The sequence below is a fragment of the Furipterus horrens genome, unplaced genomic scaffold (genome assembly GCF_987537825.1).
Source record: "Furipterus horrens unplaced genomic scaffold, mFurHor1.1.pri manual_scaffold_4, whole genome shotgun sequence".
Classification (NCBI taxonomy): domain Eukaryota; kingdom Metazoa; phylum Chordata; class Mammalia; order Chiroptera; family Furipteridae; genus Furipterus; species Furipterus horrens.
Genome location: NW_028327174.1, coordinates 48,905,446 through 48,976,641, shown reverse-complemented (window position 1 = coordinate 48,976,641; position 71,196 = coordinate 48,905,446). Strand labels below are relative to the sequence as shown.

Below are 71,196 nucleotides of genomic sequence, written 5' to 3'. Positions count from 1 at the left end.
AAACATAGAGAAGGAACAAAGAGTCAACCAGTGCAGAAAGAGGAAACAAAATGTAAGTAAAGTGAGGAGAGGATCAGAAACCTCTGGGACAGCTATAAGAGACTGAACATTCGGATTATAGGATTGCCAGAGGGAGAAGAAGAAGAACTAGAAATTGAAAACTTATGTGAAAAAATAATGAAGCAGAACTTCCCGAACTTGGACTTACAGGTCCAGGAAGCACAGAGAGTTCCAGAAAAACTGGACCCAGAAAGAACCACTCCAAGACACATTATAATCAAATTGTCAAAAGTTAAAGATAAAGAGAGAATCTTAAAAGCAGCAAGAGAGAAGAAAAGAATCATGTACAAAGGGGTCCCAATTAGACTATCAGCTGATTTCTCAAGAAGAATCTGCAGGCAAGAAGAGACTGGCAAGAAATATTCAAAGTAATGAAAAACAAAAAATTACAGCCACAAATACTCTATCCAGCAAAACTGTCATTCAGAATAGAAGGGCAGAGAAAGTGCTTCCAGGACAAAGTAAAACTGAAGGAGTTCATTAGATCCAAACCACTGTTATATGAGATGTTAAAGGGACTGGCTTAGAAGAAGGAGGATCAAAACTATGAACATTAAAATGAAAACTGCATCACAAGAACCAACAACAGAAGCCAGGTAATTGAAACAAAGGCAAACTAAGTAGGCAACGAGAGTGGTAAAAGAATTATAGGTATGGGCAACATATTGGGGGGAAGTCAGCAGGGAGGGAGAAGTGGGAGAGGGAGGGAGATGGTATAGGAATTAAGAAGCATAGTAGGAGGGAATGGAACAGACAGGAAGAGGTTGAGAAGAACTATATGCACCACCAATGGAATGGACTAGAAGGGGGGGGACTACTGGAGAGAGGGGAGCCACTGGGTGGAGGGGAGCAGAGGGAGGGGAAATTGGGACAACTGTAACAGCATAATCAATAAAACAAAACAAAAATATATTTTAATACCAATGTTTCTTAAAGGTTGGGTTTTAAAATTACATTCTAAAAAAAGTTTTGAAATCAGTATGATTGAACAACAGAAGGAGAGGAGGGAAGGACAAACCAGTTAAGATTCTTTTGTGTGGAAAAAAGAAAGGGGGGTTGAAAATTTTCAGCTGTTATCACAGAGTTCAAGATAAAGGCCAATTATTCCTTACCCTCCCTGAGGAATGCATAAACAAATAAGAATGAGCCCAGTAAAGGGAACTGAAATCAGAGATCAGGAAGAATCTCAAGACTAGCAGAAGAATGTGGTACTGCAAGAAAATACTGAGAAATAGTATAGAATGTTTCTGGCAGCTCAAGAGCCTGGGGAGATTTTCAGTTAATTTCCTGGAACTTTATTGTGATGCCAAGGCATTCGAGATGACAGTGGAAGGGTAAGAAATTTGGGGAAAGGACTATTTCAGAGCCTAGAAAAATTAACAAGAAATAATCTCACCACAAGGAAGAACTCAGCTTCCAAAGCAAATCAATAATATTAAGATAAAAAACAAAGGAATAATACCTGACATTATTGAGTGCTTGCTACCTTTCAGACAACCTGCTAAGTGCTTTGTGTGCATTATTTAACTTAATGTTCCTGATACCTCTATGAAGTAGAGAAAAATCCCTATTATACAGATTAAGAAGTTGGGGGTTCAAGTGATTCTATAACTACCTCAAGGTGATGCAGTTATTAAATGGCAGGCTCAAAGTTCAAAGGTAGATCAATTTGAGTCCCAAACCATAGTACTAATCACTATTTTCTCCTGCCAAAGCATGGAGGTAGAACATTGATGATTAACTTGTTGAATTTGAAGGTGAGATGGGGAAAAGGAATTTTCAAATCTTAGATCAGGGTACAGGTCTCTAAACTATTTTTTTTTTTTCCTGTCTTGAGAGCAAAGGAACACAAACAGCAGAATAATAAGAAGACTAAGATATTGTGAGTGGGCGAGATTCCTGCCAATGACAGCGATCAGAAGTTCACATGAAACAAGGAGACCTGCAGCATCAGATAACAGGATGGATTTGTAAAACAGAGCTGGGGCTGGGGCATATGGAGAGGTGTCCAAGCATGAACAAATTCAGCCCCAATGGGAATTGAGGAGAGCGGATCAGATTACATGTGCCCAGAAAAGACAAGTTCAGAGGGCACTGATGAAGACCACACCGACAATTACCTGAAATGATCAGATAGAAAATGAAAAACTTTAAACACAAATTTAAAATGAAGAGCTGGGTGGACTGGATAATGGAGTCAGCCTTAGTAAGAAGTAAGAAAGTGATTCTACCAACTGAATGCTCCCAGCTCATTCTCATTGTTGCAATATGTCTACTACATAGCTCACTCATCAGCACATATTTCATTAAACTAGTTAATTATTAACTAATGGGCATGTACATAATACAAAAAGAGCATATTATAATTACATAGACACTTAAGTTCTAATACTAATACATGTTACAGTGAATACCCATATACCTAGATTTAGAAAGAGAACAGTATCAATACATCAGAAGCCCCTGTATGCTTCTCCCCTGACAGTTCATTGTTATTCTAAACTTTGTGTTAATAATTTCCTTATCTTTCTTTATAGTTTTGCCACCTCTCTCTATATCTCTAATTATTACATGATCTAATTTTGCATGTTTTAGACATTAAGTAAATGAAACCATTCTGTATATATTCTTCTCACTTGCCTCTTTTGCTCAATATCATACTCTTGAGATCCAACCATATGGATCTGTATTATTGTACTGCCTTCAATTTTTCATTGATTTATGGTGTTTGATTTTTGAAACATATCACAATTTACCTATTATACTGCTGATGGGTATTTGTTGGGTTGTAGGGTTTGAGTATATTAAACCTCACAGGTAGAGATAAGCTGTTCTCTGTGGTGGTTCCAATATACCTGCCTTCACCAGGGGATGAGAGTTCTGATTCTTTATATCTTTGCTGAAACTTTAACTGATGGACTTTTTAATTTGGGAAATGTGAAGTGGTATTTTATTGTGGTTTTAATTTGTATTTCCCTGGTTACTAATGAAGTTGGACTTTTTCTTTCCATATGTTTGCAGACCATTTGTGTTTCCTCTACTGCGAAATACCTATTCAAGTCTTCTGCTCATCTTCTTATGTGATAGTTTGTATTTTTCTTATTGACTCATAGCTGTTCTTTATATATCCTTGATACTGATGATCCTTTGCATTTACCTGTGTGGTAAATACCTTGTTCGGCTGTTTGGCTTATCTTTCCACTCTTTGGTGTTTTTTTTTTAAATAAATAGAAGTTCTCCATTCTAATACAGTCAAATTTGTTAGCCTTTTTCTTTTAGTTTACCCCTTTTCTTTCTTGTTTAAGAAACTTTCCTTTGACAACATTCATTGAACTCTTTTTAAAAAGAGTTTATTTACTTATTTTTAGAACTAGGATAAGAGAGGGAAAGAGAGGGAGAGAAACATTGATGTACAAAAGAAACATCGATTACTTGCCTCTCACACATCCCCAACTGGAGGCCTGGCCCACAATCCAGGCATGTGCCCTGACTGGTAATCAAACTGGTGACCTTTTGGTTTTCAAGATGACCCCCAATCCACTGAGCACACTAGTCAGGGCACATTCAATAAACTTAATTTTAGAATTGTTTTTGATTTATAGAAAAGCTGAAAGAGTATTATAGATCATTTTCTTATACCCATGACCAGTTTCCCTTACTGTTAACATCTTACATTGCTACTATATATTTGTCATGGCTAATCAATAAATATTGGTACATTATGATTATTGAAAACCCATATTTTATTTAGATTTCCTTATCTTTTCTGTTTCAGCATCCTATTCAGGTTACTACATTACATTTAGTGACTAAATCTCCTTAGGTTCCTCTAGACCAGTGGTTCTCAACCTTCCTAATGCTGAGACCCTTTAATACAGTTCCTCATGTTGTGGTGACCTCCAACCATAAAATTATTTTCATTGCTACTTCATAACTGTAATTTTGCTACTGTTATGAATCATAATGTAAATATCTGATATGCAGGATGTATTTTCATTGTTACAAATTGATCATAATTAAAGCATAGTGATTAATCACAAAACAATATGTAATTATATATGTGTTTTCCGATGGTCTTAGGTGACCCCTGTGAAAGGGTCATTCAACCCCCAAGGGGGTCGCGACCCACAGATTGAGAACCGCTGCTCTAGACTATGACAGTTTCTCAGACTTTACTTGTCTTTGGTGATAATGACCATTTTAAGAAGTACTGGTAAAATATTTTATAGAATGTCCTTCAATTTAAGTTTGTATGATTTTTTTTTTTGTGGTTAGACAGGAGTTATGGGTTTTCAGGAAGAGGGTCACAGAAGTAAAGTGCCATTTTCTACATATCATATCAAGGGTATGTGCTATTAACATCACTGATGATGTTAACCTTGATCACTTGGGTGAGGTATTGTTTGTCAAGTTTCTTCACTGTAAAGTTACATTTCTTACCCTTTCCATACTCTATTCTTTTGAAGATGGTCATAATGGGCCTAACATTCTTAAAGAATAGGGAGATATGCTCTGCCTCCTTGAGGGAACAGTATTTATAAATTATTTGGAATTCTTCTGTATAGGAGAGTTGTGTATTCTCCCTTACTCGTTTACTTATTCAGTCACTAATTAATATTTACTTATCCTTCATATTTATTTCTGGAATGTTGATGATGACATTGAGTAGAGTGAGTAACACACCTTGCTCTTTTTTTCTTTTTAATTAGAAGTATTTTGTCTGTGTTTTACACCTGATTTTCCAAATAAATATTAGAACTAGCTTACCCATTCCCAAGAAACCCAGCTCTGTTGGGTTTTTATTGGGATTGCATTTAATTCATAATTCAATTTATAAATAATTAACATCTTCATCATAGTGAGTCACCTTAGCAAAGAACAAGTAGAGAGATTTGATATTCCCTAATACATTTCTGTAGAGTTTTATATTCTTCTCTTGAAGAATTTAAGCATGTTGTATTAGATTTTATTCCCAGGAACTCTTTTTTCTGCTATTATTACAAGTTGTTTCTTTTCACTCTTTTAATTTTTCTATCATATAGTTGATGGTATCTAGAAGAGCAATTGATTTTATGTATTAACTTTGTGTCCAGCATATGTCCTAAACTATTATTAATTCTAATGCATATGTGTAAATGATTTTGGGTTTTCTACATAGATAATCACATCACCTACAAATAATGACAGTTTAACTTGTTCCTTTCTAGTCCTCGTACCTTCTCTTTATATTTCTTGACTTAACATCAACTAGATAGTACTTTCAGTATAAGGTTGACTAGAACTGTCAATAATGGGTATTCTTATCCTATGCTAGATCTTAAAAGAAATATTTCAAAGCATCATTCCTAAGTATGGTATATTCTACAATATATATTTTATCAGGTTATGAAAGTTCCCACCTATACCAAGTTAGAAAAAAATTTTTTAAAGCCAAGAATTAATGCTTCATTTTGCTGAACACTTTTTTTTTTTTGGTATATATTTAGACAATCATGTGGTTCTTTTCCCTTTAATTGATTAGTGCATTACACATTGCTGGATTTGACTTGCTAATATTTTGAGTAAGATTTTTCTGTTTATGTTAATGTGTGAGATTAGCTTATAATATTCTTTTCTTATACTGTTCTTGTCTGGTTTTAGCATCACGGTTATACTAGTCTCATAAAAGAAGTTGAGGAATGTCCTTTATTGTCTGCAAGTGCTTGTGTAAGATGGAAATAATGGGGCCTTTGAATGTCTGCTAGAACTTATTGAGTGCATCACCTCTTGTGCCCCACCTCACTCCATTTTCCCTCCAGCAATTGCAGTGACCATTGGCTTCACACAGGTATGAAGATGCAGGTGCCACCAGATCGGAATAGTCTGGAACACTGAACACATGTGGCAAGCAGGCAGCTACCCTGGACAGCTACCCTGGAGGGCAGTCTGCACTTGAGCAAAAAAAACAAATGTCAGTGTGTCAAGCTACTCAAGTTTTAATGTAACCGCAGCGTGGTCTAGCCTATCCTCTTTGGTATTATTTCCATTTTAATTGAATTATGGCCAAAGAATATCTTTGGTTTGAAAGCAGTCCTTTAACCTGATGGCCTCTCGCCTCAGCTGCATCTGTCTCTCACTTTCTGTCCGAGGGTTTCTCCACAACTGCTGTGAGGGGAGCCCAGAGAAACCCCTAGCACTCGAGGGTTTACAAATCTGGAATTTCAAGAAAGTTAATGCTACCTTGATCAATGGGGGTGGGAAGTGCGGTTAAATCCTTTCTTTTTCCATCCCCTGGGCTAACAATTCTAAGGTACAGCCCACCTAGCGGGATGGAGCCTTATGTGCCCAGAGTGGTGACACCATCGTGTTGGCTGTTTCTCCTTCCCTCTTTCATTTTTCCTGGTTCCCATTCCCAAAATTAAACATTTCACTTTCCAAAATAAACCACCTGCACCCAAGCCCTTGACTCAGGCTCTGACACTTCCCTGTGATTAAGCTGTTTGGTCTGGTGTTTTCTTTGTGGGAACATTTTAAACTGTCAAGTTATTTTTAAAAAGTAAACTATTCTGGTTTCTATTTCTCCTTAATCAGTGTTGGCAAACTGTATTTTCTAGGAATTTATATATTTCTTTTAAAACTTCAAATTATTGATAGAAAGTTATTTATAATATTTCCTTAACTATTTAATTTCCACAACATCTCTAGTTAGATCCCTTGTAATTGTTACTATTGTTTCTTCGTACTTTCTTTCTTTTCTCTTGATTGCTTTTCAAAATAGGTTTGTCTTGCAATAGGTTTGTCTATATTACAGTTGTTTCAAAGAACGACCTTTGGACTTAGTTGATTTTTCTCTAATATATCTTTTTCAACTAAATTTCTATTTTGTTTCTTTTTCTTTTCTTATGCTTTTTTGGGGCCATTTTGCTCCCACCCTAACTTTTTCAATACCGTACCTAAGTGCATTAATTCTGAACTTAAAAATTTCTAGAGCCCTGGCTGCTGTGGCTCAGTGGATTGAGCGTTGGCCTGCGAACCAAGTGTCGCTGGTTCGATTCCCAGTCAGGGCACATGACTAGGTTGCACGTCAGGTCCCCAGTTGGGGGCGCGTGAGAGGCAACCGCACAGTGATGATTCTCTCCCTCTCTTCCTCCTTTCCCCTCTCTCTAAAAACAGATAAATAAAATAAAAATAAAATAAAGTAACCTTGTAAAAAAAATTCTAATGTAAGCATTTGCAACTCTAATACATGGATTTTGAAGCCAGACTGAATGCAATCCTGGCTCTGCTGCTTGCTAGTTGTGTGGCTTCATCTGCTCCCCAGTGCTTCAGTTTCCTTATTTACACTTGCCTCGAGGGTCATTATAAAAACTAAGTGAGTAAAATATGTAGAGTACATAAAACAATGCCTGCCGTGTAATAAATACTAAGTAAATGTTAAAATTATATATTTCCCTTTAAGTACTATTTTAGTTACATCCGTAGTTTGGATACACAATATTATTATTAAGTTCTTAGTATTTTCCCTCTTCCACTATAACTCATTCTTCAGAAGTATGTTTTACAACTTCCATTTCTTGAACATTTTGTTATTGATTACTGTGATGTTCTTCAATATTTCCAGTTGTCCTCCCTTCCTGGACCTATGGGAGGATTACACTTCACTGACCCCTGAAGTTGGTCATAGCTAAGGGACTTTCTTTGGTCAATGAAATGTGAGTGGAAGCATTTAGGAAAGCAACATGCTGTCCTCTGTGCTTTTCTGCTTTCCACAAGGATTAGGGAAACACATGTTGAGATGCAGGCGCCACCAGACCAGAGCAGACTGGAACACTGAGCTACACATAGCGGGCAGCTAGATACCCTGGACAGCTACCCTGGAGGGCTGTCAGCACCTGGAGCAAAAAATAACTGCCAAGCTGCTTAAGTTGTGAAGCAACCACAGCACGATCTAGCTTATTCTCTTTGGTATTACTGTCATTTTAATTGAATTATGGTCAAAGAATATAATTGGTTTGAAAGTAGTTCTTTAAAGTTATTGAGACTAGCTTTATGGGTTACCATGTAGTCAATTTCCATAAATATTCCATGTAGTACTGGAGAAGAGTATTTATTCTCTAATTGTTGTGTGCAATGCTCCTTCAGTGAATATTAAATCAAGTTGTTCACTCTCTTCTCAATCCTCATTAATTTTTTCCCTTAGTCTATTACTTCCTGGGAGAGATATGTTCAAATCTCCCACTATGATGGTGGACTTACCATCTTCCTATCATCCTGTCATTTTGTTCTATATTTTTGAGGCTCTTATTAAGTCATGCAAATTTAGAATTATTTTTTAGTTTCCTGAATGACTCTGAACAGCACATATCTGGAATTTTAAATATCCAATCTATCTTCATCCTTTACTGGAACATTTATTTACTTACAATTTATTGTGGTTATTGACGTATTTTGATGATTGCTCCCACCTCCTTAAGTGCTTTGTCTTGATTTTTGTATTTGTTTCTTTAAATATGCCTTTCTTGGTTTGAGGTTATTATACACTCCATATCTATTTTTGATGGTTATATTAGTTATTTTTATATTTATTCTTACATTAATGATGACTGCATTAACTTCTGTATCTTTCTCATGAACAATACAAAGATCTTAGAACATCTTAATCCTAAATACCCCTGTCCAACCTAGATGCTTTTATTGTCCATTCTTTTAGTTCTAGTGTTCCTCCACCACACATAAATTAGATGTTATCATTATTGTTTTAAAAAGTTAGTACTTGTTAAGATTTAGCTATATATTTACCAAGATCTATTTACCATTTCTGCTTGTGTGTTAAATGGCCAACCTAAGGTCATTTACTTTCTGCTTGAAATAAATCTTTGAGAATTTCCTTTAGTAAGCTGTATTGGTTATAAAGTTTCTCAATTTTTATTGGAAGATATCTTTGTTTTACCCTCATTACTGAAAGGTGGTTTTACTGGACATAGAATTCTAGGCCTTCAGTCATTTTCTTTCAGCACCTTGAAGACACCGCTATATCTCTTGTTCTTCTGGTCCTTATTTTTGCTGTTGAGAAGTTATCCATAAATTTAGTTACCATTATTCTTCTGTAGGTCTTTTTCAGGTGATCATCTTTTTCTTTAGTAATTTTTAATGTCTTATTTTTTTTCTTTGGTGTTAAGTTTTCTAAAATATTTCTAGATGTTATTTTTAAAATTTATCTTGGCATTCATTGGGCTTCCAAAAATTCAGGTTCTCCACAGTTTAGGAAACATCACAACCACTGTCTCTTTGAATATTACCTCTTCCTGTTCTTCTATTTTATTCTACAACTCTAATTAGGCTCAATTAAATGTTCTCTCCCCTTTATGTCTCTTAAATTTTCATGTTTTCCATGTCTCTGTCTTTCTGGTCTACATTTTTGATATATTTTCTCATCTCAACCTTCCAGTTTATAAATATGATGCCCCCTGGCTGGTTTGGCTCAGTGGATTGAGCGTCGGCCTGCGAGCTAAGTGTCGCTGGTTCGATCTTCCAGTCAGGGCACATCAGAGAAGGAAAACTCTGACTCCAAAAAACCTCCGCTGCCTTGCGGCATACCTCTTCAGGGGAAAGGCTAAGGGAGTAAACCCCGACAGAAAATCCGGAGCCGGAGTCCCTAAGGCGGTTTGACGTTGTAGTCAACACCGGCAACTCCTGCGGCGCCCTGAAACCAAGCTGTATTGACTCCGTCTTTCCCTTGGACCCTTCAGCTGCGAAGAGAGGGGGGGTCTGCTGCATGGGCAACAGCAGACCCTCCATATCACCCTGCCCAGGCTCTGTAGCTTCACTGGAGAGGACACTCCAGCGTCATTGCAAGATGTCGATTCAACACGGGAGGAGACAGATACCGTGTCACTCCCGAGTCGGACTGCACAGCCATTCTCGGCGGTGCAGATAGACTCTTAAGAAGCTACACCATCGTCTCTCGAGACGGACGGCTGCCGCCGCCGACCTTCCAGTTTACTATTTTTTTCCTCAGCCATGTCAAATCGGCTATGTAATTTTTCCAATAAGTTTTAAAATTCAACACTTATTTTTAATTCCTATAAATTCTTTTTGGTTTTATTCTAAGCATAATTAGTTATTTATAGTCTCTTATTCTTTGTTCACTTTTTGAGCTTCTCTTATGTTTCTTTAAACCTATTAAACTTAGTTATATTCCGTGTCTAAAAATTTCAACATCTAAAGCCTTTGTGGGTCTCTTTTTGCTGATCTCACTCAGTGTGCTTTATTTCCATGTGTGTTTTGTGACCTTAACCATGAGCTGTAATTTTCCTTGAAGTTTTAGCTATGTCAAGTCTTTTTGTGCTGGGATGAGGTTGGATAAATCCTGCAGAGTGGATTTACATTTGATCCAACCAGTTACCTGAGCGGAACCATCTGGGATCATTTTACATTTTCTACTTGAGTGGGTTTGTTTGTTTGTTTGTTTAAATCATGCATCACATGTATTTGGACAGCAAACCCAGCTCAGCGCTGGCTTGTGGCTGTGAATTCTGAAGAGATATTTATTATTTTTTCCACCATCCAGAATGACCCAGGCCAATTAACTTGCTCTCACCTTCTACGGAAATGTTTATTTTTCATTCTTCTTGCAGAGTTCTGGAATGTACCTTCCAAGGGCCCACCTTTATGCAGAATTATACCTCAGCCATTTCTCCTATTCCTATGCTGTGTGAAGCCATCAAAGTGAAAGCTCAAGATTCCCAGGGTTTGAAAGACTCTCTCAGCACAAAGACCAGCTTCGATCCTTGCTTACCAACCTATGTTCCTCCTTTCACTTTGAGTTCTGCAGATTCCTTTCTTGTGTGCCAGTTTGATAATATATTTAAGAAGAAAAATGTATAGTTAAAATTATTGCTGTTAAAATTTTTGCTTCAGTTGGGAAGGTTGTTCAGGATATGTAAGCCATTGTACTATTAGAAATAAAACATCTTTTTCAAGGCTTAGGTTGAGATAAAAGTAATGCAACCTTGACACATACAATTACTTGTCAGTTGTTCTGGTTCCAACATCATTTGTCCTCAGACACTCTCTACTTAAAGGGTGTGTGCTGCTTTGAAGAAAGAAACATGGCAATAAATCTTCAATTGCTGTAGATCAAATAGTAGCGACCAGCTTAATGTAGTTGATAACAAGGGATTGGACAGTAGCCTCTTATTAATCACAAAGCAGGAATTGTGTCTCCTCACATTCAGTACTGTGACAAGGAAGTAAACCAGCTGTAGCCGCAAAATCAACCTCTCTATCGCTGTTGTCACAACTAATAGTATCAGTCCAAAGTTTAGGCTTTATGGAATGAGGGAGAATATGGGGAGGAAAGGTGATGTAGAGATATGTGTTTCTCTGGAGACTCAGCTCCTAACAATGGTGGAAATGGTTGAGTTTCTTCAATCACCTCTAGAAAGCAATAGTGGAGATTTTGGCATTTGCTATGGGATTTACTGTCCATAAGGTTCAGGACAGGGAACTGGGATACCAAGATTATTTCAAGGACGTAGAACACAAATTCAATTGCTGTAATTTATTGTTCTGAGTACAGCATCCTATTCAGAACTTTCATCCCAATCTGTGAAGAGCCAATAAGTTGTGTTTCATGATTGAACACCTGAACTACTTGCTTAAGTGTTTGTTCACTCTTGACCTATCTTCAGCTGTGTTTTGGGTTTCACTGGAGGGAAAGGCAGGGATAATGTAGAAAAATGTTGACAGCTGGAATACTCTTCTCCTTTCTGTGTAGGTCCAAGTCATAGACTCATTGACCACCAGCTCTGGATGGCCTTTGAATTCCCCAGCACTTGACAGATGTAATTGACAGATGAGGAGCCTACTGATGAGTAATGCTTGGAGGTATGAGAGGTAAAGCAGGGAGTAGAGAGAGGCAGGAAAGAAAGTTTTACGAAAGAGTAGTTGCCTTTTCTGGACAGAGAGGAAGGGTGGGTGGAGGAGAGTTAAAGGTACAACATTCCACTGAGATGAGACTTGTTAAGAAGGGGTAAAAACCCCTGATGGTTCGGACCGCTTCACCACATTTTTTCTGGGTTTGGAAGCTGCTACTCAAAAGTCAGTCAAGCTGGATATCCCTCTTCCCAGGTTCCAAAAACCCCAGCTGAGTGACAGCTCTTCTTGGGAGTGTGGGTTGAAGGAAGGTTTTTGGTGGTGGCTGAACTAAGAATTGTCCTATTCCTGATAGCCAAAAGCAGGCCACCACATCCTTTCCTGCTGGTAGCCATTGCCTAGAGAGTCTGTGTTGCCTGTGTCTCTGGTTTAATCTGGTTGAGGGCCTGTGGCATCAGATTATTAGCAGTTATGGTCCCAGGCACAGATCACAGTGAATTCTTCCTGGATATTACCTCAAGCCCTGATTAAATAAGACAAGCATTTAGTGTCTCAGCCTTCAACATAGTCTCTCTTATACACAGAGTATTCTTCTATTTCTCCATGAAGCAGAGGGAAGAGGAGACACCGGGTGATGAAAAAGGTGAGACCTGGATTTTAAAGCAGTAGACTTGGCCTCCAGTTCCTGCTTTGAAATTCACCAGTTATAAACTTGGATGGGTCTCCTAACCTTGATGCACCCTTTGAGTCTAAATCCTACTTCTCTCTTCCTTAGACCAAAGGTCTCCAAGGGGGAATGAGCTTACATGATCTACTGGATATAGGAGGACAGTATCAAAGGGTTGCCTTTTCATATTTTACCTTTAAAAAATTAATATTTTTTATTATGTTTAATATACAGATTGGCACAGGAACCCTCACTTTGTCCTCTTTCTTATCAGTCAACATATGAGGTCTGTAGGGTGAGGTACTTGAGTATGAAGAAGGAGTGTCAGGGAAGTCAGTAAGAAGTTCCAAAAGTATCAAGAACATAATTTGACATATAAATTTGCACTCATTATTGTTGATAAATCTCACCCTAACTGTGTAGTGTATCTTGAAATGTAAACTAATGATAGAACTTTTAAAATCACATTCATACCTGGCTGCTCTGGCTCAGCGGATTGAGCGTCGGCCTGCGAGCCAAGTGTTGCTGGTTCGATTCCCAGTCAGAGCACATTACTAGGTTGCATGTCAGGTCCCCAGTTGGGGGCGCGAGTGAGAGGCAACCACACAATGAAAAAAAAAAGAAGAAAAAATGAAAAAAAAAATCACATTCATATATGGCAATGACAATTTCTTTTTGTCAATAGGGCTTTACAATGAAAAATGCTTAGAGACCACTTATCAGTTGCAGGACATGGGACATGTGAGTGATACAAAGCAACACTACACCACTGTCATGTAGTCCAGAGCAAATTCTGCTAGAAGTGGACACCAGAAACATCAGTTTCAACAATGGCGACATGTTGAATGACATAGGACAATGAGGCAGATACAACAGAGAGAGCCACTCATATCAGGCAGTATGTCTGTTCCAGGTCAGAGACCAAAGGCAAAAGAGAAAAGCTGTCAGCATACACATCTTTCTGGGGTTGGAGCCCCAGAGGAGAGTTGTCTAACATATTCCTGGGCTGCTTTCAGAATGTCCTTTCTGTTGTTTTGGAGAAAGAAACAGGCGTCCCCACAATGAGGCTTGCGGAGCTTCTGCTCACTGGTATGAAGAAAAGGAGATCCTTGCCTCATGGCCTTCCTTTCCTGGACACCTTCCTCTGGGAAGGGAGGCTTCTTCTGAAAACAGTCAGCCTTTCCCTTCTGACCCTTTCAGCAGCCATGCGATGCTTTCACCTGCTCCCAGGAGACCTACCCCATGCCACAGAGCCTCATAGCTTACCTCCCTCACTGGGCTCTCCCACAAGACACTCTTCCCGAAAGGAACAAAATCAGACTTCCCCAAGGGTGAGGTGATAGGGGTCCTTTATTTCCTACTAGTCATCGTCATGGTTGTAAAACTTATAGCCACAGGAGTCATAGATGGGAAAGGACCCTGAGCCTCTAATTTATTCCTCTCATCTCTGTGGTTGGGGTTTGGGGCTTGAAGAGTCATTATTGTCTGCTGGGGTTTGGATGAGAGCCAAGCAAATACCTGGGAGCTTGGGAGAGCTCTGGAGCTGCCTCTGCCTGGAGGTGCAGGTGGGAGCAGACACTTTCCTTCATCCGGCCCTGAGGCTCTGTTCTACTGTGCCAGCAGACGCTGTGTGAGGGCCAGCAGACTGGCAGTCTAGGGCTTGAGGAGGTGGGAGCAGGTGGGAAGGACAAGTGCCAAAAGCCCGGAGAATGGAGACATGAGGTGGGCTACTGGGAATGGAGCTCTGGAGCCAGATGGATTTGGGTTGAATATCCAATGGTGCCCTACTCTCTCTAGGGCAGGCTGAGACTGTGGACACTCACTTCTCATGGCTTTGCAAACAACTCCCCCAAGTTGTCCTGTTCTGGAGGAGTCAGGATTTCTGAGATACCATAAAACTTCCTGAGGCTGAAAGAACCTCCCAAAGCTGGAACATGCAGGAGCATGGTAAGATAACAGGGGAATTATGGCCACACAGACAAATACTGGAGAGATTCATACAGCTTCGATGACTTAACCCTGAAGGGAGAGTCCTCTAAAGCCCTGGAGCCACCGCGGAGCCACCATAGGGTTCTGAGGGTGCTCTGTGAAAGCTGGGCTAGTATCTTAAAGGCCTTTCTAGGAATCTCACATTGCAGGTGTTAAATGAGGGCATGCCATGATGAGGAACTTTTTCAGACTTGGGTCACAATCCATTATGGACTGTATAATTAACTTGGTGGATCCCCCAAAAGAAAGATAGAAAGACAAAAGTAAGGGAATAGAAAATGATAAAAAGCTTTGCAGGGTGCCTCCTGTCTAATAAAACTTATATATAGGCATAGGTATACTAGGTCATGATAAAAATGCATTTCTTAGTATGGGTTGCAGTTAAAATTTTAAAAACACTGTCCTGGAAAGATACTTTTGTTTGGGCTGATTTCATAGTTTACAGCTTCTTTCATTTATTCATTCGACTTCTACCTCCCTAGAACATAAACACAGGGAACAGCCCTAATGTGGCATAGAAAAGATCAATGAATTAACCTTCCGGAACTTAATTATTATTATTTTAAATCTCTAAAACAAGGAAACTGCCTGAGAGGACTGGTGGTTTCTGTCTCTATGAATCCATGACTATCTATGTCTCTCAGAATGTTCTTTGGGAGTTGGCTGAGTGAGAGTCTTCCATTCATTCCCACCATGCCCATGACCATAAAAATTTTAAGGGGGAAAAAGGGGCCCTCAAAAAAGCAAAGCAAACAATCTGATGGGAGTGCTCCAGGGAGAGCTCAAAGGGCACATTTTACCTGGAAAGCAGCCTCTGGACAGCTTCTAAGCCTCTGTTCCTGGAGACAGGGTCTCTGGGAACCTCTCAGGGACAAGGGAGTCCACTCCAGCACTGGCATCATGGCCAGACATTCAGATCATGCCAGCTAGCTTCCAGCAGAGTGACCAGGATGCAGTAAGGAGGATTTCATCAGCTGAGGACAGCCTGGAGACCTGTGGTCTGACTGCAGGCCTGCCCAAGCCACCCGAAGGCACCTGGAGCCTGGCAGAGAGGCTGAAAGGCCAGGCTCTGCCTTTCCCCAGATTTTGTGAAATGAAATGTACTGAGGTGGCCTCAGCCTTGTGTCTCTGGAATCTTTTCTCCCAGGCACATCACACCTGGAAGGGCTCTTTTGTTTCTCTACAGATGATTGAGTCTATAGCATCTATAAAACATAGTATCCTGCACATAGCAAGTGTGTAGTAGCTGGTCCCTGAAATAAATTTTCAGAGATAAAAACTGATAAAAATGCACATTCTATAAGGAGTACCTCTCCCAGGGACAAGTTAGAATACAAGAAATGTTAACTTTTGAGTAAAGAAAGGGAAATGAGTGTTTTCAGCAGAGGTTCTGATACATGTATCATATAGCAGTCAAGCTAAAGGTGTTTAAAGCTATTAATTCTAGTACGAGAATGTCGTCTGTCATGAAGGTCTTGTAGAGAACAGGGTATGGATAGCAACCTCCCTTCTCAGTCCCTGGCTAGGGAGAAGCAAGACCTGGAGACAATTTGTGATCACGACAAAACCGGGAGAAGCGAATCTCATGTATTTGCTTTTTTACTTCTACAAAATAACATTCTTTCTAAGAATGAAGCTGAAGTAAAAAGATCCATCGTTGTTCAATATAAATACATGATGACTCATTATGAGGTGATAAAACATGCAATACATAGAATATGTGCTACAAAGACCAGAGAATTGATAGCTCGTTTTTCCCTGAAGATGTTAAAAGAGGCCTAATGTGACAGGTGGGATCTGAAAGAGGAGAAGGTCTGGAGAGACAGATGTGAGAGCGAAGTTCAGGTTATTGGGGGAAGATTAAAAGAACTTGGTTAGGGACATAGTGATGGGGCTGATGACAGCATGTGTGGGGGTCTGTGATGACATCTATAATCCTGCAAATCCGCTTCTAAGTTCTCCGGGGCTGGGTTAGCTAGATGGCGGTTCAAGAGGTAAAAAGTCCATGGACATTTTTTTTTTGTTTTTGTTTTTGAGATGCAGAATGGAACAGTGGAAAGTGCAGAGAGAAGACCTGGGTTCAAGTAGCTCTGTCACTCCCCAGCTGTAAGAACTCTGACAATTCTGCATATCAGTTGTACAATGGAAAGAGTATTTCCTACTCTGCCTGACGCATCAAATGAAGAGCTGTGAAAAGAGACTAACAGTCAGTTACTTTGGAACACTTATACTCATCTTCTCTCAGTTTCTGATAAGGTTTATTTTCAAGATTCCAGGTTCACCTGTTTGGCCAATTAAGCACCACAGAAGTGACTTCTGAGACATTGACTTCTTCAAGAGGCTTGTGGTACTTCCTGAGAATGTCCCAAAGCATCGGTTGTCAGAGATTTCCTCTTATACTCTACTTCCCATGAGAATTACTGCTGGCTTTCCCATAATGCTTTGGACAAGGAGATTCTTTTACTCTCATTACTGGCGAGAATCCATCCATTAGACTAGCAGGACCTCCAAAGGGATACATTCTTTCATCTGTTTCTCAAAATAGATGGTCCATTCCCTAGTTCAATCAAACAATGTGTGTCCTATTTGCTTAAACTTTTCCAGAGAGAAACTTTCCATGATACTCCCTTAATGAATTGTTTCAGTGCTTAACAATTCTCACCATTTGAAGGTTATTTCTTCTGTTTAGACTTGGTCCATTTTTATTTTTCTTTTCTTTTTATTTTTCTCTTGATCCAGTTATTGAGAGTTATCATAGAGTCTAGCATAGCTGTGTCAGAAACGGTTCAGAGGTCATTGCACCAGAAGACTTGCTGGGCTCATCTGTGTGATGCTGGGCAAATCAGCCTGTCTGTGACTCAATTTCCCACCTGCTCAATTTGTCCATCTGACCCATGGTTTCCTCCTTTATTAAAAGCAGTCTCTTCCCTGACTAAAGGAGGTCACCAGCTGCTGGGTGACTTGGTGGGCAACTCTATTGTAGAACGGAACGCTGTCATTATTATTTATGTATACAACCTCCCACTGGACAGTGACCTCTAAGGAGGGAACCATGTCTTTTTCATCTCTCCTCTAGTATTTAGAGCAGTGCCTACCTAACACATTGCCAAAGAAGCAGAGTAGTTTTTAGCCAAAATATTCTATGGCGAATTTTCCACATCCACTTACAATTCCAGGTTTCAGGACGTATCCTACCTCCGCTCTTCTCTTCACACCAATAGTCAAATAGGGTGGGAGGTAGGGAGACTCAGGACCAGTGCCCGGGGAAGCTAAGGTTAAGCTCGCTTGGAAGCAGTTCACGACGGGCCAGGAATGTGGTCAGCCGGTGTCGCGAGTAGGGACGACGAAGCAACTCCACTTCGGCCACGTTTTCCGTTTGCTCTTTTACTTGAGCGTGCTGGGCTGATCTCCCTGGCACTCTGCAGAAAGAAGTTAAGACGACGGCGAGCGGCGCCCGGGATTTCCCAAGAGCGCGGTTAGAACCTTTGATGTCGGCAGCAGGCGCCCCCCAGCGCCGCGAAGACGACGAAGTCCTGGCTGGGTCAGCCCAGGTGGGGGTGACGCACCTGAAGAGGCGTCCTCAGCAGGCTGGGTAGAACCACAGCAACAGAGAGTAGGGGGATACATCATAGATGATCCAGGCAGAAGCGTTGATCTGCACACACATAAACATCTAAAACTCTCACGCAAGGACAGAAGCATGCTTTGCCCTGTGGACGTCAGTCGTGGTGGACTATCCCAGACAGAGTCTCCCAACGACAATGCAATGGTTGATTCCAGGTCCAAGATGGTTGCAGCACCGATGGAGCTCTGGGCAAGCAAGGACTGGACCTGTGGGCGGGGCCAAGGAGTGGGGCGGGCCTTGGGGCGGGGTCTCGTGGGGGCGGGGCCAGGTGCTGGGCTGTCTCTGCTTGTCAAAAGGCAGCAGCCGAGCCCGAGGCGCCGGGAGCGCGGAGCAACGTGCCCACCACCAGCCCGCCAGACCAGGTGCGGCCCCGGGAGCTGCGGGGAAGAGGGTCCCAGGGTCGGGGTTAGGCCCAGTGTGGGGGCGTCGGGATACCAGGCCTGAGTGCCCATGTGTAAGGACTATAGTCTAAGTCTTGGGGGCAAACTTGGTGACTATGATCTGGGCTGCCATGCCATGAGGCTGGGGCACTGAAGGGACACTGTGGTCTGAGAAACAGTTGAAGTTTGTGCCAGGCTGGCGAGGGAGCAGCGACCTCTTTGGTGTTCAAGCAGCTTAACGCAGAAATGCTCCGCTAGCACAGTGCTCAGCACTTGGGCAACAAGAAGCATTTATTTCTTTACTCAGTCGGGGTGCCTTGGCATGGAGCGGAGGAATAAGAAAGACAGATTGGCTGTCGACGGTGCTAAGGTCTGTTAGGGGTGAAGTGTGTGTAGCCTTAGTATCTTGTAGGACCCAGGTATGGTCACCTGCCATGGTGGAGTTGGATCTTTTAAGTAGAGTATTTTTCTTTTCTTGACTTTTTTTTTTTTAACCACTAATGATTTTAGACCTAGTTGGCCCTAGGGCACTGGATTTATTTTTCAGGAGATATCCATAAATGTCCAGCAGAACTCGGGGGGAAGCATGTCATAGAGGAGGGGGGTCAGAGGGTAGTTCCTGTTTGGGAAGTAAGGGGCTGGCCCGTTGTGGGCAGTGAGTGAAGAGGATTCAGGGGAAGTATCTAGGAATGAACATGTGGTCTCAAGGGAGCAGTGGACGCTGCCCAACTCCCCCATGAACTACTGAGGCTGAGACCCAGGCTGCCTGGGCTGAGAGAGCCCTGGGTCTCTGAGCCCAGGCCCTTCCCGCATCTACTCCTCCTCCTTTTCCTCCTCCTCTTCCTCCTCCTCCTCCGTGTGGTGAGTGAGTCAGCCTCCTGTCTGGGCTCAGTTGCAGCCAGAAGGGCCAGAGCCCAGGCAGGCAGTTGGGCAGGCGTTTTCGGAGCATTGCTGAACCTCTCCTGGGCAGAGTTCAGCTCTACTCCAGCTCCCTTCTGGAAGGCTGTCTTCCTCATGGCCGGCAGTGGCCACTCCTGAAGGGAACACCCAACACAGCAGTGATTATGGGATGGCTATGATATGATTCCAGAAGGGGTTGTCTGTGAAGGGATTATGGCTTTGTGGTAAATCCACATCTTTTCCTTTTAGGATCAAGAGGTGCATCCCAGCACCGCACACTCTACCAGCCCCACATTCCATTTCTGCCGGGTGATCTTGTTAGCTGCCCATCTCTGTTATTGAGGTGGGTGTGTACAAGAAATCAGGAAGGTTTGGGGCTAGGGAAGCCATGGTGTTGGCAAAGAAGCTTTTAAACCAGGCTAGGAAGGGGGTGGTGTGTTTGTTGAGGCAGAATGAATTATCTGGACCCTGGAGCCTCACCTCTATGAATCGAGAGTGCTGTGTATTGGGGGACCTTCCTCATCCCTTCTTTGTCCAAGTGTTGGAGGGATTGTGGGTCCTTCTGGAACGGTGTGCAGTCAGACCTGGAAACAGTATGATTGCAAGTTTTTCTCTGGCTTTTGTTTTGGGTGCTTCAGATCCATGAGCAGAAATAGATGCCCCAGAGCCCATTGCTCCTCACTCAACTGACCTCTGTGGACCATTTGAGAAGATTCCACTAGACTGTGTGACTGACTCAAACTGATGCAAGCTGGGGAATTCACAGTCTGTACTATGGCGGGTCCCATCAGGCACAACTTGGACCCTTTTCATGGGAAAGGATTAGAAAGGAGGGAAGAGAAAGAGGATAAGAATAGAGGAGGGTGAGATAAGGAAGGAATGAAAGGAAGAAAATTAGAAAGCTTTCCTGACCCATCATAGCTCTTCAGCCAAGACTTTATTTATATAAACACTGTGGAAAGTCTGTTGCTGTTTGGGGTGCACTAGTTATTGGTGTTTAGGTTTTCTCAGTCTTCTTCCCCTATTCAGCCTCAGAACAGATCTCCTTTTAGGACTAAGTCCCAGAGGAAGCACCAAGACCTCCTGAACTCCCATCCTTCACTTCCAGAAAACCAACGTGTTCCATGAGGAAGACCAACTTTTTATCCCAGAGAGGAGAAGACATTCCAGTTGTTCAGTTCTTTATCCCACATTATAAAGAGGCAGCAGCCATCTTGGCTGAGATCTGCCTCTGCTAGGAACCTGCCGTTACCTGTGTCTAGTAGTTGGGTCCTGGTGGCCAGAGAGCCAGAGTCAGGAGCACCTGAAGTCAGAGCTAAGATGGCATTCTGGTTTGTTACTGGAAAGGATGAGTTAAAGAACTCCAGTTTTCCATTTGTCACTGCTGCAAGTCTGTTTTGGGTGCAGGTAGAGGGAAGTAAGGAAATGACAGGATTTGATTAAGAGCCTCCTGTATGCCCAGCATGGTGCCTGGCCTTCTGAGGGATGACAGGAAGCAGAACCCACCAGACCAGGCCTCTTACCCAAGAAGGTCTGAGTCCAGGATGGGCAGGTCTCCCTCCACTACTCTCCCATTCTGGGGGGATCCAACTGGGCAGAAGCAGCCCAGGGTCTCACTTCTAGTTATACTTTTCTCTATTTGGCCCTTGACCCTCCTTGGTCAGTGCACTCCTGGATGTGCTAGAGAGTGACCATATAATTTATTGTCTAAACTGGGAGACTTCTGAGTGAAAGGCAGTGCTATTAATAGTTGTATCAGGACAATATACCAACACTGTCTAGGACAAAATGGCATAGTTAATTATTCTAGTGACTATCACCCAAGACCTAGTGGAGGTCACAGAGCGGAAGATGGGGTGGATGAGTTTAATTAGGAGGAGAAAATGAGGTTGATGCTTAGTGAGGAGGGGAAGATGGTGGCAGCTTAATTCTGAGGGTAACGCTCCCTGTCCCAGTCTGCTCCCCTGTGCTACCAGTCAATTCCACTCCTCCTGAGGACAGTGCTGCTCCCAGCCACCCTCTCCCAGGACCCAGCCTACTGCTCAGCTCATTCTGGTGACTTCCTTTCACCCTTGACTGTGACCGGCTTCACCTTTGGTTTTCCTGCCCCACCCCTACCTCAGACAGGGACAGCAGGGCCTGCCAATTCCTCTTCAGCTGCCTCTCAGGGGATCGGATTTATGATAGAGCCAAGTCTCAGCCCCATGCTTCCTCTTCCCTCTTCCCCCATTTTTGCTTCCCAGATCTCTGGGTGCCACACCATTCCATGGAAGAGTCCAGCTCTGAATCAGGTAAACAACCAGGAAGGGAAAGGTAGTCAAACTTTGCCCATGTGGAGAAAGGGCACAGGTCACTTGTAATCAGGTTCCAGGGAAATGGTAAGCAAAGAGGAAGCCAGAGCCAGAGAGAAGCTGTTCAGCAGGAGTTGGGGTCAGTTCCTTGGCCACTGAAGTTCAGCTCTCTGGTATGGTCTGCCTATTGGGGAAATGGTCCAGGGTGGAGACAGGCTGTTCTTACTCAATGCAAACCATAGGCGTTGGTGGCAGTGACTGCATCCTGCCCTGGTGATATGTGGAAGAGAAACTGCCCTTCCTTCTGAGTTCTTGGTTCTTATGGTCCAGATGCTTAGGATGGGCTCTCTGAAGAGTCCCCAGACAAACTGTGTTGGAGTGAGTGGGGCGTCATTGTGGAGGGGTGGAGCCTCCTTGATGACTGTGCAGTGATTCTGTCTACCCTGGCAGGAAGGAAGTCATTCTCATCACTGAAAAATGACAAAGGCAGGTGAAGACCTCTTGGGAAGTCCCATCTTTTGAAGTGACTTATGGGGAGGTGAGAAGGGAAGACACTCCCCAGGGCCAGCAGGGGGAAGGGGGTCCGGTTAGTACATGGCAGAAGTGGAGAAGCAGAAGCAGCAGTCTTCCAAGTGCGTATTTGAGCGTGTGTCATGCTTCTGCAAACCTGCCCTGCAGGTCCCGTGCTGAGGAATAGACCAAGCAGTGTTCCCAGAACCAGATGCCACACAAAGTCCCCATTCTGTACTGGGGAGAGTCCTGGGCCTGAGCAGGGCGTGGGCAGCCATACCAGCGGGAAAGTGGAGTCTGGGCAGGACTCAGCAGCTGGTTCCTGGGAAGCTGCTGCCTCTCGCTGGCCTTCTGACAGCAGGTTGAAGCTTTGAGGTGTTGTGAAAGGTGTGACATTCAAGGCACTGTGGGGCACCCATGAGGCTGAAGGCTTTGCTGGTGACACATCCAGTATGTGCCACCTGCTGGCACTGGAGTTGGAGCTCCAGGAACAGCTACTCACTGAGCACTCAGCTCAGTAGTGGCAGGTGCTGTGCTAGGTACATGGCATGCGCAGCCTCCTGGACCGTTCACAATCTTGTAAGATAGAACCACTAGTGTGACCCTTTCTCCAAAGGGAAGCTGCGTCTCAGGGGGACCGAGACGTGTGCCAGGGTGACACAGCTGGTGAGTGGGAGTGTCAGGGCTCACACTTGGGCCTGTCTTTACCTCCATGGACCCTACCACCTCTGCACTTAGGGACAGCCACAAGGCATTCAGGGCCATGCCTTGCACATAATAAGCCTGCAATAAATGTTTGTGAGAGACAGGGTTAGGCTCACTAACCAGTTTGAACAAGTTGACCTGGGAGCAAGCTTGGTTTGCTGAAAGGTTACTCTGGGGACAGTGGCGTCTCAGAAGGAAGTTCCCTCTGCCAGCACCCTCGAGTTTCCATGCCTCTCCCACAGTCCCAGGTACTTTCCTCAGGTACGAATAGCTGACAGGAACAGGAGAGAGGTAGCTCTGTGCAGAGTGATTGCATGGGAGCAAATAAGACTTGACTTGGTCTGGAAGGCATATAAGAAACACTTTCAATTTCAAACAAGCCACTTTATTGATAACCTCCTATAAGCTAAGTGTGCCAAGAAAGAAAAGGCCATTGCCCCATTGTCACCTGGGAGCTATTTTCTCCTGTTTATCTCTTCCCATTCTGGCTACCCCTTAAAGAACATTCTTGAACTTAGCCCACCTGGAGGCAGAAGTGGACCCTAGCCTCATCTGATAGCCTCTGCCAGGCATTGTGCCCCCCACTCTGCTTGGCTCCTTCCATAATCACAGCTTCTCTTTGGGGTGAGTTCTAATTATTCTCTCCCCCATGTATATGCTGAAGATAAAGTTAAAAACATGTAGTGGCCTTCTCATGGCTGCAGAGTTAACCCTTGACTCCTGCTCTATACTGCTTGCTGGTGCTGGGCTTGGCCTCACAAACCGCTCTCAGTGCCAGAGCCCAGATCCAGAGGTGGAAGGAGGAGAAAACGCTCAGCCTACCCACTGCAGCTCTGGGTTGCGGGGCTCCGTGGTATATACAGCTGAAATTTCAGGCAGCACTATTAGAAGCCATGCCAGCAGCCTGGTGGAATGCATTAGACACACTTGGGGTTCAAATCCTGGCTTTATCACTTTCTAGACTGTGACCTTGGGCAAGTTTCTTAATCTCTCTGAATCTCGGTTTTCTTATCTGTAAACTGGGGGTTATAATAACCCCCTTGTAGGGCTGTGTGAGGATTGAAGACAACGTAAATCAAGTGCCTGGCATGAAACAGGCCCTTGAAAGGCATGTGCAGACAGTCATTCAGTAGAGATGTACATCAAAGGCCTACTGTGTGCCTGACACTATTCAAGACACTGGGAATTTAAGAGTGAAAAGAAAAGACTGTTGGAATTGTTTTCAAATGTACTAGATCAGAAATTCATCACTGTGAGAAGTCCCTTTAGAATCCAGGGATGGCTCTCTTGGCTCAATTCGAATTCGGTTCACTGATTTCTCTTTCTGTCATTTGTTAGCTGATGAGCTTGGGAAAGTTATTTAGTTTCTCAGATTCCTCAATTCTTTTTCTTACTTAAATGAAATACATCATATACACATGAGCATACAATTTGCTTATGTATAGGTTAAAGAATAATATAACCTGCACCTATCACCTAAGTTCAGAATGAAACATTTACAGCACCTGGAAATACCCCCTTCCCCCTGCCTATCTGCATCCCCTTTCTCACTCTCTACCCCATAATAATTAATATTTTGAATTTTGGTTAATTATTTCCTTGCTTTTCTTTGTAAGTTATCATCTATATATGTTTTCACAAAACAATATATTTAGTGATGCACATCTTTGGAGTTTACATACATTTATGTTCTCTGTGATGCGGGTTTTTTTTTTTTTTGTTTTGTTTTTTTGTTTTTTACTCAATATCCTATTTCTGAGATTCATTCATGCCAATATACACAGCTGTAGCTCTAGCTCATTGGTTTTCACTTTGGTGTTGTGTTCCATTGTGAGAATATGCCGCATTCTGTGTCCTCCCTGTTGTTGATGGACATTTGGGGTGTTCCCAGTTGGAGGCTATTATGATGAGATAACACTTCTTGGAATATGTTGGGCTTGTCTCCTGGCACGTGTATAGGCATTCTGTAGGGCACATACATTGGAATGGAATTGTTAGTTCACATGAAAATGAAATTCCATGTTTGGCACATAGGTTGTACAAAAAACAAAGAACAAAACAAAACAAAAAACACCACTCCTTAAAGTAGTGAATAAAAGTTCTCATTGTTTCCCATCCTTTTAATACTTGATACAGACTTCTGTTCTAAAAGTTGTACTAGATGAGTTTCTGAAGTCCCTTCCAACTACAATAATTGTATCATCCTTGACTTATGGCCCTGGTTTCTGGCTTCAGTGTATGCCTGTTTGACGCATTGCTCTCAGGTGGCTCCGGTCATGCCACAGCCTGACTGAGAGCCCTGTGCAGAGCCTCTGGGTGCAGTTGAAGCCTTTCTTTACTGGGCTTCCATCAGCAGTGGGTGGACGATCCCAGGGCTCTACATTCTCCCCCAGATTTGGCATTTTGTTCCGTTCACCCAAGAGCCCGGTGTTAGTGCTGAGCACTAGGTGCTCAATTAACACCCACTGAATTGCATTTTTGTCAAGTGCATTGACAGGGACATGTCTTTTTCCTGGGATCAATTTTGAGAAAAGGACATGGAACTAACAGGACCATTTGCGAGTTAATCAAAGCTCAGGGGACTGGGTACTGTGATGCAATTGATGTCTGTCCAGGACTTCTTGATCATCTCAAGGCTCCAGGTGAAGTGAACTGAAGTTTAATAGTCTCCACTGACCAACTGTTCAGAGTCTGGCCTTGTTCTTTGACCTTCTGACTTGTCCAATCTGAGAAACAGGGAGTGGCTGAAGGACTGGGAGGCAGAGAACGGAGGTGGTGCCATGTGGAAGGAGCAAAGTGTCCACAGAGAATCGGGGTGCTGGGTTTAAAAGGTGTTAGATATACCCAGTGTCCTGGCAGCCACATAAACAGCCATCTGCCCACTCACGGAACAAAAGAATGTGGCTGGCTGGGCAGTTGCCTGGGCCACCCCAGCCCGCAATCCTGTAATTACTCATCTAGTCTGTGCCTGTCAGCTCCAGAGGTGGGGGAGCACCTCTGCTCAGGGCCTCACCCTGGTCACCAGGCCCATGCTGGGCTCAGTGGCAGGGCCTCCCCAACTCTTCAGCCATTCCCCGCCCCCAGCTCTGTCCCTGTGTCTCTCTGCATCAACCTTTGACCCTCATGAAACTTACATGTCATATAATAGGTGGCAGTCATAATAAACCAATGATTATTATAACTTACTATGTTCCAGACATTGTGTTAACTGTTTTCATCCATTTTATGCCTCTCAATAATCTTACGAGGTAGATGATATTATTTTCCCCATTTTACAAAAGAGTTCAAAGAAGTGGCTAAATTTCTTACCCAAAGCCATCGAGCTCCTAAATCAGAACCAGAACTTAAATTAGGTCTTCCTAATTCTTGAATGCATGTCCCTTCTTTACCTGCCCACTACCTTTCCTACACAGTGTCTAGTCATTCAGTTCATTTTCCCCCTCCTCTTCCTGTCTAAGGAGGGCTGGAAAAGGGCAACAGGCAGTGCCAGCCGAGGGTGAATGGGACAGTTCTAGACTGGCCATGATGATGCTGGAAAACACCTTCGGGGCAGAGTTCTTTGTTCCAAGTGGCTCTGAATTTCCCGGCCTCTGCCAGGGGTGGGAAGTTACTTCTGTCCAGCCTATTTGGCAAGCGCACCAACATCTTGGGTGCCATGATATTAAGAAGTGGGGGATGGGTTGCCTCAGGTAAAATTCCATTATAATGAACCCCATCTGAGATCTGAACAGCTTTGTTGAAATGGAATTATGTTAACCTGTGTGCAGTGGAAGAAGTCAAGTATGTAACCTGGGAATCTGGAGGTGAAATGGAGCTAATGTGCCATAAAAGTCTCTTAGAAAAGCTCTGGAAAGGTCTGTAGCCTAGAAGGAAAAGAGTCAGACACATCCCCAGTTTCTTCTGGAATGCTAAGCTCCTGGATGGTGGGGCAGGGCAGGGAGGGGAGAGCTTTGTGCTTACTTCCACCTGACAGGGCTGTGACTGTCCCACCCCTGCTCTGCTGTGAGCCCCTGAGAACAGATCTGAAACCCATCTCTCAGGTGTCAACATTCATTCAGCAGTATATCTAACCCATCAGAGGAGAATGCAAGAGATGCTTAGTGGATGGAAGTATGTTTGTTGGTAGACTGAGCCCCATGAGCTAGAAAGGAGATTTGAAAGGCAATTGCTTTGTGTAGCTAAAACTTCTTCAAAGAGCTGGGCTGCAACTCAGATAAAGTCTTCCCAGGTATTGAACCAATAATGTGTAATAAAAAAGCAGGTACCTGTGCCAGGCACTGGGCTGAGCACTTTACATGCATTATCCCAGGTCATTGGCTCTGGCCACACAACTGGTAGGGAAGGAAGGCCGGTAGTGCACCCAGGCAGTCTGTTCTCTTCATCGTGTCTCTGTGACCACAGAGCTCCACTGCCACTGTGGGCAGGTTCTGGGGGCCTGGGCCAGGGGGCTACGAGTGAGGCTGGAAGGATGCAAGCCCTGGCGGGATGGACTGGAGGCACAGCCTGGTCTAGAGAGGCAGCCCGGTCTCAGGCCGGCAGGGTTGCCACTGGAACTGCAGCCCAGGGTGGCCAAGTCATCTAATGTTTTAAATAGGAAATTAGACATCCAGTGCAATCTCTACTTTTTTAACAGTGACAACTAATTTAGAAATGTGTAATTACTGGTAGTGATGAGGGTGGAGTGCCAAACAGAACACACAGAAGTCAGGGGTAGCCTGCAGGCCTCGAGTGTCCTCAGTAGTTTCTTCTTTTAACAGGTGCCTATTACATGAATGGGACCAGGGAAGTTCTTGCTTACATAGGATTTCTTACTACAGGCATGAACGATCACTCTCTGTGGGTACTTTATAATGCAGAGCAGTCTATTTAATTTTTTGTACAGTTATAATGAAATCTCAGTCTGATGATATTCCAGAATGAATCCTCTCCTTTCCTCCTTCCTTCCCACCCTTGCTCCCTCCCTCCTTCCTTCTTTCCTCCCCTATTCTTTTTTCCCAGTCAGTTATTTCCCCATATTTATTAGAAAGAAAGTTCTGAATAAAAAAATCAAAAGGAAACTAATAGCAAGGAAAGGATCTCTGGGAAAAAAGAAAAGAAAAAGGAGAAGAATAAGAAAGAAAGAAAGGAAGAAAGGAAGAAAGAAAGGAAGAAAGGAAGAAAGAAAGAAAGAAAGAAAGAAAGGAAGAAAGAAAGAAAGAAAGAAAGAAAGAAAGAAAGAAAGAAAGAAAGAAAGAAAGAAAGAAAGAAAGAAGCGAAAGGAAAGGGTGGGATGTTTTGCAGGGCTTGGGAGGCCACGAATGCTACGAATGCAATGCTGTGAATGGCGCTTATCAGGTGTGATCTGCACAGGCCCTCCGGGCTGTTGCGGACCTCATTCCGCCAGAGAGGAGCTGCTGCAAGGAAGCCTTCAGGATGTCTTCTCACAGCCTCCGCTCTACTTTCCTCCCAAACCTAGTTCTCCTTCTTCTCTTAAGTACCTGGGAGGATAATAGTAAACTCATAACTAGCATTTTTATGGAGTGTAACAATTTTTATAACAGACTTTAAATATTTCATCTCTGCCAATACAGTGATCCTGTGAGACAGGCTTGGTAAAGGAGCAGGGTTTTCATCTTCTTTCCTCCATTCTGTAAGAGAGCACTCGGCACCCGAGCACAGAAACCCAGAGTGCGGGGAGCTGTGGCTCCCACAGGCCTTCCCTCACCTGCCACCCTCCCTCCATGCCTGGGGTCCTCTGCTGGAGGTCAGTGGGGCAGCGGATAAGTCCTGAGCCCCTGACTAAGGCCCCACTTCCCTGAAAATCCCGATTCAGGGGGAGTGTGGGGTGGGCATGGAAAAGGCCCTAAACCGACGCGGGGTGGCCAGTGGCCAGCCTTCTCCGATGCCTACCCCAACCGCCTGTCACCCTGCGCTATACTTCCCAAAGCGGGGCAGAAAATAGCTCACTAGGGAATTATTTTTGTCTCTGTTAAACTTCAATCCCAGGCTCCTGAAGAGCCTGGCTGTAGAGTGCTTTTCAGGTCAGGGTGAGTTCTGGGAAAAGTAAGAGGTTGGGGAGCAAAGGGAAAGTGGTGGGTGGAGGGGCGGCCACCTCTCCCCACAGGGCAGTGATGGGCCACGGCCACTGGCCCCCTCCCTGCCCATCAGGCTGCCTGTCTGGCAGCAACTCCAGCTGACAGAGTGGAGCCTGCCCAGCCAGCTGGAGCTGAGTTTCACTCTCAGCTCCTTTCACTGAGCGCAGGCTGTGAGCTGACACATCAGATCCCTTCTCCAGGGATGTTTGCCTTTGCTGGGAAGAGTGCTGAGAGGAGGCACAAGGAACTGTGTTACCCTGTATGAAGGCCCAGGTGGTCAGCAAAGGGAGGGGGGAGATAGCAGACTGCTGAGGAAAAAAAGGGTGTTCCTCTGGAGACCCTGTTTAGCACCTCCTGAAGCAGCATTGAATGCTGCTCTGTGTAGCAAATCTGTGCCATCTTTGCCCTTGGGCACCAAAGAAAAACAAGGAAGAGGAAGATGGCCAATGGATAGGGCTGGGGGAGGTGGTTATAGTTTGGAGAGAGTTCATGGATACCACATAAGCAATTATTTCCACCAAGAAGAACTTGGTGGCCCCTGGGAAGAATCCTCCTGAGAGATTAAGATGTTTTTGGCTGAAACATTGGAACGAGCATCTTATCTTCTATCATAGCTCTGAGGGGAAGGCTGGGCTTGTATGACATCGGCCAGTAGTGAATGTGGGCACCCTGACTCAGAGTATAGGCTGGCATGTGGCCACACGTGTATGGGACTTCCCACACGTGTCCATGGCACAAGTTGTTTGTGACCATCGTGTGTATGTGGCTGATGCCCTTCCTTAGAGCAATTCCTGGAAACAAGGAAGTGACCCTGTTGACCAGGAGAGCAGAGTGGGCCCTGGGGATCCTTGGAGGCAGGTTTGGGATCGGTTGGCTGTGTGGTAACTCAGGTCTCCCTGTGCCCAGCAACCATATCTGGCCACCGTGGACAAACTGATGTATTAAATAAGGATTGAACTGGTGATGTGTGGCTGAGCTGTTCGCCAACTGCCACCTGCCCTTGCTGAACCTTTTGTTCTTTTGATTTTCTCTCACAAAACAGTTTTTCCTATTCAGCTGGGCTGACTTTTCCAGAACTCTCTCCTCTACTGCTCCCTTCCAGCTCGATTACTCGTGGTCCTATAGCCAGGGTTAAGGATTCCTGCAAGAGGAGGATGGGCTGGTGGTTCTGGGTGTGCAACAGCTGGGAGCTTAACTGTGTTGCAGAAGAGGGTCTCTGCTTTGCTGACCAGGGGACCCTTTCCAAATGAACCTATGGGAGAGGGGCCCATTTTCACTTTCTTTATAGTACTCAAGGCTGATTCAGTTTGAAACAGAGATCTGAATGGCGTCTGAAAGTCTTCAGTTTCAAAATAGTATTATGATAATTAAAAATTGCTGGTATTCAAGACTCAATGTGTTTACTAGAAGAACTCAGCAGAAGAAAGAATAGAATATGCTTTCTATTGAAATGGTCATTTGGTTGGTTCATCTCTTCCTGGTGCCCTGTCTCTCTCTCCAGCCATACAGGGCTAGTTTCCCTGCCTCAGATACACTCTTTCCTTTTGCTGCGTAACCTTTTCACATGTACTATCTTCCTGGGTCTTCGTTACCTTTCTTACCACTGCCATGTTAAACTATGTTCTTTCATGTCTCAGTCGAGAAGCTGAGAAGTCACCTCCTTAAAGAACCTTTTCAATCTTTCCAACACAAGGCCAGGTGCTCTCCTACATGCTCCCGTCACACCTATGCTTACTGGTACTGTAGCATGGACTGTACTGATTTGAAGTTCCTGTTGGTCTTTCCCAGGGGATTGTATGCTTAAGAGGGCAACATCTGTGTGTGGCTCACCATGGCATCTGTGACTTCTAGCACAGGGCTTGCCACAAAGTCAAGTGCTTAAAACCAGGCTGGGGTCACTTCAAAAGAAAAGGTATCAGAGGCCAAAACCCATGCCCACCACAGTATGAGGCCAAGAGGAAATGCTGACCCTCCCTGACCTCCCAAGGGGGTCCCCATGGGGAAATCTACACAGAAGGAGGCTGAACAGAAGCCCTAGAAAAGTTCTCAAGGGGGAAACCATTCCAGTCGGGAACAGAGGAGCGGTTGGTGTCATCTTGGGTGACTGCTCTGCCCTCTAAAGTGAATGGGAACCTCCTTATGTGGCCTGGGCCCTAGAAGCTTCGGGAATACAGGAGGAGTGTCCACCCCTCACTAATAACCCGTAACATAGAGGGGATGCCTTTGGGTAAGTCAGCTCCTATGGGATGGAAGCTGCCTGGTAGAGAGTAATCCCAGCCCTGCCCAGCTTAGGACTTGGGTTCCTTTACTGATCCTGACATAGGCTTCAGAATCCATCCCACAATAAGTGAACAGCCTCCCAAAGCCTCCAGCAGCTGGAAGCAACCAGTCTAGGCCACTGAGCCAGAGCCAGCCCAGTGTCTATGTTAAGGGCCACAGCAGAGCCACCCTGCTGCCAGGGCAGCTGCAGCCCTCACTGCCACCTCTGGGTTCCAGCCCCTGACACCCCATCGAGGCTTTTCCCAGTGCTCTGCCTTCTGCTGCATGCGGTGATGGGCAGGAGCGGGGTGAGGATGTGCCACTGTCCAGACGACAGACAGGGGGACGTTATTGGATTGCTGAGCTTCATGCCCCACTAGGGGGGAAGAGTTACATGACAGATGTAGGACAAGCTCTAGATGACAGAAGAGGCAGGAGAGAGACAGCACTGGGTGAGAGAGGGAGAGGAAGGACGATGAGCAGAGGAAAGGTTAGTCACGTTAGTGACCCCTTGGGAACCCCAGGCCTGGTCTTCATTGTAGAGGAGAAGTCCGGATGTGTGACTCAGCCTCTCTGCTTGTTGAGAGAGAGTAGAATGATCCATTTCTTCCCACCCTGAGCACCAGATTTTTGGAAGCTACAGTAAATGGGTGGGGTGGTCCATTTCTTCCCAGCAGAAATGTGGCTCTCTGGACAATGTCATTTTGGGGTGGAGTGTTTGGAACTGAGAGCAGGCTTCCCGCCTTTACAGCACCTTTCTGGGCCCCACAAGCCTTCTCGTTTTCCAGACCCTAAACTCACCGACTATTGTACTAACGAAAGCTATAGTTCTAATAATGAGAGTTATCTTATGTAAGATGACTGTGCCAAGAGCCGTGCTGAGTGCCACCCATAGATCTTGGTTTCCACAAGAGCCCTGTGACCTAAGTGCTATCATGTCTCAGGGATGGGTTTTGGGGAAAGATGGACAGTGGCTAGGTAATTGAGGGCATCAGCTGGCCACGTTGGTTGTGAGGTAAGCAAGGGATATGTTGCCAAGGATCTTGAGTATCTCAGAGCTGGTGGGACCAGAGACTGGATCTTCACACAGTGCAGGAAGAGTCTGAGTGATTCAGAGATCACATTAGTCCCGGAAGAATGATGAGGAAAAGAAGGCTGGCCAGCTTTGGCCCAGGTGGACTTGGGCTGGAGGATACTTAGCCTGGGTAGAAGCCCCCAGGGGGCTAAAAACTGGGCTTAAGGATCACTTGGGTAAAAGAACCAGCTCCCTCCTGCTGCTCTGAGGCCACTAGGTTTTTGTTTGGGAGTGGAGGTGGGGGCAGTATTCCATTTAGCCATTGGCTGCATCAGGAATAACAAAGTTGGGGTCTCCGCAGAGGAGGGCTGGACCCACTCTCCCTGTATTCTTGGTGATCTTCCTTGGGGCTGCCTCATTTCCTATTTTTTGGTCTTTAAATCACTAGACATAGACCCTCCCTGACTCATTAATTTTCACTTGTAGCAGATACCCCAGGGAAGTACCCTCATCCTAGTATCCAGGAAAGCAACCCAGGGGAGGGGGAGAGTGGCCAGGGATATCCCACTTCCTTCTAAAATATTCCCTGTCTTGAGTCCTCATCTATTTCTTCAGGCCACAGAGGCTGGAATGGGGAGCTGGAGTTGGTCAGGCAGGAGCGAGGGTAACCCTCATCTACCTCTTTGTTTCTCTGTTTTGCTTGTAAGGATGCAGTCTGTGTTGGCTGGTCTTACTGCAGGCTACATCAGAGCCTCCTCCGTGGCCCCCCACAGGTTTTCTGCTCTGAAGAAGGAAATTCCCCCTCCTCCCATGGCCCGTTTCTCTCCCACCCTACTCTGTCCCACTGGAAGCTGCTGAGGCTGGTGATAGAGGTCTTCAGATTTGGTGAGGGTGGAGGTGGAAAATCACTTTCCCTCATTGTGGGGCTTTGGACAATCCGCTTCCCCTCCAATGGTCTCAGTTTCTTCAGCTGTAAAACCAGAGATATTGGGCTACAGCTTATGAATGGGTTGGTTCCCCATGCTTCACTGGCCACTGTCGCTGCCCACACTTTCCAGCAGTAACAGGGCACAGCCTGCCTGTTACTTGGAGAGCCACAATCAGCCTAGAAATCTTGTTGACAAAGCTGAGGGCAGTCGCCACTGGAAAAAAGCAGCTTGCAGAAATAATTGTTGTAGATAAGAAATGGAAATATATCAAAGTAAGCCATGTATCTCCTCCCCATGGCCCGTGGCCTCGTGGGTCCCTGGCCCTGGCTGCTGCTGCTCAGCTCCACGAAGCTTCCAATGCTCCCAAGAGTGACAGGACAGCCAGCCAAGAAAGAGTCCTGGTGAATGGCCATTAGAGGGGGAGTTTGTAAGCTGGTTTCTACAAGTGATCTGTTAACCCTTGACACTGTATGGGGTGTCAGTCCTTGACCTTTATCAGGTTCTCCAACGTGGTGTCTATTCCCCAAAGGTTTAATTAAGAAGCCCCTTCAGGGCTAAACTCCTTCATGCAACTGCTGGGTCATCAGGCACTTCATTTCCCATCACTCAGTCAGTCCTTTAATAGCTTTGTGTGCCTCATGTGTGTTCTTAGAGCTGTAGTGCTGAGGCCGGCCTCCCCTGGGAACAATGCACCCAGAGATGGAGGAGGCAGGCAGGTGTGGCAGGGCTCACGCAGCTGCTCCCGCTCTCCCAGAACCCTCTACTTGGGCGGAAAACTGTTCTCTCCAGGTGGAGGCCACAGAGGCAGATACTGTCTGCATTCACCCCTTACTTATTGCCCTGTGGGAGTCAAGATCGCACCTGGCAATTTTATGAGGTCAAAATCAAATTAAATGTAGCCCAGGCTGGCTTTCTCCACTTCTCCCTTGCAACCTCACTCACCATAAAAATTGTACATTTTTCTATTTTCCAGCAAATGAGGAATGGGCCTCTTTTTCTAATTTACACAATGGCACCGTGTGGTACCCCTGCTAACCCCTCCTCCAGAGGGAGTGGCTACTAGATTCATCTCAGGTTCATCTTAGGTGCCTGCAAAGGGCTGGTCTAGAATCAGTGATTTAAAAGACATGGTGAGGAACTTTTTAAACATAGAGCCATCCAAAGAGAGTGGATTGCTGTGGGAGATAGTTTTCCACCAGGAAAAATATTCAAGCACAGGCTAGAAAATGAGCTAGAATATTATGGAGGGATTTAAGATGGGGAGACTAGGTAGAGTTAAACTTCCTTCCAATTTTGAGATGTTCCGAGATGACTGGTATCTGTTTGGTTTTACTTTAGACATTGTAGGTAGAAAATAATTTTCAACCATTATTGCCCATATTTAAAATATGTCTCTGGAGTCCTGACTTGTGTTGCTCAGTGTGTTGGGCTTCATCTTGCAAACAGAAAGGTCACCGGTTCGACTCCCAGTCAGGGCACATGCCTGGGTTGCAGGTCAGGTCTCAGTTGGGGGTGTGTGAGAGGCAACCAATCCATATTTTTCTTACACATTGATGTTTCTTTCTTTTTCTTTCTCCCTCCTTTCCCCTCTCTCTAAAAGTAAATAAATCCTAAAAAAAAATTTTTTTTGTCCATGAAGGAGCTATAGAGACAATGGGATAAGAAATGGTTTGGATAAGCTCTATTTATACAGTACACTTCCTTTCCCCTTGCCCTCCTTTTCGCTCTGTTCCGCCCTCAACTTCTTCTTCTGCTGAGACTGTTCTGGAAAAAGAAAGTGGATATATATTAGGGATATGGAGAAGGAAGAGAGGGCATCCACCTAGCTGGCCATGATATTGCTGTGCCTAAGTTACACTAGCATGAAGAGACAGCATATAAAAAGGAAGGTGGGTCATACAGTGCTCAACACTCTATGGGCAGAGCTGCAAGGATGACGAAACGAGAAATGGCGAGGAAAGGGTGTGCACGCACATGTGCAGTGTGGCTGGCATCCACACAGGCCTGTCTACTCCAGAGGAAGCCCCACGTGAGGCTGACTCTGTGTGTACCAACTTTAGGAAACAGAAGACTTTTCTCCCCTTCTACTGGGAAATCACTTCGCTTTCCATTTATTTCCAGAAGGAGGGAGAGCTTTGGGTCAGTGTCAACAACTGGGAAGCCTAGTTTCGATCACTCCAGTCGCAACTCCACGGAGCCAGCACCACCCGCTCCTGGGCTTCCATTCTCCATGGGGCTCATTAGGGGCCACGCCACTCATGCCTTTTCTGCTCCTTAGAATCTGAGGGTGAGTGGGCCTCACTTGTACTAACACATAGGTTGGGACCTAGCAGGTTTCTAAGGGGGTCAGGGAGAAAGCTCAGTGAGCAAGCCTCACTTCGTGGACGATCTTCAGGCCTCATCATGATGGGAAGTCTGGCCTTGGAGTTGCACACTTTCAGGGTGGGGAAGGCCCTTAGAAGTCAGACCTCTTCTCCACCGTTTGTCCTCTCAGAATCACAGATAAACCATCCCCAAGACTTTGAGGAGGATCCAGTGCATGTGGTAGAGTTAACCTGAGCCAGTGGCACTTTGATCCTTGGCTTGCCGGTGCTCTTCCCAGGACACCCTGCAGCCACCACTTCATGAGGCTGTCCTGGTGAGACTCTGCCTGGGGATGCCCATTTACCAGAAGCCACTGGAAAATGAGGTGCATGTTGTATAAGCTGCTAGGCAGATGTGTAGGAGAAGCAGTGGTTTTGGCTTGTGTAACTGGAAGGAAACATGTTATCTCTTCATTTCTTGCTAAGGCGAGGTCAGGCGGGGGGTCAGGTTCAGGCAGGGGTTTGATGTGGGATGCAGACCCTGGAGGAATGGAAGCCAGGGGCTTTCTGCAGGGCGGAGCTCTACCCACCTGCTTCTCCGTGGCTCTGTGCTGGTGCTGTGGGTGTTACTAAAGCAGAGGTAGGAGGAGGTGGATTTGGGGCAGCCCCAGCTGCAGCAGTGGGATGTGCTGTGTACTCAGAACATGAATTGGGGGGGGGGAGGGTTATGACGTGGCAAAGGGGGCTGGTATTAAATGGTGTTTTTCCACTCATCCTTTTTTTTCTACCCTGTGTCTTTGCCCCACTTTTCATGCACTTGGACTTGTAGGTTACATCTAAGATAATCTGACAGCAACCGTCCAATCATCCACATAGTGCATGGGTAGGGGAGGCCGGTATGTAGAATGTTATTTTCCCAGATAAGAGAGGTTGGCTGGCAGAGCCAGGGTCCTGGCTGAGGCCTGCCATGCCGTGGTTTTGGGAACCTTGGGAGGAAAAAAATGTTTTTCCCTCATGGCCCAGGGGTTATTCTCTCCACTGTTTCCTGACTTAGTGGCAGTGAAGGGAGTCCAGGCCTTAGGGTTGGGAAAATGACAGTATTTCCCGTGGGAAAGGCAAGAGAGCAGAGACTCGGGGCTAAGGTGCCTAGGTTCAAATCCGAGCTCCACAGACAATGAACTTCTCTGTGCCTCAGTTCCCCACTCCTAAAACAGGGATCATAGTAGTGCCCACCTACAAGGTCTTTGCAAGGATTGGGTGAGTGTATGTGAAGAGCTTGCAGTAAGGCCCGCACAGAGAGATAGTGTCTGCACTGATGGTTATCACTGGGATGGGAGGAGTCAGCAGGAGGCCAAGGACTCAGCCTGGGTACGGCAGTCAGCCAGTCCTCGTGAGGCCCCTGTACCACTGCTTGCCTGGCCATGGAACCCTCAGCAAGTCCCTCAAAGTGTTCTGGACTCGGGTGCTGCCATCTGCAAAAGGGGGCTGCTGCTCATCTCGCAGGAAATTAGGAGACTGACATGAGGTCCCACGTGTGAGCTTAGCAGGCGGACACACAGTAGATACTCCACACGCTTTAGTTTTTAAACTCAAGGGTGGTGGTCTACCTGGATCTCACGTCTGACTTCTGAAAAGCGCAGAGGTGGAGGATGGGAGAGTGGTGGTCCTTCCTGTTCCCACTTGGCTCTCTCCTCAGCCTCTAGGAGCAAGCAGGGAGCCTGGGAGGTTGATGAGGCCACAGGGTAGAATCCTGAAGGGTGTGGTCAGCTGGAGCCTGGAGCAATACAGGTAGAAAGAGCAAAGGAGGATTTAGCTTGGGGGTAAGTGACAACATGCCTGTCCCCGGCAGGTATGCATCCTCCCACCCAAGGTCCTTGGGAGTGTGCCAGCCTAGCTCAGGTTACCTCAGCTCGATCCACTGACATTTCCCTCAGATATTCTACGGGGACTGGCAGTGCCGGAGAGGGTGGTAAGTGGACACAGTGGGCTGGTGGTCCTAGAACTGGGCGCAGGTCTTGGAAGCCCCTTCCCTGTCTGGTCAGGCCACCAGGAGGCAGAGAAACAAAAGCTGGGGCTCTGGACTGTCTCCATCTGGCATTTGGCTTAAAGTCCTTTGCCAGGTTGCAGGGTCAGGTGCCTGCAGATCTATATTTCTCCCAGCCACCTCCTGCTGGCTCCGTGGAGGGAAGACCTGTGTGTGTGTGTGTGTGTGTGTGTGTGTGTGTGCTCGTGTGACTACAGGTGGATAAGCAGGGCTGGGTGTGGGTGGAAGTGGGGAGGGTGAGATGCTGCCAGCCCCACTTTGATGACCGATTGTGCCGCTAAAACCCAGAGTCTAGGCGGCAGAGTCACCTTCACCCCTCACGGAGGCCGGGGGTGTTGAGAATGTCTGGGGAAGAGCTAAAACTGGCAGAAAACATCCTGTTTGAAAGTGCGGAGCTGTACTTAACCCTTGCAGCACTGTCCTGCCTACACTGGTTCTCCACACACAGGGGTCCCCAGACACCTGTCTTAGAAGCTGTCCAGGCCCTGGGCCGAATCCAGCACCCACGTCCCCAGCTACCCGGGCTCTGTGTCCTGCATGGGGTGTTCATCTTCTTCCTGCCCTCAGCAGCGGGCCAGGGCACCCAGTGCCTCTGCTTCTCCAAACACCCCTCAAATCTGGGGTGAGGGCTGTGGGAGCAGGAGTGATCCCTTAGAGAGAAACCTCCTCCCTCCTGACACCCTCTGCTGTGAAGGGAGACCCTCCAGCAGGGAGGCTGCTTCCACTGTCCTCCGTGCTCCGGGCTACTCCCGGCCTCAAGGGAGCGCATTCCTGGCTGCTGCCTGGTCCCCACACCCACACCCCTGCCAGCTATGACCCAGCATGCCTGCCCTCCACAAGTCACTTCTGTCAAGTTCTAGTCCCTGACCTGGGAACTAATGTCCCTGGAAAGAGCCTCTGTCACCCACTTGCTGGGCTCCTTAGAGGACTGGCTGTGAGGTTAGTGCTGAGCTGTAAGTAAAATGTTTCCCCTTTTCTCCTTTCAGAGTCCTTTTGGTCAGAAGTGTCTGCGAGACCTCACAGAAGGGCACTCCTGGACTCCACATACCTGTGCCCCTGCTCCTTCAGGTGGGTGTTTCCTCAGCAACCACAGCCTCCCTGGCTTTCCATTTTCCCTGAGCAGGGCTGGGCCCTGGGAGCTGCTGGGCAGGGAAAGGAAGAGGGTGGGTCCTGTGTCAGTGGAATGAGAAACAGCCCGCTGCTGAGACCCAGAGTTCTGCCCGAGGGGCAGCGAGGGCTCAGAGGGGCTGGGGAGGGACCAGGCCGGGACTCTTGGGGGCCATCCAGCATAGTGATGCTTCCTGCAGTTCCAGCCCCTCTCACCCCCTCCTGCCCTCCAGTCTCTGCCTGCGTGAATTTTCTCTCAGGGCGCCTGAAAATGTCCTTTTCACTGTAAGCCTCTGGTTGCCTGAACCAGCCCTCTCTCTGGCCTAACCCCAGAGCTTGGGCCCCCATCCCCCAGCCAGCAGCCTTCCTGATAACAAGGCACTACCTCGCCCTCTTGTGTCATAACACCTCCTCACGAGCCCATGTGATGCTGAACGTTTCTTACACGGATTTGACGGATGTTCCCCCACCCCCACATCTGGTTTCTCTTTTTCCACCAGATGTTTGGGCTCCCAGATGACGCAGACTCTGTGGCAACGTCATGATAACTGGGAGTTGCAACATCTCGGCTGACCTGGGGTTAAGCCACAGGCATCCTAGACAGTTTCTCCTATTGCCCCACAGAGCTGCGGAGCCTCTGGGATCCCCACCCACGTTACATGTGGGTGCCGGGCGCTCTAGAAGCTGAGGAGGCAGCCTCGACTTGGGATGGGTTATAGAGACACTGTTGATAGACCCACAGCCACGTTGTCTTTTCTTTTTAATTGTTTTAAATATGTGAAATGTTTTATATGTACAGACAAGCATAGAAAACAGAAAATAGTGTTTTACTAATAAGATAACCATATACCTACCACTCAAAAAAATAGGATGTGGCGACCACATAATGCCTCTGCATGCCCTTTCCATCTCACCCCGCAAAGGTTTCTGCTAATCATGGGACTGTTCTTTTTCTAAAGTGTTTCTCCATCTCTTCCCACCCCCACCCCCACCATCTCTCCCTCTCCCCAACCCCTGCTCACTCTCAGAGTGTATATAAAACAATATAGTTTAACATGTGTCAATCTAGCTGTGACAGGGAAGGGTAGTAGCATTGCTATTATTGCATTAAAGTTCCCAGGAGAAGAGTTGAAGGAGAAAGTTAGGGGACCTACTACTGCTGTCTGTGCTCAGGATCCCCTGTACCCCTTTGGGGATGACAATGCCCTATCCTGATCTGTCCCGCTTCCTTCCCTTGTCCTGAAGCTCTTTGTGAAATTTTTAAAAAATAAGTATTTGTTTTGTGCATTTTATAATCACAGTTGCTAGAGTTTGGGCTTTGCTGGGCCTCATTTAAGAAGAGAGTGATAATGGCACTTATCTCACTGGGATGATATGAAGATGAAACAAAATAAGGCTCTCCCTGGCTTTGATGTGCCAAACCCTGGCTCAGAGGTCTTGTGCTTAGTCATGGAAAAGAGGATCAGAGCCTCCCAAGCTCCCTCCACCCCCACCACCGAATCTAGTTCTCACCTTGGGTGGGAGGACATGGCACTGTGGGCCGGAGGGAGTGGGGTGCTTTCTCTCTCACTAATGGTCTTCTCTCTCATTTTCCTTCTTGCCGGAGGGGCCCTCCTGCTGTGAGGACCAGGGGCCACTTAAACCTGTAATGACCCTTGCTGAGGACTCAGATCAAACTGGGAGGCAGCAGGGTCTACAGCCATTTTAGGGAGGCTGAGGCACCCCAGAAGCGACTCTGCCCATGGCAGCGGTCAGGATCAGAGGCGGCAGGGGAAGCCAAGGGTCCAATTTGCCTAATGGAAGAGTTAAGTCGGCTGCTTCCTGAGCTGGATTTCTCAAAGCTATTATATTTTGTTCCTTATATCTCTTTCCTCCCTTCCCTTCAAGTGTGAAATCCATCTCTAGAAGATCATGCTTATTTATAAAAGCCATCTCTGAAAACAAAATCAGTTAATTGTCTATGGCTCACTGTCACTCAGAAGGACATTCAAAACAATGTGTTAAAATTTATACTGGGGTAGAGGGGAAAGTTAATTACCTCCGCACAGCACATCAGGGGCACAAGGCCTGTGGGTCCGAGCCTGATGTCTGTGACAAGCTGGGACAGGAATGACAAGGGTCTGATTTGGGCATGTAAGTCCTTTATCTCCTTGCCCTCAAGAACAGAGGGGCGGAGGGGTTCTTTCTGCACTGAGGTCTGGGACTCTTGGTGATCTGCCTTTTTCTCTTGGAAGCGGGCACTGGGCAGCATAGACTCCTCTGAGCCGCTGCTGACACAAGTGGGGCACATCTGTTCATTTATATAATCCTTCCATGCACCCTTTAAGGTAAAACTCCATTGTTAGAAGAAAACACTGGAGCACAGAGAGGCTAATCACTTCACCCACAGTGTCCCAGCTAGTAAGTGGCAGGGACAGCCTTGGAACCCAGGCAGTCTGAGTCCCAGGCATGCTATGAGCAGCTTCATCAGTGTCCCACAGATTCTCTTGAGACTTAGGAAAGGGAGCCCTGCTTCTGCTCAGGAGGGTAAGCAGGGGCATGGAGAAATCCTGCTCAGGCCTGGGCCCTGGGGAGCAGCCCAGCTCACTGAGTTCCCGGGAGGTTGTGGGAGGGGGTGCCAATGATGCCAGCTGGCCCTGGCACTGACTCTGACTCTGGCCGTGGCCTGCCTGCTATTCTTCCAGGGATGGAGGCGATGGCGGCCAGCACTTCCCTGCCTGACCCTGGCGACTTTGACCGGAATGTGCCTCGAATCTGTGGGGTGTGTGGAGACCGAGCCACAGGCTTTCACTTCAACGCTATGACCTGTGAAGGCTGCAAAGGCTTCTTCAGGTGAGTCCGCCCCAAGAGCAAGAAGAAGGAAAGGAAGCAAGATTTCTGTAAAGGGAACCCCTGCATTTTCCACATCTCCTTCCTTACCATGCCAGTTCCCACAGGGATATCTTCTATCCCTCTCCTCACTCCATCTGTGTCTTCTGGCCCTCTCAGAAAATGCTTTCTTGAGGTCACTATGTAGGTCCCCATCTTTCCACTATCCCTTGACCCACAGCCTCCTGCACTAACCAATGTGTCTGTTCTTCCAGAGTGAACTCCCTCCCCAGTCAACATTAACAGCTTCCTAATCCTAAAGACAGTCCTGTCCTTGGGGAAGCCCAAGAACATTTCCTCAGAACTTGACCTACCACCCAAATCCATGTCCTTAGAATGAGGACAACTGCACCCCCTGGTCGGACCTCCATCCTTGATCCACGCCCCTGGCTTCCTTTACCCATGGGTTGCTTGTCCCAGGTTGGAAAGCCAAGCTCAGATGCGCAGGCAGGGTCGGCAATGCGCCAGCATTCCTGTCTGGTCAATGCCAGTTGCTCTACCAGCGGTCCCTCCCCTGTTTTTGTGCACCCACATTACCACTGCAGACAGTATGGGGAAAGTACCAGAAAGGCAGAATTAGGAGGTTCCCATCCAAAGCCAGGAAGGGAGGATGGGAAAGTGCAAAACACAGGATGGGACAGGGAGCCATGAGGAATTAGCATTGTGCATATATTGGAGGGAGAGAAACCTGGAAGAAGGCATCCAGAAAAGAGCTCGACATTAGTCTTGACTGTAAGCAAAGGGTAGGACTGGGCGGTAGCCATCAGTAGTGGAAAGAGCAAGCCGCGGCCGGAACAAGGACAGGGAGGTCGGCCTGGCTCCCTAAACTGAAGGGCTCTTGGCTTTGAGGACAGAGTGAATCAGAGGCCTCAGGACTGGTATGGTACCCTCCTCTGACTCAGGGACTCCTGGGCTCACCTGCCCTCCATCCCGGGAACCAGCAGGCCTGGAGTTTCATTGCCTTGAGCAATCGCTGGGCAGCGGGGTTTCTGTGGGTGCTAATTGCCTGTTTGGCCTGGCACAGGTTGCCCACTTGGCTTCCCGGCAGCCTGCTCACCAGCTCGGGGAACCAGACCAGCAGCATCGCTGGCTCTGGGTCTGTTGCCACGTCTCTTGTTCCTCTGGCCCAAAGCCTGCACTTCCTACAGGGTGGGCCTTCCAGAACCCAGGCTGTGTGTTCTAGGTGCCACCTGGAGCCTTTCCTGCGAGGGCCTGGGAATGGGGGCTTGCTTCTGAGTGGTAATGGAGGAGTCTGGGGGCACATATCAGGGCCTGCTTCCTCTCATGAAACCAATCAGAAATGTATGGGCTGTACAGCTGGCCATGCTACTAATTAATTGTATGTCCTTGCTCAAATCTCTTGGCTTCTCTATGTTTCAGTTACCTCGACTAACCACATGGTACATTAATATCTAATCCTTCTACTATATAGAGTTAATCTGAGGATTAACAAGAGTATATATAAAAGTGCTTTGAAAAACATAAAGTACAATATAAGTATATTATTTTTGAGTGGGATGGGTCAGCACTGATGTTCTTAGCAGAACCCTGCCCTAATAAAAAACAAAAGTTTCTCCAGCCACCCACCCTCCTTTTGTGTTTCTTTCACACATTCCCTCATCAGATTTTTTTTTTTTTAGATTTTATTTATTTATTTTTAGAGAGAGGGGAAGGAAGGGAGAAAAAGAGGGAGAGAAACATCAATGTGTGGTTGCCTCTTGTGCACCCCCCAACTGGGGACCTAGCCTGCAACTCAGGCATATGCCCTGACTGGGAATCGAACTGGTGACCATTTGGTTTGCAGGCCAGTGTTCAATCCATTGACCCACACCACCCAGGGCCCCTCATCAGATTTTAATAAGCATTTGTGATTCAGACATTGGGCTAGGAGCTGGCAATAAGAATACTCTCACCAAAGGACACATCTCACCAATTTGCAACCCAAAGGTCTCCAACAGCTCTTGGGGCTGTTTGATTAATCTATGGACCACACCTCTAAGTCCCCTCTCTTCCCAGGCCACCTACTGCTGGGTTCAGCTCTGGAAGATGGGACCCTTAGGTGGCTGCTGATTGGATTATGACAAGTTGGAGGTCAGTTCCTCACTAGAACAGCTCGAATCTCTGTGTGCTGGTGCTTACTGCCCTCAGACACAGTTGTAGGCTCTGAATCCTTGGGATGAGACTGTGTTAGGCATCTGGGTGGAGGGAGGACAGGTTCTTTCATGCCCAGAGCCAAGTGCAGGAGAAGGCAAAATGGACAGAGATGACACTTTGCATAGCCATGTCACCACAGACCAGCAGTGTGGCTGTGTTGCCTGTGGACACATTATGCTACCATAACTGACCCTTAGCCCTTTTCTGCAAGACCCCTTAGAGTCAGTTGCTGGCTGATGGCCAAACCCCCTTCCTCAGGTCCTGGCATTATGGGCAGCACACTGCTTTTGTCTTGCTACCCTGTCCTCAGTCTGCTTGTTTCTTTACTGTCCCTGTTGTGATGACTGAGCCTGGCTGCACTTTCTGAAGAGCCAGCATCTCTGTTGTGGTTTGGTTTGAATTTTGTTTGATAAACACTCACACACATGCACACATACGAAGTCAATCCTCATTATCTGTGGATTCTGTATTTGAAAATTTGCCCACCTGCTGAAATTTACTTGCAATCCCAAAATCAATCCTTGCAGCAATGCTGTGGTCACTTGTGGGCATGTGCAAGGAGGAGAAAACGCATCTCCCAATGCAAACATTCCCAGCTGAGAGCGATGTCCTGCCTTCTGTTTCAGCTTTTGTGCTAGAAATGTGTCCTTTTTGCAGTCTACTCAGTGGCAAGGTTTTTGCATTTTTGTACTTTTGGTTGGTGATGTCATTGTTTCAGATGGCCCCCCCAGCATGGTGTGAAGTGCTGTCACATGTCCCTAAGTGCAAAAAAGCTGTGATGTGCTTTGCAGCGAAATACACGTGTTAGGTGAGCTTTGTTCAAACATGAGTTCAGTATCAACAAATCAACTATGTATATATAGTTATTAAATAAGGTGTCTTTAACAAAAAACACACACAAAACAAGGTTTTGTATCCATCTATTGCAAAAATATTGTGATTAGAGGCTCATAGGAAACTAACCCTGTGTTTCCCCCAAGAGCAATGGTCCAGTAGTCACTAATTCAGTGTTCGAGCTGACTTTATAGATTCTAACTACCGTGTATAACAAGAATGGACTGTATTTATATAATTTATCGTTTTCTCTTTCCCTTTCCCCCTATGTCTCTTCCTTTGCTCCATTCAAATTCTATTTGGTATTCTTTTATTTTAGTCTAGTTCCAATAGTTGTTCGAGAATCCCCTTGTCACTTACATCTGTGAAGTCCTGACGCCAGTGTCAGTGGTGGGTAGTGTCTCTGCGTCCAGCACTGCAACCTTGGGATACAAAGATCAGTTCAACCAAGCCCTTTCTCTCAAGGAATTCACTCAACCCTTTCAAGGCAGCTCTCACGGAAAGAGCATCACTTCAGTGTTGGGTCACTGGGTATTTTCCAAGCCCTGGAGACCAGTATCCCGTTTGACCATTTAGTGTTTAACTAACTTCTAAGACAGTCAAACTAAACTGCTCTAGGAGCTAGTTGTGATCATTCCAGCAGGTCTGAAACTCACAATCAAAGCTCCTAGGGGAAACAGTGTTAGGTTCCTGTGAGCCTCTGGTCACATTTTCATCAATTGATCAAAACAAGACATTGTTTTATGTGTGTTTTCTGTTTAAAGACACCTATTCTGGAAGGGTGTTGAGAGCCTTACAGACAATATGCCAAGGACTGGCATAAAAAGCTCTCAGTAAGTGGCAGTTATTATCATTGTCCCTTTTTAGTGTCTTAGTTTCTAAGAATAGATCATCCTTTTCTCTCCTCTGTGGTGAACCCTGGAATGCCCATGACTATGATGTGTCAGCAGGGGTCTCTGAGAGAAGGTCCCTGAGCAGAAGAATCTAACTATCAGGTGTGAAAAAGGAAGGGGTGAGCCAGGGGGTTCTCAGTCAGAGACTTGGTGGGAACCAGCTCGTGCTCAGAGAAACTAGACAGTGGTCGCTGTAACTCGAACAAGGGTTATGGGTCTAGACGTCAGGAGCAGCTACATGTTTTGAGCCTCTGGTGCCCGCAGAGCCCTGCACTAGGCACCAAGAGGGCAGGTGTAAGACATGGTGTCTAGCTCGTGGGTCCTCAGATTCTCACTGGGATGGTTAATGCTGCCTCTCCAGCCACCCTTCAGCACTCCCTCCCCGGCCTCTCCCTGACAGCTTCTCTCCCTTCCCTTTATCAAGTGTTTACTTTGTGCCCAGTCCTGCTTCCTTCACTTAACCTTTACAACAGTCCCCTCTGTAGGGTTGCTTTCCTTTTACAGGTGTGGAAACTGAGGCAAGAGGAGCTTAAGTAACTTGCCCAAGGTTGTATACTAGGATTTAAACCCAAACAGATCAGTCTATTCAATCCTATATTTCCCTTTAAATTGTTACAGAGTTATAGTGGGTGGTAGATTTTTTTGTGTGTGTATAAATAACCAATGTGTATGGTTAAAAAAAAAAAAAAGATGCAAACAGTTCAAAAGGACATATAAGTAAAAAGTAAGTCTCCTTAACCCAATTCTCCGGTCCCTCTCTCCTCTCCCAGAAGCTGTCACTATTACCAGCTCATTGTGTTTGCTTTCATATCCTTTATATAAAAGTGTGGTGGGGGTCAGGGGGGACCCGGGAAGGGGAGTATATTGTACTGGTCTTGCTTTTATCTAGTGAAGAACACTTCTTCAGGCTTGTTCCCACTGCAGCATTCTTCCTCTGTCCTGTTCACAGCCACATCCTTCGTGTGGCTGTTCTCTGCCACTGTGAACCAAGCCTCTATCGATGGGCGTTTGGGTTCTGTCCTTTGCTCCTCCAGGCAGTGCTGCGGTAACCACCCCTGTGTGTGCATCTGTGGGCCCATGGGCTGGGTTCCTGGAAATGGCTTTACTGTGTCAATGACTGTGCATTTCCCATGTTCGTAGACATTGCCCAATTGCCCTCTAAAAAAGGAGGCTTGTGTTCTTTACTGCATTGTTAGCCTACCTTTCTTTATAGTTGATTTTTTAAACTCACCTGCTGAGAACCCTTTGATGCCATCTCATATAAATGGCCCCATAGGTTCTACCTAGCAGACCACATAGGTCTTTCATATCAGGAGCGCCATCCATCAGGGTCCTGTATCCAGACCACACTCTGAGGTTTCTCTGACCCTCAGAACATCAGTGGAGACAAAGCCCAGAGCTGGTACTTGGCCCCAGGCTTGGGTTTTGCAAGATGTGTCTCTGCTGGCAGGGTTACCTACTGGCAGAGGACCCTGCTGTCCCAGGCCTAAGACTCTTCTGGCCCCAGGCACTTCATGCTTTTGTGAACTGTTTGTCTCTTGTGTTTTGATGAATTGTCTCTGGCATGAGATTTGGTCAATGTCCTCTCTCACCCCTGCCTTTCTAGAAACTGCATCTATATTTAGCCTTGTTGCAGCACCCCTACCCTCTTCCTGAGCAGAGGTATAATTGCCAACCATCCAGAGGGTGACAGGGCCCAGGCTCAGAGCAGCAAAGGCAATGGGCTCCCATGGAAACCTGAGGCTCTCGTTTCTCAGAACCAAACCAGCTCAGAGGCAGTTAGCCTTGGGACGCAGGCAGGGTGGGGTGGATCATCAGGACAAAGCACAGAGCCAGAGCTGGCCAGTCTGGCTGCCCTGACTCCTCATGGGCAGAGGCTAGGTGACAGCCACAGGAGTGGAAGTGCTCTGAGAGGGCAGGGGAACAAGGCCCGTGGGACCTATGCCCCCGCAGACAGCCATGCTGCGACAGATGCACCTGAAAGGCAGCTCTGGAACCTGGGCTCCAGGACGGACCTAGGTCTGCCTGTTAGGGCTAGCAAGGGAGCTTTCCATCCCCCAGACGCTGACCCACACTCCAGAGCCTGATGATGTCCTGCATGATGTGGGAACTCCATCCTCCCAACTACAATTCTAGAGCTTTTCCTTGCTTCTGTATTTAAAGGAGCCTAGGCAGAGCTGCTTACTGGATTTTTAAATAATAATAATGTAAGAGCCTCATAAGCGTATAGGCTGCTTTCTGCATTGCCCAGATAACATGGAGGCCCACTGCAAGGCTGGTGAGCTTTGGGAGAAGGTGTGGCAAAGGGTGGAAAGCATAGGTGGCATTTTTGCCACAGGTCTGGGCCCTACTAGGAGATAATGCGCCTGGCCAGAGGGTGGTTAATATGTCCCTTTTCCTCCTCCCTTCTCCCTCCCTCCCTTCTTCCCTCCTTCCCTCCCTCTCTCCCTGCCTTCCCTCTTCTCCTCCCCTCTCCTTCTCCTTTTCCTTCTCCTTCTTCTTTTCCTTCCCCTCATCCTGCTCCACCCTCTCCCTCCCCCATCTTCTCTCCTCCTCCTCCTGCTCTTCTTCTTCTTCTTCTTCTTCTTCTTCTTCTTCTTCTTCTTCTTCTTCTTCTTCTTCTTCTTCTTCTTCTTCATCCCTCCTTTCTCCTCCTCTTCCTCCTCTTTTTTTCTCAGTACTCCTAGGCTTCATGCTACTGTAAAGCTGGAAGCAAGAACACTGCTTTTTTCATACAGCCAGGGCTGGTGAGAGGCTTTGGCTCCTGTGTCTGGAGGTGCCTTGTGTGTGATCTCTTGGGGCCCATGGCCTTGAAGAATGAACAGGAAGAGCTCAGAGCCAGACAGGATGGTGGGTGGGAGAACAGAGCAGCCCCTCAGCTCTCGGGGAAAATGCCTTGTTGTAAAAAAAAAAAAAAAAAAGAAAGAAAGGAAGGAAGGAAGAAAAAAAGGAAGTGAGGGTTTGCTCTGAATGAGAAACTTGTGGTCTTTGAGTAGGTTTTGAGAATTATGGGCATTCTGGCGCCTGAGCATTTTATGGTAACAGATAGAGCCTCAAGAACCACAAAGTGGGAAGGAGTAAAGTGGGAACCGATCTCATGTTCTGGAGTGGATAGCCCTATGGTGATGATAGTGTGACATTTCAGGGTAGCCCTAATAGTGCCCAAAGTACTTCCACACTCTCCTGTCATTCTGGAAAGCTACAGTGGAGGTACGGAGCCTTAAGGAGGCAGGCTCATGGTTTCCATAATGGTGGGCAAAAGCCCGGTATACAGTCTCTCCCTGAGTAGTCACCCCAGGGGCAGGCCGCAGCCTTCAGTGGACTGAACTCAGAGCTAGGCCACCCCCAGTAGCCTAGGCTATTCCACCTCCCTGTATAGCCTGGACTTCTGGCTGGTCCCTTGGTAATGAGGATTTTGACAAGAGGGGACAAGGGCCAAGGTCCAAAACCAACTGCAGCCACTTTCTGGACCACTGGGTTGTCCTTCACCTTGAACTATGCTCAAGGGCCAGTTGCCTGGAGCTGCTTGCCTATGGGCTCAGCTTCCACAAGCACATTGAGTTTCTGGGATAAAAAAGTACCTTTAATCCAGGAAGCTAAAAGCCGAGCCTCACATCCCGAAGGATTTCAACTTGGGAGGCTTTACTTCTGGCTGAATCACCTCCCTGTTAAGTTTCTTTATATCCGTGGTCCTTTCCATAAAACAAAGGGGTACACTAACGGCCTCTTGGGTCCCCTAAGGATCTTAGAGTCTGACTACCTGTGACTGCCAGAAGAGCTACTCCTCTGGTCTCTTCTCCTCTATCCCACGAGTCAAGTTGGTTTGGTCCCCAGGGCTCCATGTCAACTAATGAGTGTGTTTGTCCTGAATCCTGTGTATGTTCCAGTGAATGTGAACAGAGTCATTTTTCACAAGGAAACATAGTGAGTATGTGACATCTGGAGAAACTGATATCAACGGCTCATCCCCAGGAGAGAGTAAAGGTCAGGCCTGGGCCTTTGCTTCTAAGGCTTGGCCACCTCTATAGCTCCTTGGAAGATGCTGCTACTCAGGGTGCCAATGATTCTACCATCTTCTTTCCCCAATTACATCTTGTCACCAAGACTGGGCCTCCCCTTGCTGGGGCTGGAGGCAGTAAGAAGAGCCTCTAAGACACAGGTGATGGGCAGACCCTAGGGAGGCAGCCCTTAGGCAGCCTCTCAATGTCCCACGTGGTATGCTTGACAGCAGGGAAGGAAGTGGAATTAGGAGAAAGAGCTTACATACACAGATACACGTTTACAGTGGACTCCCAGTGGGTTTTGGCTTCCTAACTCAGAACCTTGGTAGTTTGATGTTCTTACAGAATCATTGCTTCCTCTGCCTTTCAAAAAGCCAAGGCCAGACTTAGGGCTCCCACCTGCTCACCTGGCCTCTTCTCCTTCTGGGAAGACTATCTCAATGTCTCCAGCTGGGGCTGGGCCTTTTCTCCCTTCTCTTTGCACCTGTGCACATGTCTGTCCCTGGACCAGGGGTGTTCTAGAAAGTTAAGGCTGAGACTAGCATCTTCGCCTTTCTTAATGGCTCATTAAAAGCAGTGAGGGCTACTTTGCAGATTTCAGTATTTAAAAAATTTTTGCTAGGCTAATTCACTCATGTATTTCCTGTGTAATTAACAAGAAGAGCAAGGAGCAGAGTCTGTAAAAGTGCATAAAAGCCATGCTGGGAGCAGGACAGGCAATGAGGGAGGAAGAGGGCCACATGGCTGGCACACGTGCAGTGGGGGGCGAGTGTCCCTGCCAGTGGCCCGGGGTGGGGCTGGACCGCAGTCCTCGGCAGGAGAGATGTAGATCTGGAAGCCTCGTGGGCAGGTCCCTGCGGTCACAGCAGCCAGGGCTGAGGAGCTGGAAGGTGGATGATCCAGCGGTGGGCATGTCCTCTCTTGGCAGGCGCAGCATGAAGCGAAAGGCGCTGTTCACCTGCCCCTTCAATGGGGACTGCCGCATCACCAAGGACAACCGCCGCCACTGCCAGGCCTGTCGGCTCAAGCGCTGTGTGGATATCGGCATGATGAAGGAGTGTGAGTGTCGGGCCCAGAGCAGGGGGTTGGGGTGGGGCTGGGAACAGGGGAGGCCTTGGCTACTGTTTATGCAGGTTTGCCCAGAGAGCTGTGCCTGCCCTGCCTCTGAAGCTGCCGGCACCTGGGACCAGCAGCCTGGGCAGGGTGGCCGGGACTCCAGGGTCCAAGGCACCAAGGGGTCCTGAGAGCCTCTGCAGGGTCTGTGTATGGGTCTTGGAGACCAGGAAGAGCCCCTCCAGTGTGAGGCCAGGTACTGCCTTCATGAAACCCCAAGTTAGTCTTCCTCCAAGATGCTCTCACTATGCTCAGAGCCTCCTGAACCTGAGGGGAAAGCGTGAGGCTCAGGAACTGCAGGGTACTTTGGCTTTTGGGAGAGGGGGCTGCTGTGGTTGGGGAGGGGAAGAGTGATGGGGAAGATAAATGCTCAGAGTCTGGCTAGCGTCGGGTTCTTCCCCACCCCAGCCTTCCAGCCACCCTGGCCCCAGGAGCGCATCTGAGGGCTGGTGCCCAGGGGATACTGGGTGGAAAGATTCTGTGAAGGGAAGCACTGGACTCAAGGATGACCCTCTAGATCCAGACAGAGAAAGTGGAGCGATCCTTAAGGACTTCCTGTCCAGCTCTGGGGTTGGAGGAGAGGACCTGTGGGGCAGTTTCACGGGTTCTAACCCCTGGACTTTGCATCTGAGCTCTAGTACCAGTTACTTGGTAACCAGAATGGCCATTGAATTTAGTAGGTCCTGGGAGGGGCTAGCCAGGCCCTCTGGTCTGTACCTTCAGCCCCCGCTTTGCACGTTGCTCAGTCTTGTCTGCAGCCTGCGCCCCAACCCCTCCCTGGCCCTGGGACAAGGCCTAGGGAAGCGTAGTGTTGAGGAGGCTGGGAGGCGCGCTCAGATACTGGCTCCCCTGAAGGCGCTCCTGGCTATGGGGCTGTTATATTTGGGGGTGGGGGGGTGTATAAGGAAGATGTATCCAGAACAAGAGGAAAAGTCATAGGATAGGGCTGAGGGGATGGGAAATTTCTTCCTTGATGGGAAAAAAGAAATCCCTGTTGTTGGAAAACTGAGGCAGAGTGGAGGCTCTCACCTGGGGCCCCCTCCTCAGGCCTTGTTAGAGCCCCCGCTGGTAGGTCTCAGTCCCTCAGTCCTGGTCCCAGCTCCCCAGCCCACACTGGCAGCCCTGAAAGAAGTTTCCAGGCCATGTTCCTCCTCGCCCCCGCGGGAACATGCAGGCCCGGACATGCTAATCGCTCTGTGCCCAGTCCCTGGCCCCGCCCGACTCTTCTGTTTATCCTGGAGCAGTGGAGGCTCAAGGCCTGGGCGCCTCCTGGGGCTTCTCACACATCGGCTTAGCGCGGCTGCTCTGTGTAAGACGCCAGGCTGGACACGAACCAGAGGCTGCGCCCACGGCACCTACCCCCACAGATGCACGGCCTGCGGGGGTTAGGGAGCCAGGTTCTGAGGCTCCAGCCAACCAGTAATGGCACAGGTAACACCGCTGGGATTGAGTGAGGCTCTGCCGCAGGAGTGCCCGTCCGGGCCAGCCTCACCGATGTCACAGAGGCCCCTCTCCTGTGTCTCAGGGGGAAGGAGATGCTCTATTAACTTGGAACAGGAAAAACACTTAGCAGTCGTCTGAGACCCAGAAAAGAAAAGTATCAAGATTGGAGTCAGAAAGCAAGTTGAGACTAGGTCCCTCCTGGTCCCCACGGGGAGCACTGCATCCATGGGGATGAGTGGGCCTTGAGGGAGTCAGGGTGTCCCTGCCTCAGGAACACCACGTAGAGTCGGGCCAGCCATCCAGAAGTGGATGTCCACACCCAACCCCCGGTCAGCTTTGTGCCTCAGCCACCCCAACTCTAGCCTCAATCATCCCCAACGAAACCCTAAGTTCCCCCTTCTGCTATATGCCCCATGTGGCCCTGTGCCCACCACTCCCAAGGTGCCAGTGCAGGGAGTTACACTGAGTTAGGGATGGGCCCCAGAGTTCCAGTCAAAATAGAAACCTTGGTCCAGCACTAAGCTCTCAGTCCACTGCCCGAAGGGAAGTTCTTCCAGGACAGGTGTGATTCCCTGCGTTGGGTCAGCCCACTTTGGGGAGGCCTGTCCATGTGTCCGGGCCTGGAGCTCCCAGCTCATATCCTGAGGATTGCTGCTTATTTATCACCAAGGCTGGCTGTTGTCCCCAAGGCCTAGCCTCCTAGAAACACCTCAGTGTCGACCTTTGTAAACCACAGGATCACCCAGGGCTCCCTAGGAAGGGAACTGCCAACCCAGGTCCCTTCTGATGGGGCGATTGAAGTGGCCCTTCCCTGGAGGAGGCTAGGGAGGTGAAAGGGATGAGCCTGGGAAAGAATGTTTATAGACCACCTACTGAGAGCCAGATCTGTGTCAGGCACGTGTTTTCTTGCTAAATTCTTACAACGATTCCTAAATGTGCAAATACTTTTTAAGAGTCCATAGATGAGAAAACTCAGAAGATTTAAAATAACATGCCTCAAAGCAAATAAGATGATGGTATCGGCATTCTAACCTAAGTGTATCTGTGTCCAAAGACCAGGCCTATGACTCCACCCCACACTGCCCCGCGGGCTCCCGCAGGGGGCCAGAGTGCCTCACTGTGTGTTAGGAGGCACAGACTGAGGCCTCACCGGATGAGCTGAAGAGAACCTTGTCCCACTGAAGACTCCCTTTTTCTCTCTTCAAGTCCTAGTTGACTTTATGTCCTTGGAACCTCCCCAGTTTCATAGTTGAGTTCTTGCTTCTTGTAGACCAGTCTCGCACAGAACGAGACTTCTTATGTTAACTTGTTTAACTTTTTTACCCAGCATTAGCACAGAACCTGGCACGTAGTAGGTGCTCCATAAATGTGTGTTGAGTGATTGAATGTTAGTTCCCCCTTTGCTTCTTTGTATCAACATCTCCCACTGGTCTGTAGAGCAGGAACATCCCTCAAACCTGATGTTATCTGTGTGGTTAATTTGGAAAACCTGTATGTCTGCTTCCCTGATGTTGTCCTTAGGCCACCAGTGACAACTGAAATGTTTTTAAGCTTTTTGGGCTTTCAGATCTTGCCTCCCTAACTCCATTCTCTTGCATGGAAATAACTTGCCCGAAGCCATTTTCTCAGTAAGGAACTTAGAAGGAATGAGAAAAGGTACTGGGAAGGCATACATTGGTTTCACAAAGTCCAAGTACGGCAGATTTTCAAAGAACAATGCAGTAGGAACTAACTCTTATTTATATCATTTAGCCGATGGTAAAATTGTTTTGTTATATGTCATTTTGCTTGAAATCATAGACCCTACTGATGACGTTAGGTAAGGACTTAACTGTGCATAGCTCAGGCACTTTATTATTTTTTTTGGAGAGCCCATCAAATGCTTTTTTGGAAACTATTTGCTCTTATTCTATGTCAGTGGCTTTTAACTTTAAAACACACGTCCTCCTGCATGATTGTAATGGCATTTTTAGTAGAAATTCATTGGGAAAGTGATAATCTCCTATGAAATTAATAACCCCTTTAAACAAATGATTTATTTCATAAGTCACAGCAGCATCTGTTTATGTAAGAGACTTAGGGTTTATTCAGTCCCCAGACAACGTGGCCTGGGGGAGGCCCATGGATTGGTGGCGGCTGCTCGAAACCAGCAGGTCCCAGCATTTCTTCCTCTGGCACTGCACACAGGATGGTGGTCCCCATTTGATACAACTGACCCAGAGGAACAATGTAATAAGGTTAACACTGAATTTTTCAAATTTAATTTTGTCCTTTCAAAGTAAATCATTGACAAACTTTGCTACTTTCTTTAATGTTTCACACTCTTCAGAAGGATTGAAACATTTCGTGTGTTCAGTGCTGAGGACCAAGGTCCTACTAAGCAGTCATAGCTGGTTCTAATCAGGGGCAGTCTGGGGTCATGGTTATGACCATGGACTCTATCTAGAACCACCCTGTCCTGTCCTATTTATCAGCTCCACCCTTATTAGCTCCATGACTTTGAGCAAGTAATATAGCCTCTGGGCCTCAGTTTCTTCATCTGCAAAATGGGAGTAACAACACCTGCCTTAAATGGTTGTTATGAGGACTAAATATATGTGAGTTAATTAAGAAGAAACACTTAGAATCGTGCCCGCTACATAAAAACCTCTATATACTTGATCCATTTTTATTAACACTTTTTTTAATGACATAAAACTTGATCACTAGAATTTTCAGCTCCCAACAGATTTGAAGTAGCTCCTCAGGGGAAGAAGGCACACTCTCAGGGACAGGCAGCAATAAGAAGAGATAGCACATAGCTTAACAGAGAGAGGGAGACGGAAAGCCATGAAAAGTAGCACAAGAACTCAACGTCATAGCAGCTGAGTCACATAGTGCAAGGAAACAGCCTTTTATAATCCTGAGGCCATAATCTTGTTCCCGCAAAGTCCAGTAGTTGTTCAGATTGATGCCACTGAATCATCAAGAAAAGATTACATGATGTTACAGGGGTTCTGTTACTAGGTATTCAGTAACAATTATTTAAATAAAAAGGTAAGTTTAGCTCAGTTATCTGGTGGACTGGCATTCAGTGTGAGCTATTCCTGACATTGTAGGGCACATGCAGTATCGGTGCACCTCTCACTGTCCTGTCCTGAGCCTGGGGCCATGACCAGCACGTAGCAGGCACAATCAGTTTCCATGTGTTGAGAATCCAATATATCAGACTACTGAGCAAGTACCATGTCTAGGAAGCTCCGCTGGGCTAGCCTTTATGGGGCTCCTTCCCTTAAAGTAGCCTATGTGTCTAGTGAAGGAGAACTTAAACTTCTTAGGCTCTCTCTGAACAGGCATTTACTAGAAACTGCACTAATCATACATATTACAGAGTGAAAGGCAGTTGGGGGCCAATGTATGTATGAAAAAACTAGACATCCTGCAGAATTAAGAACAGAGAGCTCAGAGCGTATCCAGGCAATCAAGAAAGCCTTTATGGTTAGAGAGAGCCAGCTGTAAGCTGGGTGCTGAAGAACAGATAGAACTTGCACAGCTACTGGGGAGAGAAGACCCAGCTGGGCAGGCATACAGTAGAAGTGGAAATATGGTGGCAAGGTTGAGCAAGTCATGGTTACAGGTCAGCAACCCCAACGTGACTAGAGGAGGTACTGGAAAATGAGGTTGGAAAGTTAGGAAGAAGCAAAATCATGGAGAATCTAGACTTTAGTTTGGACGTGATAAGCAATAAGGACCCAGGAAAAGCTTCTGAGTAGAAGAGTGACCTCATAGAACCTCATGGTTCAAGCCCATGGACACCTGTGGCGTGACTGGCAGAGCCAGCTGCCTCTACCTCCAGTCTCATCACCTCGTCTGCCCACCCCTTGGGGGAGCAGGAAAGACCAGGCAGCTAATCTTGGGTTCTCCAGGCTAGAGCCTTGCACCCTGCCTTGACTGGGATGCTCCCTGCTCCTTCCGCTTCCACTCCACTTGACCTCTTGGGGTCTGAGCAGACACCCTCTGTGGGAGGAGGGTTGGCAGCAGCTTGGGCAGATGAGTCAGTAACCTGGCGTGGCCTCCTCCCCGTCCTCCTCTTAGTATGGCTTACCTCAGCTGTGGTGGGAATGCACCATCTTTTGCTGCAGGCATCCCTTTTCTGCTGTGCCTGAGGCTCTGGGTGTCTACTCTTACCCACCCCCAGGTTTTCCCTCACCCCCCACCAACTTCTTTCCTTCTCTCCCTACCTGAGGCACCTGAGCCAATGGGTCTCTCTTGAAGTCTGGAACCCACCCACTCTGAAGTTCTGGTTCCTTTCCCTGCTCTTGTGAAACTCCCCAGTTCCGTGGGCAGAGGCCCTGGCAACACCGGCACGGAGCAAGTAGCTACAGGCCAAGGGCCCCGGTGCCCACTCCTGCCGTCAGCTCTCGGCAAGCCCTGGCCAAGAGGTCTGTCTGCCTGGCTTCTGTGCCAGGCATCCCTGCTCCCAGCCCTGCCCTCCCAGGCAGCTGCCCCAGCAACACCCGAACCCCCTGCACAGCCTGAAGGGGGCGGAAAGTCTCCCCATCCTCAGACACCTGGCTAGCAGCTGGATAGAATGTCCCAGATCAGAACTGTGACGTGTGATTGTCAGAGACTTCTAGAGGACTCAAAAACTCCCTTGGGCAGATATATCAAGACTGGACAGCCTAGGGGAGGTATTGTTTTGGAGGGAACCAAAGATAAAAAGTCTTTCTATGCTGGTCAAATGCCCGAGTTCCATACCTGGAAAGCTGGACATGGGAAGGGCCACATGGCGGGATATTGTCAGCACCTCCTGGCTTCCAACACTGTGACAGTCCGCATGGTGGCTCATTCACTCTCTCTCTTCCCATCATGTTTCCGTCAGGATTAGGGAATATGGGGAGTGGGGAGAAGAGGGAGAATTAATGTTGAATGAGCAGCTGCTTTGTGCCAGGAATACACTGCATTCAGTTCTCAAAACAGTCCATCTTTCAAGGTAGAGATTTTACTCCACCACCCCACACTGACACACTTTATGGAAGAAGGAACAAAAACGGGAGCTTAGAAGAGATTATGTGGACCAAACTTGTCATTTCAAAAATGAGAGAAGAGAAGCCCAGAGAACTCAGTTTGCCCAGCCTCATACAACGTGTGCGTGAGAAGCCAGCCTGCCCAAATCACGCGGCTCTCAAATCCTCCTTTTCCTCCTCTCTCATCTGCCTGCCTTTCCAACATAGAAAATCCAATTTTCCACCCACAGCCTGGGTCTGGCCTTCCCTGAGGCAGCAAGCCCCTTCCCACCCCTTTGCCGGAGCTCCCAGTGTGTGTGTTGTCCGGAGCAGCCCTCCTGTTTTGTGTCTTTAGCGACCAGAGGAAGGTTTCTGGGAGGAGCTGGTGGCCCAGCCCTCACGATGCTCCATTCCTGCCCGCAGTCATCCTGACAGATGAGGAGGTGCAGCGGAAGCGAGAGATGATCATGAAGAGGAAGGAGGAGGAGGCCCTGAAGGACAGTCTGCGGCCCCGGCTGTCGGAGGAACAGCAGCACATCATCAGCATCCTGCTGGACGCCCACCACAAGACCTACGACCCCAACTACACTGACTTCAGCCAGTTCCGGGTGCGTATGCCTGTCAGTCCAGAAGGATGAGCCTCAAGGGGGCCTGGGCACAGGGTGTGGGACAGAGAGCCAGGCCCTCCTGGCCCAGCAGGGAGGGGACAGTGGAGGCTGCTCTGCCTCTCTCACTTCCAAGAGGGCTCCCACTCCCATGGGACTTCCTGAAAAGCTACTCCTGTCAGAGACCAGGGCTAGGGTAAGAAGGTGGCCCCGAAATATGAGCTTCTGATTTTCCATCTTTCTCTTCCAGCCTCCAGTTCGAGGGGCTGAAGGTGGAGACACCCATCCATACAAGTCGTTCTTGAGACACATGTCCAGCTTCTCCGGGGACTCGTCCTCCTCCTCCTGCTCAGATCCTTACAGCGTCTCCACTGGTAAGTGGGGCTGCACGTCCCTTCCTAGTGAGCTCAGCAGAGGAGCCCGGAGCTTCCCCACCTGCCTGGCCTAGGCTGACAAAAGGAGGATGGCACGGCCACACTGCGGGCCATGTTGTGTCCTCAGAACAACCCCTTCTTACAGAAGAGGGAGAACTTGCCCAGGGGCCCGTGCTGGGGAAGAGGCCAGGCTGGGGCCCAGCAAGGTCTGCCTGCAGAGCCACCTGCTCCTCCCTCTGAGCCAGGCTTCTGCCCCTGGCTCCTTCCCTGGGGGTGGCCAGATTGCTCTAAATGGTATTTGGAGCCTGGGCCCTTTGGGTTTTTGTTGTTGTTGTTTAGTGTTTCCAGTTTTACTGAGATATGAGATAACATTGTATGAGTTTAAGGTGTACAATGTAATGAATTGATGCATGTATACTTTGCAATGAACATCTCTCTCCTCACCTAGTTACAAAGGTTTATTTTGTGTGTGCGATAACTTTTAAGATTGACTCTCTTAGCAACTTTCAACATACAAAACAGTATTGTAAACCATATCCATTAGAGCCTGAGCCTTTGGGAAGGGAAAATTTGGTGTGGAAGGAGAACATGTGGGTCGCCTGCCGCTCACCTTACACTGGAGCCCTAGGGGTCTATGCTTCTCTTTCACCTTCCTCTTCCTCTTCCTGCCTCATCCTCTCTCACCTTGTTCTTCATTCCTCTGCCTCTCACCCAACCTCAGCCCTGCTGCCCTCTGCTTGGGGCCTGCTCTCCCCTCTGGGGAACTAGAACCCTCCAGACACATCGATGAATCTGTGACTAGATCCAGAATAGGTGTCAGGGATCCCAATGCCGACTGGACAGAGACAGCAGTGCAGCCAGATGTTGTGTCCACCCATCCACACTGGTCACTGCGCGAGCTGACCAGCCCCTGAGCCCCTCCCCTGGGAATTCCTCCGTCTCACTTTATGACGTATGTATTCATTTGCATCAGTGAGGGTCAGTCTGCGTGTTACACATTGGTCTGTACTTCAGGTTTTCATAACAATTTTATATTATCTAGGAGTTTTGATACCTTCTCATAAGTTAATTGATTTGAGATGCTCAGCCCCCACCAATGTTATGATCAGTATAGCATATATTTATTTAAAAATTCAAACTAGTTAACATTTTTTACTTTAAAAAGTTACCATACAAAAGTAGTACATGTTCATTGTAGACATCAAGAAAATAAAAACTAAATTATATATATGTACATATATATAATCTTTAATCCCACCACCCAAAGATAATCACTATTAGCACTGTGATGTAGCTCTCTCCCATTTTTTTAAACACATATGTATATTCAGAAATGGAATTGTTTCATACACAATCTGGTCATTTGCTTTTTTCTCACGACAACACATTGTATCATATTTTCATGTCATTCAGTGTACATCAAGAATATTATTTTTAAAGGCTACATAGTAGTCTGGGGTACAAATGCACAATAACATATCTAAATCCCATCATTGAATATCTATTAGATTGTTTCCCAGCTTTTCATTAAGATACCTGTGTGCTTGTGGCTAAATATTTGCACTTATTCAGAATGTTTTCCTTATGATGAATTCCTGGAAGCAGGATTACTGGTGCAAGAGCATGCATAATTGTAGGATTCTGCCCCGATCGTCAAATAGCTTCCTCGATGGCTTGCAAAGATTTGTGCCTCCTTTAGTGCCTCAGTACTGCACAGAAATTGCCCAGTTCCCTACATCTTTATAAATACTGGTGTCAACTTTAAACACATTTGTTTCTAGTTTATAGAGGAAAAGAGTAGATGTTTTACTTGGCAATTTTTTGATCACTAGTGAGGTTAAACATTGTTTCCCACAAGTTTACTGGTTCCAAATTCATTTTTTATTTGAGATCATTGGAAATAACATGCAAGAATGTAAAATCTTGGCTGGAGGAAGTCTCATTTTTTGAAGTATCTGTGACTTTTGGTTTTACTGCCCCACTGCTGAAGGAAGAGATGGGAATCCTAGAGGGAAGCCTGGGCTGAAGAGTGACCTTGGAGAGAGGTGGTCACTGTGGGATCCCCAGCCGGCCTGTCTGCCAGGGTATAGGAGGTCCTCACGGGACCACACAGGAGGAAGCCTGGCTCAAGTGTCCTTAAGTAGTTCCTTTTCTCCCCTCATCCTTCCTCAGACATGATGGAGATGACCAGCTTCTCCAACCTGGATCTGAGCGAAGAAGAATCAGATGACTCTTCTGTGACCCTAAACCTGTCCCAACTCTCCATGCTGCCCCACCTGGCTGACCTGGTCAGTTACAGCATCCAAAAAGTCATTGGCTTTGCCAAGATGATCCCAGGGTTCAGGTAAGAAGCTTGGGGGACATCTGGAAACAGAGTTAGAATCCTAGAATCCACTGGAAGGAGGTTTGGAGATCACAAATCCACTGCTTCCCAGAATAGAGAGTGAGGCCCTGCGCCAGACCTTCTGATTCAGAATCTGTGGGCTAAGCCCATAAGTCTGCATTTTAGGAAGTGCTGCCCATCCAGCATTACCTGCGAGGCCACACTCGGGAGCTATTCATCCCCCACACTGTCTAGATGATGAAACGGAAGCCCATAATGGCTCAAAGCTCAACACCAGGATTTCTAGCATTGGAGCCAGTGTGTCAGAGCCAGGTCTGTGTCCACTCCAGATGGCTTGGGTTTAATCCTTATATCATGCCTTTAAATTAAACTTCCATTGACTCTCCACACCCAATTCTGAAACTAGGATGAAGTGGGAGAGGGGAGAAATGGTTGGGCACGAAGACTTGTGAGGTCATTTAGGAGTCCTGGAGGGAGACAGATTTCCTGGCATATATGATCTGAGCATCTTTTGCCCAGTTTACCCTTCACTCAAGGCCATTTCCTCACCATGTTGAGATCTTTTTGCTCAAAACGATAAGTATAAGGAGTTCTACTGGAGTAAAGATCCTCTGTTATGGATTCATTCATTCATTCAAGTGTTTTATTGTCTTGGTAATAATGGCATGTATCATACTTATATTTAAAAAGTCATGCAGTAACAAATATTCTTAAAATAGTTAAGAGTTGACACTTTTAGTAGATATGCTGGGAAATCGTTACATCTGAATGTTATGTATGTTCATAACCTCATTCTTTAGAACATTGTCATAAGATACATATACAATGTGGTTAAGAAGTAGAGGGAAATAAATTGATATCAAGCAATGTTTTCACATTTTAAGTAGTAGCAATAGTTGCCATTGTAGCAGTAGGAGCAGAATGCTTCCTCGATACTGATGCTCAGATTCAGTGCTGGAATCCTGGGAGCCAAAAAACTATTTGACATTGGCCAGCTCTGAACGGAAACTGAAGTGAGATACCGCTTATTGTTTTGTGAATCTCTCGGCTATGTAAGGAAGTCACCAGTACCTGTCTAAGTTACCACATTACAAGCTAGATAATGGTAATTCACAAAGCTAAACCCAGCACTTCCCAGTTTGTTTCTGCCCTGAGACAGCTGACTTTGTGTTACTCTTTGCCTCTCACTTCTCCAAATACCAGGGATTTTCCAATGCTCTTCCCCTGGAACGAATGTGAAAATTGTAAAGAAGAGAAAAACATAAAGTGGCATTGAGACACTTACTGCATTATGCATTTTGTTGTAGCAGGAGTAAGGGCCACTCTGGCAGGCAGGCAGGCAGGCAGGAGCAAGCCACTGAGTGTCACCTGTGAGCTCAGCATTGTGCTGGGCCTGGGATTTACCCTCTAGAGCCTTTCCTTGGAACAGACAACACATTCCACTTAGTACAAGTTCCAACTTTCTCCTCAACTCTTGGTGTTACTGTTTGCAAACTCCGTGTGTTCCAAAGTCTTGTTTTATGTAAACAGCTAGAGAAAAAAACACTTCAAGGTGCTGATGGATACACAGTAGCACCCAGCTTTCATCTTAGCTCAGGGAAGCAATTCTCATCCAGCAGGGTCCATCCTTCCCTGCCTAGTGGGGAGTGGGGTGAAAGGGCATCTGATTCCCTGTCCAGATGCTAAGGTTTGGAGATTCTAAGTGGTGGTTGGGACGGCATACAAGGGAACGCTGTCCTGAAAAGAAAGCCATGCATTCAACCAGATTTTCCTATTGCAGCCCCCTCCACTATGTAACCTAAACCCCCTTTTTTCTTGCATGCCCTTGGCCCCTATCCCTTAACCTCAGCCTATATACCCTTAGACAAATATCATTGCCAGTCCTTCAGTTTCTCTCCTTAAGGATGAGCTGAAGTCTTCCCCTTTCTTTCCCTTTCAAGCCTCATCTTCCAGAGTTCCTTCATCTAGCCTTGCAGTTACGGCCAGAGTGACATGTATATGAGCAGGTACTGGAGCTGTCCTGTTACTGATGCAAACAAAACCACTTAAGTCGATCCTGAACATGCTTGGGTTGGCTTGTCTCTCTTCAGCATGACTTGAGAAGTCCCAGAGCAGAATATGTTCTAACAGAAATGGAGCAGGCCTTGGCAAGAGCTCTTGGGGCTACACTGATGTGGATACTCTCTGTGACTGGACAGAGGTGCTGTTGAGCCTGGACTGGGGCCAGAGCCCAGGTTCTGGTTGGGACCCAAGTGGAGCCAGCACATTAGCTCTCTGGTTCTGCCGGTTTCTGCACTTAGGGGTTCTGTTTTTCCAAGCAGTGAAAGAACAGTGGCTAGTCCTGGTGGCTTTGATCTTGCTCCCCGCAGGCAGGGGTGGAGGGTATGGGGAGGGCAGGATGGGACTTCTGTGTGGGTGAGTGGGTGGTGGTGGGGGAACCGGATGAGACGCCAGTGCAGGCATGGGACCAAAGTGGGGTAGGCCTGGACGGACCGTGTTGGGTGTGAACCACGCTATGGTGTGGTCAGGCTCTGCTTCTGACTCCCACCTCCCCTCTCCCAGACTCTCAGTCTGCACCCCATAAATCTTCCTCCCTCAATGTTGCAAAAGAAATGCATGGAGAAAGTGGGGCCAGGAGCACTCCTGGCTCTGAGAACCAAGGACCACAGGTTTCACTGCCAGGAGCTGTGTATGAGAGACCAGGCCAAATCAGCTGGAGCCCAGCCCTGTGGGCTAAATGTCTTCAACTTCACTGTCATTGCCATTCCCAGGGTCTCCTTCCTGGGTCTAAGACCTGGGGGTCAGAGTACTTCCTATGCCCTTTCCTCTGTATTCATGTGTTCATCTATCCAACCAACTGCTTTCTTGCATAAACTGAGGAATTGAAGTTGACGAGGACAGTCTCTGTCCTCCCCGGGTTCAGTGTCTGATGGAAGAGATAAAGTGTGAACAAGTGCTGGGAAAAGATAAGAGCTCTAGAGAGACCTGCTAGAGGGGTCATGGGAATCCAGGCGGGAGGGTTGGGCTCTGCCTGGGGCCTGGAAAAGTCAAGGCTGGGACGCATTTCCAGAGCACAACTCTGGTGCCCAGAAGCAGCCCCAGCTGTGAAAACGTGTCAGGGTATAAACATTACACAGGCCCAGGGAGGAGGAAAGAGCCCAGGCTGGTGTCTATTATAGCAGGAACAAGGTCCTTGAAGGGTTTCTCCACCTACACCTACACCTCCCACCAGCTTCAATTCTGGCTGAGAGCTGCACTGAGAAACACCCTGTATTTCTAGGCCATGGGTGGTAACTCGAGGTCATTCTAGATTTGCTTTCATAGAAGTAACATGTCTGGATCATAATAGACAGTGGCCCCTCCGCAGTCTCTTTGGCTAAACAGGCATGGGATGTTGGACCACTTCTGGATATTCATTTTTAGTGGACCTTTGAACAAAGGGTTATATACTAAGATAATCATCACAAGATTACTTATAATAACAAAAAAATTAGAAGTGACTAAAATGTCCCAAAATGGGTGGATAGGAGGCTGACTAAATAACTTATAGTATGTTGATATAATGTAACAGTATGCAACCCTCTATGAACTGGGCTAAAGAAATTTTAGGGATGTAAGAAGTGGGACACAGAATTATCATGAACTTGAGTAAAAAAGATATTTGCATACAAAAAAAAGATAAAGAAATATTCCAAAATGTTCATTGTGGTTATGAGTAGTTTTTATTTGCTTTTATAGATATTTTTTGTATTTTCCAAAGATGTAATGATGAACATGTTCACCTCGTATAATGAATTAAAACCCAAATGGGGATGGTGTTAGTTTTTATTTATTTTTAATGTGGGTTGAGCATCTAGAGAAAAGTGACAAGGAAGGCGAGACATCTAGGTGCCGTGCCCTTAGGGCTGTTTGTCCCAATGCATGGGGCACATGGTGGCTTCCTTTAAATGGTTAAAGGGAACCCATGGCTAGGGAGAGGTCCAGTTCTGTGTTCCTTGAGAAGACAGAAGTACAAGCAATGGATGAGTGTGCCATCATGTGAGTTACAGATCAATAGAATAAGAGCTGTTAATGAAGAGTAAACAACTTCATGTGATATTTTTCAACGCAGACTTTTTGCTAATCATCCCAATCATCCTTTTATGAACCAAACTATAGCCACAGAGAGGCTGATAGCCTATGCATAGGATATCCAGGCAGAAGTATACAGTCAGGCAGAGAAGGGAGGAGAAACCAGAAGCAAATTGATCTGCGGGTCCTGCGTTTTCCTTGTCGTTGTTCAGACAAGCCCAGCTTGTGACTCAGAATAGTGGAACTAATCACTGGCCTTGTGACTCATTCACATATTTGTTGACCCTCTCTTGTGCTCAAGGCTAAGTGATCATTAATTACCTTAATTATGCCCAGGTATGAGGTGGTGTTGGCCCTCAAGTAGCTTATAGTTAAGGGCCAAAACAGGCCTATAAAAAAGCAGAGCCAAAGGGGAAAGGGGAAAATAAGAATAAAAGTAATGTGCAGAGGGTTGTAAAGGAGTGGCTCCAATTCTATCGAAGAGAATCAGAGTGTGGAAGGCTCCAAGGGCGAGCTCCCCAGATTCAGGATCAGAAGGATGAGATGGAGCAGAAGGGCATTCTCGGCGGCAGCTGTCATATGCTCAAATCGTGGTAAGAAAACAGCATCTGAATGTGGAGTTGTCCACAGTTGCTAGAATGGAGGGTTTTCAATGGCAAGTGGGGCTGAAAAGACAGGTGGGAGCCAATTTATAGAGTACAAACTTGATCCTTGATGTTTGATAATCAGTGAGGATTTCTGAGCACAGGAGTGTGATACTTCCCTGTAGCAGCAGTAAGAAAGATGAATGAGAGACTCTAGAGGTTTGACTCCAGGATTCTAGTAGACTGAAAAAGATGATAGAGCTCTAACCAGAGAAGTCCTGGTGGGAGTGTGAATGAGGTCATGGGTTCCAGAGATGTCCTGGAGATAGAGTTGGCTGAGCTTTACTACTAGGAAGAACTGGAAGACAGGAGGAGGGAGAAGAGAAAAAGCATGGGAGCTGCTGAAGATGACATTCGTAGATGACCATATTCATGCCATAACCCTGGGAGCTTCCTCAGGCTCTATCTTCCTGTATGTAAAATACCTCTGTCTGCTTAGAACTGGGAGATCCTGGCAAGGCACTGGGTTTTCCTTGTCTTAGTAGCTGAGCTGAGCTACTTCATTTCTTACCCTGGCATATAGTCTTGAGTTGTTCTCCCTCAAGAAACAGTCTTGTTCTTTCCAACCAGGCTTCATGCTCCTCAATGGAGGATCTAGGGCACATACTGATCACCTGGCAGGTGTAGACCTGTCAAAACACTACACTGATTTGCATGACTTGAAGGTCTTGATCAGTAATCTGACTCTCATCTCTGCCTTCCCTGGCAGAGACCTCACCTCTGAGGACCAGATTGTGCTGCTGAAGTCAAGTGCCATCGAGGTCATCATGTTGCGCTCCAACCAGTCCTTCACCACAGATGACATGTCCTGGTCTTGTGGGAGTGAAGACTACAAATACCGCGTCAGCGATGTGACCAAAGGTGTGTCTGGGCTCTGCCTACACCCCTTCTAGCTCCAAGACTCTGATTCCACCCATCCTGGGGTCACAGGCCCTGATCAGGCAACAACAAGGGAAAAGGACAAATGTCAGCCCAGTGAGGGCTGGATGTGGGGTGGGGTAGCTCATCAGTTCTGCTTTCTCTCATAGCCGGACATAGCCTGGAGCTGATTGAGCCACTCATCAAGTTCCAGGTGGGGCTAAAGAAGCTGAATTTGCATGAGGAAGAGCATGTCCTGCTCATGGCCATCTGCATTGTCTCCCCAGGTATGAGGCCTAGCAATGAGGAGCTCAGGGACCTGGCACATGGGGAGTATGAAAAATGAAGCCCTGCTAAGGGCCAGTAGGGCAGTCTTGAGAGAAGAGTGAGCAATCAGGAAGCACCCTCTTTACTGGGTTTGCAAAGCCCATATGGTATCTGTATACTGAGGGGTCCCCCACTGCCTTTGGCCTTACCTAACGAGGCTATTGGTGATTCATAGGTAGGATTCTTAGGAAGCAGATAAATGGGGTTTCTCAGGCCACAGACAGGGCTGGATATTCCCAATAGTCAGGCTTTGCTTTTATGTAAACTGGACTGAACTTCCTTGACACTTGAGGTCCCCTATGGGACAGGGTAAAAAAACCCTGGAGCCTTATGGATGGTTCTGCCTAGACAGTTTACCTGACTAATTTTGGATGCAGTGTGCTGTGTTGCATGAGTTTCTACATGTTTCGGGTGCTAAGAGGGACGGAGGCTGAGGAGGAGGTTATTGTGGTCCTGAGGATGCTATATTGGTGATGAGGCCCAAAGTGAGGCAGCCCTGCCTCAACCTGGACTGTACTCAGGGAACAAGTAAGTGGGCTCTACCCAGGGATGCCTTTCTAGGCTGGGGAACTACAGAGCAGACATGGGCTGCCCTCCCCTTTCCAGCCAACCTTCACTCATTTATTCATATATACACTCAGCAATAATTTATTGGGCACATACTAGGAAAGAGGTGCTGTGCTGGGCATAGGGGCTCACAGCAAACAGGACTTCTCTCCCATGAAGTGTAAGAGGAGACATTAAACAAATACTATTTAACAACTGATTTCTAATATGATGAGAGTTAAGAGAGAGAGAGAGAGAGAGAGAGAGACAGAGAGACAGAGAGGGACATATGTGATACTACAGCCGGGTATAATAGAAGGAGGGACCCTGATGTAGTCTGGGGCATGGAGGTAAGAAGTCATCAGGAATGGTCTTCTTAAAGGTCTTTTAAGCTGTTACATGAACAATCAGTAAGAGTCAGGCAAAGATAAAGAGCTGGGTTCCAGGCAGAGGGAACATGAACATGAATCTGGAGCCCAGAGAGCATGATGCATCAGAATCCTAATGGAAAAATGGACTGTAAAGATAGAGGGAGAGGTGTGGTGGGGACAGGGCCAGAGGGGCTCATAAAAGGACTTGAGGCTTGACCCTAAGTGTGATGGAAAGTAGTTGAGGAGCTTTAAGAAGGACTTTGATGTCACAGGTCAGTGGCCATGCAGGGGTGACTTAGGAGGCTGCTGAAGTTGGGTGTCTATCCATGTGGACTAAGGGGTGGGGGTGAGGGGGATTGAACAATAAGGCCCCAGCTCAGAGCTCCTGTGCCTTCTCCTCCTGCTTCCTTGTGCCCACAGACCGTCCTGGAGTGCAGGATCCTGCACTAATTGAGGCCATCCAGGACCGCCTGTCCAACACACTGCAGACCTATATCCGCTGCCGCCACCCACCCCCAGGCAGCCACCTGCTCTACGCCAAGATGATCCAGAAGCTGGCTGACCTGCGGAGCCTCAACGAGGAGCACTCCAAGCAGTACCGCTACCTCTCCTTCCAGCCTGAGTGCAGCATGAAGCTCACGCCCCTCGTGCTGGAGGTGTTTGGCAATGAGATCTCCTGACTAGAGCAGCCTGTGGTGGCGCCTGGGTGGGGCTGCTCCTCTGGGGCCACGTGCCCGGGCCTAGGGCTGGCTGCTGCCCAGTAGCCCTTCCTACCCACTCTGGAGTGTAGCCCCTCCTCTCCCACCTCTTCTCCCTGCCCTGCTCATCCTCTCTCCTGTCCAACCTGATGCCAGGTCCCCACTACCTGTAGGTCACAGGATGACCCCAGTCCCCCAAGACCTCAATTGTGAGGAGTTGCTGTTTATTTGACAAAGAGACTCAAATGGGGGCAGAGGGCAAAGACTGAAAGTGGGGTCTTCGCCCAGAAGTGGTTGCTGGCTGGTGCCCAGGGAATAAGCAGGCAGGGAAAACACATGCATTCCTCAGGGAGAGATACCTGTACCTTCCCCTGACTCAGGTCCATATGTCCAGACCCTGGTGGGGATCTCCCTCCCCATGTCCCACCCATGATAAAGAACTGGCCACAACCCCCACTTTACCCCTGCCTCATCCTGCCCCCAGTCTGTGCTGTTCTGTTCCAGGGCAGCGTGCCATGATGGAGTCTTCTCCTCCGCCTTCCTATCCCCAGCCTGTCTAGGAAACTCACTGCCAAGGATGACCAAAAACAGGGTGACTAAGTTCACAACTCCCCCCTCACCCACCTCTGCTGGCCAAAGTACACTTGCCTAACCCCTCAGAGCCCACCTGCATCCCATCACCATGATAACATTCTCCTTGGAAGTTAACTATGGTGAAGGGGCTTTGCCCCCATGGCTGGGGACACTTGCCCAGAACCCACCTGCTGAGAGGCTCATGGCGAGAAGAAAGCAGAGCCCAGGTGGGAAATGGGCAAACCCAGCCTCACAGAGGAGGAGTGGATGGTGGCCACAGCTGTCCCTGTCACCAATCCCATAGGTTCTCAGCCCGGATCTAAGAGGTTAGTTGAGGCAGGAGCTCTCCTTACAACACACCATGGGCCCCATCCTCACCCTCCTCTACCAGTGCCTTACCTCCCACCCCAGAAAGAGATCCTGCCGCAGGCTCCAGAGCCCTCCCACTCTGGCCACAGGTGCTGCTGGCCTCACTCTAGGATGGCCAAGGGTGACCCAGAGATGGGCTCACTCTCCCAACCACCTCCTAGTCTGGAGAAGCAGTGCCCACTCCACTCACCAGTGGAGCCATGACTTTTCCACCCGGTGGGGTGGGATGGAGGTGATGAACTTCTAGACCCCAACAGCCTAACTCACCCTCTCCCTGTCCACCTAGGTGTAGTTCTCAGATGGCCTTTCCCCCAGGAGACCCAGGAGCTGGTACTCCAAGACCTCAGGATGTGGGCGTGGGGAGAGTGAGTTCGCCTCTGCTGGCTAGTCAGAGAGCATTCAAGGATAGTCATGTGGGGCTGGTTCCCTTCTTATTTTTGCTCCACCACCCCAAAGTCAGAAGGAGCTTTGAGGGCAGGGTGAGAGGTGGGGTACATAACCTCAAACTCCACGTTCTTCGTAGCCAGACCAGCCCAGGAGGTGGGGACTCTAGGTCTGTTTACTCTGGCGTGGGGTTCCTTGAGGAGTGTGTTATAGGAATGTGGGACCTATGCAGAGAGGTTTCTTCCAGGAGTCCCAGAGGGTCCTTCAGATAGTTACTTGGGTTTGGGGAACGTGGTCATATTTGATGTCTCAACACAGAGGAGTTCATTTCAGTAGGACACCCCTTCCCCTGAATGCCCTGGGAGCAACCCGTCTTACCACTGCCAGAGCTGTCGGTGCCCACCTGGCCCACTGTTGCTGCAGGTGGGAGGACATCTGAAGGCCATGTCCCCGGTGACAGAATACCATCCTTATGGCTGAATCTTATGTTTGTTAGATATGGGTTGTTTTCAGAATCAGACTCCATTTTGTACTGCATTCTAATATAGCGGGTAATAGGCCCCACTGATTAAGAGATATTTATGGAGGGAGAGTTTGTATTGTGAAAAGTCTATACATTAATTATTATTGCTGTTGTTGTCATTTTATAAATTAGGGAGAGATTTTTGTTATTTGATTTTAGCTGCACAACACAGTGGTCCAGCTTGTTATTCAGTGGAAGAAAAGGCCTGGCAATCGCTGAAGCCGTTCAACCCCATTTTTAAGGAAAAGTGACACTTAGAGGGGGCGTGACTCACCCCACCTCATATAGAGAGTTAGAAGCAGCACCAGGACTGGACCCAGACTTTGGATTTATGGTCCAATGCTCTTTTCACTACACCACGCTTGAGCTCAGACCCCACTCCCCAGTCCCTCGCCTCGTCTTTTGGGGCAAGCGCTGGATTTTAGACAGAGCAAGTCTAGATCCCAAAGTCCTGCCTTTTTTCCCCTGGGTTGTCACCCCGCTGACCCATCAAGAGGGTGAGGGCTACCTCAGCCTGTGTCTCAATGTGAATCAGACCCTCTCACCCTCAACGTGGTCCTGGCCAGATGGGGTCTCTGCCTCAGCCCTTATAATGCTGTTGCCTTATCCATAAAGTGCATCTGTCTTTGTAATGTCTCCACCTTCCCAGCTCTCCCAGGCAACTGTTGACTGGCCCTGCCTCCCCCAGGGATCCCAAGTAGACACAGGGAGAAGGCCAGTTCCTCAGCCCTGGGCTTCACAACAACCCAGCGATCCCAAAGGGAAGTCTAGGAGCTGGGAGGGGAAAAAAAGAGGGAAAAGTAAGGTTTCACAGGGCTGAATCGGGAGAAAATGTGATTAGCCTCTATTTTGCTTTAGAATGAGAGAAGGTAAAGGTGGATGTTTATAAATCTAAAACTTTTAAAGTATATTACTGGAAACCCTGGGACGTGTGTGCACCAAATTGCCAAATAAAAAAGATTCCAGGAGATAGCTCGTTCTGCTGCCTAACTGGAAACAAGTGGGAGAATCCAAGTGAGGCCAAGAGAGAAGATTGGAATGTATGAGAGCCTTGGCGAAGGCTGGGAATGAAGAGGTGAAAAAGCAGGCTTTAAAGAGTGCCTCCTGAGTTATTTCCAAAGAATAAAAAACGTTTGCCAGACATAAACCAATGAAGAAAGCTTTGCTTATGGTAATAAAAAATGGATCATATTTACATAGCACTTACTTTGTGGCAAGTACTGCTGTAAATAAATGCTTTATGCAAACCAACTTGCTCTATCTTTATAAGGACCCCAGGGGAGAGGGACTGTCATTATCCCCATTTGTCAGAGGGGATAACAAAGCCATACTAGTGGAGAGATGGGGTTTGAACGCTTGGCAGCTGGATCCCGAAGCCTTTAATGAACTGCTACACTATGCTGCTTCCTACTGAGTTGAGTGATCTGACAAGTCAGTCTTGCCAGCTCTACTAAAGAGCGTGTAAGGGATATTCCTATTCCTAAAGGAGGCCCTGAGGTAGGAG

General features: G+C 47.1%; 1 protein-coding gene across 1 annotated transcript; it reads left to right on the top strand.

Moving 5' to 3' along the window:
* Positions 1-18,502: 18,502 nt before the first annotated feature.
* VDR (vitamin D receptor) lies at positions 18,503-70,885 on the top strand. Its single transcript, XM_090273063.1, has 10 exons — positions 18,503-18,559; positions 38,594-38,675; positions 41,399-41,546; positions 50,393-50,523; positions 57,429-57,613; positions 57,861-57,984; positions 60,157-60,328; positions 65,753-65,904; positions 66,072-66,188; positions 67,566-70,885. The coding sequence occupies exons 3-10, from the start codon at positions 41,401-41,403 to the stop codon at positions 67,823-67,825; spliced, it is 1,287 nt and encodes a 428-aa protein (XP_090129189.1). The 5' UTR covers positions 18,503-18,559; positions 38,594-38,675; positions 41,399-41,400; the 3' UTR covers positions 67,826-70,885.
* The last annotated feature ends 311 nt before the right edge of the window (positions 70,886-71,196 follow it).

What these genes read in the sequence shown, in the direction of transcription:
- VDR (XM_090273063.1), top strand. Translation starts at nt 41,401, where the DNA reads ATGGAGGCGATGGCGGCCAGCACTTCCCTGCCTGACCCTGGCGACTTT. An exon ending in GGCTGCAAAGGCTTCTTCAG is followed by an intron (nt 41,547 to 50,392) that starts GTGAGTCCGCCC and finishes CTCTCTTGGCAG; the next exon opens with GCGCAGCATGAAGCGAAAGG. An exon ending in TCCTTACAGCGTCTCCACTG is followed by an intron (nt 57,985 to 60,156) that starts GTAAGTGGGGCT and finishes ATCCTTCCTCAG; the next exon opens with ACATGATGGAGATGACCAGC.